This window comes from Sciurus carolinensis, chromosome 13, assembly GCF_902686445.1.
Source record: "Sciurus carolinensis chromosome 13, mSciCar1.2, whole genome shotgun sequence".
In the NCBI taxonomy this organism is placed as follows: Eukaryota; Metazoa; Chordata; class Mammalia; order Rodentia; family Sciuridae; genus Sciurus; species Sciurus carolinensis.
Window position 1 is genome coordinate 86177529 of NC_062225.1, and position 60948 is coordinate 86238476.

The window sequence follows — 60948 nt, forward strand, 5'->3', positions numbered from 1 at the left end:
CTTGCTTCATGCCACATTCGATACATCAGAAAACCCTGCTGGTTGCAGCACCGAAGTGTATCCCAAAGCGTATCCCAAAGTCCCCTTTCCACTGTTTCACTGTTGCTCCTGGCAGCAGGGTCCTGTCCAGCACCCCGGTTCCACCCCTGCCTCCCACCAACACCCGCCCACCAACCACGACTCTTCTCCACGCAGCAGCTAAAATGTCCCTGTGTACGTCCCCTGCCCAGGGCTCTTCAGTGGCACCCAGAGCACCCAGGATAAAAGCCGGGTCGTCCGTGCCGGCGAGACTGAACGTAACCTACGCTGCACACCTCCCACCTCTCCTTCATTCTGGTATTTTCTCCCTCTTGCTTCCTGAAGCCCCTGCCCCCTTTGCCTTTCCTCTGGGGACCTGTGCGTCCCAGCCTCTGGCACCATGGACAGGCCCTTCCTGTGCCTGGACCGTACCTCATCCAGGTGGGGTAGTTTTTATCCTGGTTCCTCCACTTGCGCCTGATGGTGGGTGTTATCTTAGCCCCTCCAGGCTCCTGGGCTAGCCCGAGCAGAAGGAGAGAACCTTCCAGACCTGACCCCTCCATCCCTCTTACCTTACTTTCTTTCTCCCCTTTTCATTTGTCACCTGATGTGATGGGCACCTTGCTCATTCCCTGTCTCCTCACAGGAGAATCTGAACTCTTAAAGGACAGGTGTTCAGCATCCCCTGCTGCCTCGCCAGCACCTAGGACATGACTGGCACATCGAGGTGCTCGGTAGTTTTCAGCGAATGTTTCCTGGTTGCAGTTCGTACTTTCTCTTTTGTAAAACCTTCGTTCTTGATTTTACTGCACTCATGTGAGTTCTCGGAAGGCACCCGATTTGATCCTAAGGTACCTTTCCACCACGTTTCACGGAGGAACTCGAGTCTGGAGTGGTGTGCTGGTCAACTCTTACTGTGGACAACGCCTGAGGTGGTCGACTTATGAAGGGAAGAGAGTTATTTTGGCTCACAGGTTTGAAGGTCTCAGTCCAGGTGTGGTAGGTCCTGCTGCTTTAAGGCCTGGGACTCATGGTAGAAGCATGTGTTCCTCTGAAACCATTCACCTCATGACTGGGAAGCGAGAGGAAGAAGAGACCAGGGTCCCACAGATCCTTACAAGGGCATGCCACCTGTGACCTAAATACTTTCACTAGATCCTTCTCTCTCTCTCTCTCTCTCTCTCTCTCTCTCTCTCTCTCTCAGTACTGGGACTGCTGTACACCAGCAGGCCTGGTGGCCAAGGGGGAGAACCCAGGTCCCACCATGCCTTTTCTCCCTGGTTGCAGCCATAAAGGCAAGGTTTTGGGGCCTCGAGGACAGAATGCAGGTGGCTTGATTCTACTCTGTGACCGCAGGATGCAGAACCAGTTGCCCAGCATGAGTGGAGGCTGGACAGGGGCGCGAGGGTGTGTGGCAAACCCAGCAGGGCTGGACGGAGGGTGAGCAGCACCGTGGCTTCCCTGACATGTCCACCAAGGGTCGGGACCTCGGCCACGTTCGTCCACCATCCCACTCCCCACCGGCACGCAGACCAAGGACGAAGCCAGGGTGGTGAGCAAAGTAGCCAGTAGTGTTGCAGAAACCGCCAGACCCAGGTGGGAGGTCAAGCACACAGCAAGGACAGGCGACCCGTGTCCGGGAGCATCAGCTGGGCCTCACAAAGACCCAGCTCCAGAGTGCCGTGGCTTGAATGTTCCCTCCAAATCTCACGCTGAAGTTTGATTGCCACTGTGATGGCGTGTAGGGAGTGTTCGGGTCACGAGGTTACTGCCGTGGTCGCAGGAGCGGGTTTGCCCCCTCCTGCTCTCCCCTCTCTCTTGCCTTTCCACCACGCGATGCCCTCAGCCGTATCCCGACACAGCAAGAAGACCCGCACCAGATGCAACACCCTGGTCTTGGACTTCACAGCCTCCATGACCGGGAACCAATAAACGCCCATCCTTTATAAACTCCCTGGTCCGGGGCATCCTTTACAGCAACACAGAGCAGGCTAGGACACAGAGGGAGAGAGCTTGAACAAGACACGGGCGAGGGGACAGGCAGGCAGCGGGTGCTCGGGTCTGCCCGCCTTCTCCCCACACCACCCACCTGTGCCTCAGATTCCACTCAGCAGGGACCTGCTTCTCCCCGGCTCTCTCTGCTGCATCAGCAATGACACCCCGCACAGCCCCCCACGCCACGGCCGCTGTCACTCCGGGCTCCCGCTCCTGGCCTCACCCTTCCCCACACAGAACCAAGTCCGGCTGGTTTCTCACATCACCCTTTGCTTCCTCCTACCTGCTTCCACCGTGACTGGAGTCGGCCCAGCTGGGAGGAAAAAGAAAGGAAGGTCGATTTCCCAAAGAAGAGAGGTAGCTGCTACTGTGAGAGAGGAATCCAAAGTCAACAGATGTCCACGCACTAATAATAGTGAGAGTACTGAGCTTCTAAATGTTACTTTTTCATAAATTAGAGAACATTAAAGGTTATCCCTAATATAAAGTCGCTCCCTCGCACGCTGACGCGTGATCCAGAGAGGGAGAGGAGGGAGGGGAGAGGAAGATACCAGCTGGGCAAGGCACCCGTCAGGCCCTCTGAACCCCCGTCCTGGGCACCTGCAGGGTCCCTGGGGTGGGACAAGGAGCAAGGCACCTGCCTGCATCTCCCCAGGCCAGAGGGAGAACCACCAAACCGGGGTAGGCTGCTCAGTCTCTGAGGCCCAAGCCATTCAGAAATGGGATCTTCAGAACTAAGAGCTCCCCATTCCATTCTGAAAGACAGCTCCTGGATGTCACTCTCCTCTTTATTGACTTCCTGTTTTGGGAAAGACCTCACGCTCCCAGAAACGGCTGAGCGTGTTACCTCCTGCCTCCCCCTCCCGACAGAAGGACCCACTTGGCCTGTCACCATGACTGTTGGCTTTTTCAGATTTCTGCCCAGGGCCTGAGGACCGCAGTGATGTGTTCAGAGATCCTGATGGGTTGGGAAAAAAATTAAATAAATAAGTCAGTGGCATTGCAACTGCTGTTGTTTTGAAATGTTTCGGTTTTATTTTGAGGCTTGTATTTTATGAGTATCTGTTTCTACATTCGGAGCTCATGCAATATGCATGGCTTCTTCGTGAGTCGAGATATGCGTTTGTGGAGACTGGATTGCCTGCCAGACTGTGTTGAGAAAATACACTGCAGTTACACCTGACCGGAAAACCATCTGTCTCGGCCACATGGACACATGGCCAGGACCAGGACTGGCACGGAAAGTCCCAACTATTGCTCAAGGGTCTCTCAACTAAAAAATTTCCCAGAAGAGAGACAGTGGGTTTATGGCAATGAATGAATGCTTATCGCCTGAAATAAATATTTATCTTTAATGATTTTTTTTTCCTGGAACAGTGACAAGCAATGAAAGGTTTTGAAAGATGGCAAATGATATTCAATTCCGAACTGGGAGTCATCCACTCCACGTTGAGAGAGGGGTAAACACAGGAGCAGAAGCATGAGTATCTAGCCTGAAATAGAACTTTAAGTGGTGAGAACTGTTACTGTTGCTCTCGCCTCCTGTTGGCATATGGACTCTGGCAGACACTGGACGCTCAACAAATGCCAACTGTATCATTACTGTTTTTTTCTTTTTTTTTTTTGGCACCAGGGATTGAACTCATGGGTACTCGACCACTGAGCCACCTCCCCAGTCCTATTTTGTATTTTGTTTAGAGACCGGGTCTCACTGAGTTGCTTAGCACCTTGCTTTTGCAGAGGCTGGCTTTGAACTCGCGATCCTCCTGCCTCGGCCTCCTGAGCCACTGGGATTATGAGTGTGCACCACCGTGCCCGGCTCATTGCTATTTTTAACACTGTATCTGAACCTTCAGTGTGTGGTTCCAGACCTGGGACACAGGGCGCATGTTATCAAATGCATGGATGAATAGCAGGTGATCAGGTATTTCCCCAACTCCTCAGACTCTTTCTCTCGTCTCAGCTTCAAGTTGTCCACTTGCTGGGCCACAGGGGAAATCAACCCTGGAGAAAGTGACCCTGCCCGACCTGAGGAGTTCCAGAGCCCTAGCTGAGATCACAGGTATGGAGGCTGGATGGCTGGAGAGCTGGCACTGGAGCAGCCGCAAGGCCGTGAGAGCAATCCCTGCCAAGTCCTGGACAAACTCTCCAAGGTGGGAAGCTGCTGCTCAGGCTGTATGAGACTGAAGAGCTCAGTTGGAAACACCTTGCACAGGCGAGCACTCCCATCCTGCCTTTAGCGACTGTCCAAAGGAAAGGCGCTGCTTGTTTCTTTCCCTCTGAGACACTCCATGCTCCACATCCTCTGCAGACCAGCTCAGCAGAGACGCCGGGCAGCAGAAGCTGAACCCATCCTTGCACGCATGCAAATGAGGAGTGAAATCAGACTCCTCTGCTCTCCTTCTCCCTTCTCCCCACCGCCTCTCCAGCTCCCTCCCTTGGAGTCCTCAGGGGCTGAGTGATAGCCTAGGTAAAGAAGCCCATGAAGTAAAACTGCCAACTACCACGTCACAGGCACCAGGAGGGGGCAGGTGATTTCTTTGCATTGCACAAGATGACACCACAGACAGACTTTGTTATCCCCATTGCAGATGCAGAAACTGAGTCTGTGTAGTAGATTCAGACCTGAAGCCAAATTGCTCCGACTTCAAAGAGCAGTCTACCTGAACTCCGCTCTTCCAATAAGAGGAAAGGGAAGCGCAGACATCCCACATTTTACCACAATCAGCTGAACAGATCTCTGGTTTTAATGCACTTGGCAAAGTCACTAAGGGAAGAGTAGGGCTTGCTCTTCTCTGCCTCCCATCTTTCCATCAGGTGATTCATCCCTGTCACATGAGCATTTTGATCAGTCTTCTTTGGCTTTCTCACTCCCTGGCTTCTGGAACCCCCTTTCATCTCTAGAATAGGGCACAAAGCTCAACCAAAGACGCAACCCCTCAGTTCCAACCCCTGCTCCACCTCATGAACTCGACCATCTTGAAAAAGTTCCACCACCTCTGCCGTCCTCAGTCTCCCTTTCCGTTACCAGAAGGAAGCGCGTCCACACCTTATGGAGTTCCCCGTGCCTTCTGTGACCTCCCAGCTAGCGAGCCTCAGGGCCCAAGGACAGAGCCCTCTAAGTTGAGTTCTGACCCGTTCCTGAGCAGGTCCCAGGAAGGCAACTTGCTTTCACTAAGAGACGGGGCGTTGGCATTGACCTGTGCTCACCCCAGGGGTCACAGCTTCTCCCCAAATTCTCTTCTATGTGTGTCCTGCTCTTTAAAAGCAGATTATTTCAAAATGTGGTACCCGGCCAGAGATGAGCTGTGTCAAGGCACCAAGCTCCCAGAAGCCCAGCTTCCTGCACAGTCCTGCCACTAGGATCTGCCCTGGCACCCAAGGTCATTTAGAGGCCAATGGTGCCTGACCAAGTCCAGCTCCACCACATCCCTCAGATGCTGCAATCCGCTTTATCAAACCTGCACTTGAGGGTCAGGCTGAAGCCAGCCCCACTCCCCAGAGCCACTCCTTACCCTCCCAGCAGAAAATGCAAGAGAAGAACTTTGTGGTCAGAAAGACCTGAGCTTAGATCCTGGCCCTGGGCTCCCCTCTAGCTATGGGATGGTGGATCATTATTCATCATCACTGGTTTTACGGTTTGGTTTATTTGTGTGTGTGTGTGTGTGTGTGTGTGTGTGTGTGTGTGTACACACCAACCAGAATAGTGTATGCATTTATATATTTGTTCTCCATCATCCTTCCCATAAGACCACTGTGTGATGTCCAGCATTACTCACAGCTGAACTTCTCCATGTTATGACACATTAGATAAGAAACATCGTTAGAAAGTGCCTGGCGTACAATAAAGAGCTTCGTGAACATGAGCTGCTGCCGCTGCTGTTTAATAATCCTCATCCTCATCATCATGTCCACATCTGGGAAGCCTCTCTTGTGTACTGAAACCTGTACCAGGAATTCAGCAAACACTATCTGATACGACAATCCCACAAGATAGACAAATCAAAGAAACAGAGGCTCAAGACCCAAAAGGATTGACTCAGTGCCACACAGCGAATAAGTGGCCAGGTTGGAATTGTCCAGTTGGGCGTAACCAGGGTAAGGTCCTCCTTTAAGTCACAGGTGGAAGAGACACAGAACAAATAAAAACAGCAGATGTTGGGATTCCTGCTCCCCCAGAGTGCCTGGGGAGGCAGGGTCTAGTTCCACCAAGGGCCAGCGCCGCAAGACTGTGAAGCACAGAACTGAGGTGCACAGAAGGAGGAGAGGAGCACGCAGGGAAGACTAGAGGAGGCTTCTGGGAGAGAGCAGGCTTGAGCTGCCCCTGCAGGCGTGAAGGACAAGGGACCTTCCAGCAGCTTTGCAGGGCAAGACAGGGAAGGGGGTGACGACAGATACCCATGAGCACCTCCTGGCCCTGCCCAGTGCTGGACAGCACACATCTGCTCACTCACCGAGTCCTGCCAGGATGGTGGGCAGGTCTTTTTCAGTCTCCGTTTTGCAGAGGGAAACACAAATAGCAAGTCGTGAGAACAGAGGTGGCCCTGGGCACGGCGTATCCCGGGAATGGTTTCCCTTCAGCATGTCACCTGGAAATCTCTTTACCAAGGACAAGAAATGCCAGGCCACCCTCACCCGAGGGCGCACTGTGGTTTGGACTTTTACTCTGTCCCTGCATCTGTCTGCTTGGCCTGCACAGTGGGCTGCCCGTGAGATGGAGCCGTCCCTTCCTTCTTGGCTCAGTATCCTGGCTCCTGTCAACGGCACGGGCACAAACGCCAATCGCCCCAGAGGCCCTGCCTTCAGCAAACTCTCCTTTGATGACGTGCTATTGCCAAATAAAGCAAGAAGAGAGCCTTGAACCTTAATTACAGCCCAGAGTAAGCACAGCTAAACTCTGCTTCATTGTCTCCTTTCCCTGGTTGTCCAATCTGTAACCCACTGACCAGCCATAAATACTTATAATTATTTTCTTTCATCATGCTAAAACCACTAATTAGAGTAATTACTGGAAAGTATAGTTAACATGAATCAAGCTGGCATGAAGCAAATCATACCCTACTTCCCATTCCGGCTTTCCTCTGGGTTCCTTAGACTTCTCTTGGTTTAGGTTCCCAGGCCAAGATCCACCCAGCTGGTTAAAATGTTTGAATCCTCTGACAAGGCCACACACTCCGACCCACTCTGACATTAGGGAGAGTAAATGTTGATCCTAAGTGGATATTTCCAGAGATTCCTCTCTGGCGGGTCAGATCTCTGAGGCCCCCGTAACCTTCCATACCCACTCTCTCCTCTCTCAAGGTTAACTTCAAGGCCCGCGTCCAGGCCGGGAGACTCAAGCTCTGATGCCTTGCCCTGGGAGTCCCATTAGCATGAAGATTTATTCTCTAAGACATCGCTCATGGCACACCAGGAGAAATGGCTTGGTCGTAATAAAAAGACATCAGCCCATAGGCCTTCACTGGGCACAAGGCGTCCCTGGCGCTCTTGCTGTGGCGCAGGAGGGAGTCACTTCAGTCTGCTGAGATGGCCCCCCGCCCCGTGGTGCAGGTGGATGCCACCTGCTGTTTCAGAAGAGGACAGGAGGGTGCTTTATAAGCTGTCAGGCACTCTCCATTTAAAACTGGTGATTTTTACTCTGTAAAGTTTAAAGAGAGGAAGTGCTGGGGTCCCTGAGGGGACAAACTTACCCCAGGGCGGCCGCTGTGATTTCCAGCGCTGGCGTGCTGGTGCTGGGGAGCTCGGTTCTGGATGGTTTGCTCTCACGGGCAGCCCGCCTTCTCAGTCTGCCTCACTAGGGTGCTACAGGGGTCTCCCAGGGCCATCTTGCAGCGTGACCCCTCCTGGCTCTCGCGACACTCCCTGCCTCCACGGGAGCACCGTGGGAACACCGCCCTTACCACTGCCCAGCTCCCTGGGGCAAAGTCCGCTTTCTTCTCCCTCTGCCGGCACAGTGACAGCCATGGGTTGGCTCAGCAGCAAATTTATCAGGAGCTAAAAAACCCAAGTTTGGCAATCCTTAGCAGAAAGAATGACACAGGAGGTATCGCAATACCAGAACTTCAATTATACTACAAAGCAATAGTAACAAAAATGGCATGGTATTGGTACCAAAATAGACAGGTAGATCAATGGTACAGAATAGAGGATATGGACACAAACCCAAATAAATACAATTGTCTCATACTAGACAAAGGTGCCAAAAATATGCAATGGAGAAAAGATAGCCTCTTCAACAAATGGTGCTGGAAAACTGGAAATCCATATGCAACAGAATGAAACTAAACCCCTATCTCTCACCCTGCACAAAAATCAACTCAAAATGGATCAAGGACCTTGAAATCAGACCAGAGACCTTGCATCTTATAGAAGAAAAAGTAGGTCCAAATCTTCAACTTGTTGGCTTAGGATCAGACTTTCTTAACAGGACTCCCATAGCACAAGAAATAAAAGCAAGAATCACTAACTGGGATAGATTCAAACTAAATAGCTTTCTCTCAGCAAAGGAAACTATCAGCAATGCGAAGAGAGAGCCTACAGAGTGGGAGAATATCTTTGCCACTCATATTTTAGATAGAGCACTAATTTCCAGAATATATAAAAAAAACTCAAAAAACTCTACGCCAAGAATACAAATAACCCAATCAACAAATGGGCTAAGGATATGAACAGACGCTTCACAGAAGATCTACAAGCAATCAACAAACATATGAAAAAATGTTCACCATCTTTAGTAATAAGAGAAATGCAAATCAAAACTACACTAAGATTCCATCTCACCCCAATTAGAATGGCGATTATCAAGAATACAAGCAACAACAGGTGTTGGCGAGGATGTGGGGAAAAAGGTACACTCATACATTGCTGGTGGGGCTGCAAATTAGTGCAGCCACTCTGGAAAGCAGTGTGGAGATTCCTTAGAAAACTTGGAATGGACCCACCATTTGACCCAGCTATCCCACCCCTTGGCCTATACCCAAAGGACTTAAAATCAGCATACTACAGAGATACAGCCACATCAATGTTCATAGCTGCTCAATTCACCATAGCCAGACTGTAGAACCAACCTAGATGCCCTTCAATTGATGAATGGATAAAGAAACTGTGGTATATATATATACAATGGAATATTACTCAGCTATAAAGAATAATAAAATTAAGGCATTCGCAGGCAAATGGATGAAACTGGAGAATATCATGTTAAGTGAGATAAGCCAGTCTCAAAAATCCAAAATACGAATGATCTCACTGATAAGCGGATGATGACACATAATGGGGAGTGGGAGGGGGGCAAGAATGGAGGAAGGAGGGACTGTATAGAGGAAAAAGAGGGGTGGGAGGGTGGGAGTGAAGGAAAAAATAAGAGAATGAATCAGGCATCATTACCCTATGTGAATGTATGACTATGCAAATGGTATGCTGTTACTCCATGTACAAGCGGAAACAACATGTATCCCATTTGTTTACAATAAAAAATTTAAAAAAAAAAACCCAAGTTTGGGACCCCTGATCTGCACAGGCCCCTTTCACAGCCCTGAACCTCAATTTTTATTCACACCTTTGCCTTGAGCTGAACTGTGTTCCCCTAATCCCAAGGACCTTGGAATGTGACCTGTACTTGAACACGAACCCTTTAAAGAAGTAGCTAAGTTAAAGTGATGTCCTTAGGGTGGGCCGTAATCCTATCTGACGGTGTCCCTGAAAGAGGAGGAGATGCGGACACAGGTGCTCACGGGGAAAAACCAGGTGACCACACAGTGAGAACAGCTTGCTGGCCCAGGAGGGAGGCTGCCAGCCACCGCTGCGGCACCTTGACCTTGGACTCCAGGCCCAGCACGGTCCTCGAGTCCCCGTCCTGGCGCTTTGTTTCTGCAACCTCGCCAGCACTCACACCTTCTTTCTGAAAGGTTGCTGAAGACGCAAAAGCATCAAATCCTGTGGAAACCGACCTAACCAGCCACACCGCGGATGGATGGCTGACTCCACTCTGACCAACCGGGGCCTAATCAGAACAAGGTCTGGGAGAGGGACGGGGAGAATTTCCCTGCCGCCTGAGAACGGCCTTCGTGCCGGGTGGCACAGGAGCTCAGGACAGGGCTGGGTCCCGGTCTGCCTGCTTCCCGCATGGTAGGCCCGGTCTCAAGCCCCGCACCACACACGCTGCCAGCCTGGTCGGCTCAGTCGACCTGCACAGGGACACCGTGTGATGGAGCCCAACACAGTCACCCCTTCATGGGTGCGAGCTGTCCTTCCCCATGCCTCAAAAGGGACAGGTGGGCCAGCAGAGTGCTCAAATTAAAGTGACAGCTGCAGAAACCAAAGCAATTTCTGGAAGATCGTCCAAAACACCCAGCTCACAGGACAAAGTGGTAGAAGATCCTGGAGCAGAATTACAGGCTGCTCAGCTTCTCAAGCTGTGGCCCAGTCACTGAGATGAGAGGGAAGCAGTGTCCAGCCGAGAGCTGTGACAGCACATGCAGAGGGCACAGCCCAGACAATGCTCTTAACTTCTCACAAGGAAAACTAGGTCTCAAAGCCTGATGGCATTGGGTGGCACCATGTGCTGAGCACCCGTAACTTTCCCACCTCGTGTGGCCTGAGACAGACATCGTTGCCCCATGTACATGTGTGATTACACGAATGGTGTGAATCTACATCGTGCACAACCATAGGAAAAAAGTTGTACCCCATTTGTGTAAAATGAATCAAAATGCAGTCTGTAAAAATAAAAATAAATAAATATTAAAAAAGATACCTGACAAAACAAGGACACTATCATTATCCCTTTTTACCAGACGAGGAAACCAAGACTTAAGTTCGCAAGAGAGTAACAGGGCTCAATTTTCATTCTTTGACACAATTCTTTATATAGCCCTTCCTATATGTAACTAAAATAATTTGTTCACTCTTTTAAATAAGAAAACAGCCCAACACGATGGTACACACCTGTGATCCCAGCAACTAGGGAGGCTAAGGCAGGAGGATCACAAGTTCAAAGCCAGCCTAGCATCTTAGCAAAGCCTTAAGCAATTCAGCAAGACCCTGTCTCTAAATAAAACATTAAAGGGTCTGGGGATGTGTCTTAGCAGTTAAGTGTCCCTGGGTTCAATCCTCGTGTACAGAGAAGAAGGAGGAGGAGAAGGAGGAGGAGGAGAAGGAGGAGGAGGAGGAGGAGGAGGAGGAGGAGAAGGAGGAGGAGGAGGAGGAGGAGGAGGAGGAGGAGAAGGAAGAGAAGGAGGAGGAGGAGGAGGAGGAGAAGGAGGAGGAGGAGGAGGAGGAGGAGGAGGAAGAGAAGGAGGAGGAGGAGGAGGAAGAGAAGGAGGAGGAGGAGGAGGAGGAGGAGGAGGAGGAGGAGGGGGAGGAGGAGAAGAAGAAGAAGAAGAAAAAAGGAGGAGGAGGAGGTGGAGGAGGAGGAGGAGGAGGAGGAGAAGAAGAAGAAGAAGAAGAAGAAGAAGAAGAAGAAGAGAAGAAGAAGAAGAAGAAGAAGAAGAAGAAGAAGAAGAAGAAGAAGAAAAGGAGGAGGAGGTGGAGGAGAAGGAGAAGGAAAAAGAGAACAACACCAAGAAGAAGAAGAACAATAACAACAACAAATGATATTTTGATCTAAAGTATTTTATTGGGTCTGTATTTCCTAATATTCAGACCAAGGTCGACCCTTTTTGCCAATACCCAGAGTGGGGATCCTCCTAGCAGCTTCAGATGTGTCTTACCTACCTCTCTGCCCAACACCCATTTGGTACCTTGTATAACAAGGTGCCCCTAATGTTTGGATGCTCCCAGATTCAGTCCTACTCTCAGCTCTGATTTCTGCCCAACCCTTTCCATGCCCAGTCTGGCCTGGTCCCCCAGTTCGGGTTTGCAAGACCAGCTGCCTCAGATCCGGTCATCAGGTGTCACTGTCCCCTAACTTGGCCCTGCAGCACCCCACTCCCCTTATCTCGACCTTCCTTCTTTATTCACCCCTGTTATCTCTATGATGACTAAGCTAACCAACCACCTTTAGCCCCAAACAGGTCCTACACTTCACTAATAATGAGAATAAAAACAGATGACATCTACTGAGCCCTCGATTTGAAGCAAAGATTCAATGATTTCAATATCTGTACCCACAAAAAGTCACATTTTAAATACTAACCCCAAATGTTAAATACTAACCCCATTATTAAAATTTTTTGTTATTAGGAGGTGAGCCATTGAGAGGATATTTGTTCAATGAGGGTGGGTCATTCATGGATGGGATTAGTGCTTTCATAAGAGGCCCCAAGAGCTCTCTTGGCCTCTTTCTACTGTGAGGACACACAGAGAAGACAATAGTCTGAAATCTGGAAGAGGGCTTTCACCAACTCCTGATACCCTGACCTTGGAATGCCCGTTTCCAGAACTATGAGAAGTAAATCCCCATTGTCTATGAACCACCAGTCTGTGGCCCTTCATTAGAGCAGCCCAAGTAGAATAAGATACCATGATTTCAGTCAATTACACCACAACTCTGACTCTGGAAATGGTACCTGTGGCAGCCCCTGGGTTGGAACTACGGTCTCCATTCCATAAAGGAGGCATGGCTTGGTCTCAGGAAGCCAGGCACAGAAGCAAACCCCAAGTCTGTCCTACTGTATCACTGCCTCTACCTGCAGATCAGACGCTAAGGCCACCAAAGTCACACAGGGTCCTGACCAGTCCCTGGGCTCCAGGCTACCTGACCCAGGAGTGGTGCTCTGCACTGCACACTCCACCGTGTCCCTGAAAACAGAAGGGCCTGGGCAAGGGGACAGCCCTCAGAGTGTGTCCATGAGAAACTGAGCCAGGGACTGTGGCTCAGGTCATTCAGCTCAGCCAATAATCCCAAGGCAGGGCGGGTCTGGGAGCCAGGCTGGCCCCCAGGGTTGTCCCAGAAGTCACATGGTTCAGGTGGGAAGAGGACACTGAGGACTGGGCAGTCCTGACAAGAGCAGGAACATACAGGTGCCTCTGGTGAGTATCTGCAGGCAAAGGTGTTGCTCTGGGTTAAATGGCTCAGTTAGACGGAGTAACCCTCCCCGAGCCTTATCCCAAGGACCCCCATATGTTCCAAGATCTCTTTTGCCCCAAATACCTGGGCCATCTCTGGATCCAACAGACCTCACTCTTGATTGTTGTGGCATCATCTGCACCCAATTAATAAGAGACCTTCAAAATGGGGTATGTGTCTTGGGGGGAAATGCATATATATGTGTGCACATGACTTCATACGTGTGTGTATGCACAGGTCCCCCACATCTATGCCGAACCTAGAGATGCCACTGCAAAAGCCCACTGGAGAGGAGACGCAGAGTCAGCCAGCCCAGCCTGGCTCTGGGGGATCCTGGCCTGTGCTCTCAAACCTGGACAAAACGAGGATGAATCATACCTTCTTCCCAATGCGCACCCTGAACCCCGGCCAAGGTCTGTTTCTGCTTTTGACTGATAGAGTAACCCAGCCCCACCCCAGGGGCTGCTCACTCATTCATGGGGCCAAGGAGCCAAGTCTTGGAAGCTGTTTCATGTTTGCGAATCTTAGCTCATGATGAGCTGTGACAGCACTTGCGCCCACAGCCATCCGAGTGCTTGGGGTTTGAGCGATGCTCATAGACCAGTGGATAGACCAGTGGTCTCTTAGTGCACGACACACCCGAACGTGGAGATAGCATCTGCCCTGGGGGATCAAGAGCTTTGTCACGGCTATTATCGTGGCAGGCTGTGGTTTTCTTTTGTTTTGTAAAACTCACAGAATTATTGTTAGGCTTTTTTAACCATACCACGTTGCTAAAATTTTTTGAGCTGGGATTCAGAGCTGGGTAAAAGGCCCAGCTCTAGATTTAAAAGCTCTGTAACCAAGAAAAAATCGATGCAACTCTCCACGTCTCAGTCATCTCCTCTGTAACACAGGGAGGTCATACTCTGCCATGGATTGGTGGTAAGCCCGTCCTGCTTCCTCTGGATGTTGTAAGACCAAAGCATCCAGGAAGGTATACTGTGAAATGAAAATCACGATATAAACTTAATACGAACCATTTTTCTCAAATGTGAACCCAATGAGACATAGCCTTTCCTCAGCATCCACAGGGTACTGGCTCCGGGAGCCCCTGAGACCCCAAAAACTGAGGATACTCAGCCTTATAGAAATGCCTAAACTCGCATCGAACCTATGCACATCCTCCCCTATATTTTAAATCGCCTCTAGAATGTGTATAATGCTTAGCACAATATAAATGCTATGTAAATAGTTGCTACGCTGAATTGTTTAGGGAATAGTGACAAAAAAAAAAGTCCGTATGTGTTCAGTACAGATACACTTAAAAACACTTTCAAGCTGGGGTTGGTTGAATCTGCAGATGCAGGTCTCCTGGATACAGAGAGCTGACTGTGCTGTGGCAGGCCTCAGGACACATGCCTGACGGAAAGTTACAGCCATGCAAACAAATTGGATGCGACAGGAAGGTCTCTAGCCTCGGGGCCTACTTATAACGCTATAAGAACCAAAATTATTGACTCCTTTTTATGCACCAGGTTCTAGCAGCTACTGAGAACACCGCCCTGGATAATGAAGTTCTGCTCTATGGAGAAACTCAGGGTCCAGGGTTAGGTGAATACTATACTGAAGTGTAAAAGCCATCATAGAGAAATGGCTCCTGTGTCGTGAGAAATGGAAAGGGCATCCCAGAGGAGGCGGCCGCTGAGCTGGATGCTGAAGAGTGAAGAGCAATTCGGTAATAAGACAAGTCAATCACCAGAGAAAATACAAAGAGAGAAAATGGCCGAGGCCTTTCTGAGGAGCAGCTCTTGCATGGCAGAGGTCTGCTGGGGAGGGGGAAACCGTGATGAAGCACCCAGATCTCCTGACCACCCCAACCGGTTCCCTCTTGGCCCAGGAGGGTGTGGGCAGGACACAGGTGAGAGTCGGAGGAGAGGAGGTGAGGGACAAGTAAGGGATGAAAGGTCGACTGGGAGGAGCTGGCAGAAAGACCCGGTCAGGTTTTCACCCTCAGAGTAAGGGAGAGCGCCGGGAGCTTCCCCTTTGTGACTCCCCCTGCACCCCAGACCCGCAGTAGAGGGCAAGTCTGAGCTTCTCAGAGCAGAAGCAAATTCATTGTGTGTAAGAAAAACGATCCAAATGTCCGATTGCCATGATGGGCAGGTCCCAGGGAACTGACTGGCAGGCAGTTGGTACTCCCAAGGTGACATGATCTAAAGGCAAGTTCAAGTTCCCACGTCGCAGAGTAATCATACCATTCAGTTTCTACGTCCTACTTGGTTCTCCAAGTTCTCATTTTCCCCAGCAGCAGCTAGACTTTGGCATCTGAGTGGGCAGCTGGGGCGCGTTCACTGGGCCTCTTTCCCTCTGGCAGATGAAGCGTCTTAGCCCTAAACCAGAACCATCTGTGAAAAATGACTAGGAGGCACAGAAAGTGCCGGAACCACAAAATTCCAACTTTGCTTTTGGTTTGCTGGCAAGCAAAGAATAAAAACGCAGCTCTTGTTTCTCCAAATGTTCCCTGCCCACCGTCTACTCCAGCCCCAGGTCGGCTCTCCACTCGCAGACGGCGGTGATCCTGCGGCTCGCTGGTTCACCTGGCTCAGCAGTTACGCAGAAATGCGATTCGAGGCCACGGCATTGGCCAGGAATAAAGTGACTTTATCAAAAAGAACAAACTTCATGAATCCTTGTTTGATCCCACACAGGTGTATAGAAGAAACTGAAAGAGGTGTTTATTTTCTGTGTCAAGGTCCTGCCAAGACCCAAATACGAAAAGCATTTTTTCCCCACCACAGATGTCTGTTGAGACACTTGAGATAAATCCAGAGAAAGGTGGGTGGTGAGCTCTCCCGCCCTGTGAGCATCAGAGGCTGCCACGTGCCTCACCTGACAGAGACCACAGTCTGGGCCGACTGGATGGGGAGGGACCAAGATAGTTACAGAGATGCAGAGGACGTTGGAAAATTTGCTCTCCTTCCCACCACAGGAAGGCTTCAAGATCCAAACCAAACCGGAGCTCGTTCAAGTGTCAGGAGATGTAAAATACTGTGGTTTGGGGTGCACAAACGTTTTTAGCTATAAATACCCTTGAGAGTGTTCCAAGTCACTGAGCCAAAACCTAAATGCGATGAGGTTTCACCCAACATAGGGTTCCTTAAATAAACACAATACGAATACAAAAATTCACAGCATGAACTTGAAAGAAGAGAGACTGACACTAACCGATCTCACTAGAAGAGGAAACCGGTCTGGGCTTCTGGGGACAAGTGTCCACTGAGGTCATCAGCAGGCTGCACCCTGGACAAGCTCTTTCCAATCTGTCCGTGTATTAAATCTTCCTGCAGAGAACCCAGGAGGAGGATGCTAGTGCCTTGGACTATAAAGACAAGGAAATCAACTCTCCGGAGTGGTTAAGAAACCAGCTCCAGACAGGAAGTCAAAAGCTCCAAAGCTACCATCCCTCTGTAACTGGACCCCATGCACCCATTACACAACTCGCTTCTCCATCAGTGTGACCCCCTCAAGGACACCGAGGACTCCTCCATGCCAGGAGGCATCTGGTAACCTGGATGTCACTGTTCCAATTCCTTAAGGCTGCCATAACAGATTCCCGTAGTCCAGAAGGCTTAAATATCTAGCAGTTCTCAAGGCTGAAATCCAAAAATCCAGGTGTCACTGGGGTTTTGAGGGAAACTCTGACCCAGACCTCCTTCAGCTTCTGGTGGTTTCCCACAACTCCTTGGCATTCCTTCCCTTGAAGATGCATCCCTCCAGCCTCTGCCTCCACCTTTGAGGTACCATCCTTTCTTTGTCTGTGTGTCTTCTCTTCTTATAGCGACGGCAGCCGTTGGATCAGGGCCCACTCTGATTTAGTATGATTTCCTCTTAACCTGATCACACCTGCGAACAACCATTTTCCAAATAAGGTCACAAGTACCAGGGCTTAGGACTTCACCACATCTTTTGGGGGGACATGATTCAATCTATATAACACAGACAATAAACTCATGTTTCTAGAATGACTCAGAGACCCAGCGGATCCTCCCAGGACTTCTGGAGAGATCTAATGCTTCAAGAACCCTCCACTATGGCCTCTCTGATCACGAGGTCCCTGAGGGCCCTGGCACTCCCACCACCTGGGAAAGCAGTCCATTGCCAAACTGCCTCCACGCTAGCACCTCCTGTGTGCTGAGGGGGTGAGAGGCAAACCCTTCTTGAAGGCATCGCTTCCTACTCCCTTTTCCCCCAAAAGGACCAGGCAGCCTAAGAACTGCATAATGAGGGCGGGAAGCTTGCAGAAAGAATAAGAACGTGAATCCAAGAGTCACTCCTGACCCATGATCCAGAAAACCAGGAAAAGAGCCTGTCAGGAAAAAAAAATCACTCTACAGGAATGACTACTAAGACTCATCAAATTTTTAAATGTGCCAATTACTTATATTCTACCCATCAACCAATGATCTCCCAAAGATAGCCCAACTCTGGCTTCGGCTACTCTGTTTTCTGTTCCTTTTGTGTTTTGTTTTTCTTGTTAATAACTGATTTTTCAAGAGTGTGATCATATTTAAAAACACATAGGCATTTTATTTCCTACCTCCAAGGTACTCTAAATGTGGATATTGCTAGCAAAGAATCTAGTATTAAAAAACATACAAAAATGGTTAATAACATCCACATTAAGGAAACCACAGAAAGCAGCTGGGAGAATGTGAGCCTGTTCAGGCCACCAGAATTTGCTTCTGCTGTTAAATGTAATTTCCACCAGGTGCATGAAGCACATGAGTAATTACAGATTAAGGGGAAAAAAATCAAGCAATAACCCTTTTTTGGCTCGGACACCACCTCCTGTGATTCTGGGGCGGCATTTTAAGAGTTAAAGGGCCCTCTACCAATGCCAGGAGCCGCATTATTACACCCCGCTCTTCCTCACAGCCGAGGCGGCACAGGAAGCAGTTAGGCAGGGGACGTGTTGCCCTCCGTTTTCCCTCATCTCCCTATGTCAGCCTGCAGCATGCAGAACACGCTCCACAGAACCCTGGGTTCCAGCCCCCAAATCTGAGAACACTCAGCTTTTCCCAAATTGCAAGGGGGAGAACAAGTAAATGAAGAGGAATTTCTCAATGTCAAGGTTGATTCTATAGTTTTCTTCGTATTTGGAGCTCACTACCTGCATCAGCCCCGGGGTTCCCAGGGGCACGCACGGGCTCACCACCGAGGTGTGACATAGACGTGTCCCTCCCACCCACTCCCACAGTCATGACGGTGGGGCCGCTTACCTCTGGCCCTGGCGCTTATTCCAGGACTGTGAGCACCGTAAACGTTTACCGAAAAGGAGAGTCAATGCCACCTCCCGCCGCTCAGGAGGGCTACCAGCCAGAGGAGGAAAACGAAAAGTCACCACCAACAACACAGGCGAGCGTGTGCGGCAACCGGAACGCAGTGGGGACATCCATGTGCAGAACAGTGTGGCTGTCACTCAGAATAATCATGCGGTTACCACACGGTGCAGAAATGCCCTTTCTGGGTGTATGTGTGTCCGAAACAACGAAAGAGGTCGCAGGCCAACACTGCACGCCGGTGCTCATAGTGGCGTTATTCACGGGGGCCAAGTGAGGAAGCAGCCCAGTGCCCACGGGCAGGTGAACCGGTGAACCACAGGCCGTCCAGCCGAAAGGGAATGTGACCAGGAAATGCTGGCCTGTGCTGCACCGCGGACGGACTTTCAGGACACGATGCTACGTGAAATGAGCTGGAGAGGCGCGGAGAACCGATACCGCAGGGTTCCATTTGGACGAGCTCCCTGGAAGAGCGAGAACTCACAGGCAGAACTCTGATCAGCAGGGCCGCTGAGGGAGGCGGGGGCTGTCGTCCAGGTTCAGAACTCCAGTTTGGGAAGAAGGTGGTGGAGGCCATGGGTAGACCGCAAAGTGAACCGGCTGGACAGCCCTGAATGGTGAACTTAAAAAGCATACGAAGGTGAAGTTCATGTGGTGAAGTTTACCAAAGGAGAAAGAGAGAGAGGGAGAGAGAGGAGAGGGATGCAAACATTTATCCACATTCTCAAGTAAGCACATGGCTTCCAGCTGCCCCATTGCCTCACAAGCTTTAGAGATTTGACAGTAGAGTTGCCAAAGTATACCTGGTAGGCATTTTAAGAACATCTAAAATGATCACAACCTATTTTTAATGCAAAAATATACAGAGAAGGAAAAGTGGTTCTTAATCCCTCTACTCAGGTGATCCCAGCTGACCATATTTTTAAAAGTAAATGCAACGTGCACTGAGATTACTCAGAAGTATAGAATGATATAAAATGGCAATTACAAGCATCCTTCCCTTCCCAACCCTGTCCCAAAAGGCGACCACTGCTCATAGTTGCCTGATGTGCCCTTTACGAAACAACCACACTGCTTACGCACAAAGGCACATACATGAATTTTTAAATGCTCATGTAGAGTGTTCACTGTTACATTTTATTTTATACATTTTTTTACATTCACACTTTAAGGCTGTTTCAGTCAACTTTTCTGCCACTTTGTCCAAAAGACCTGACAACAACCATTTTTAGAGGAGGAAAAATTTATTTGGGGCTCACAATTTGGGAGGTCTCAGTCCACAAACGGCCGAGTCCATTGCTCTGTGCCTGAGTGAGGGAAAACGCGAAGACAGAAGGCCAGGGTGAAAGAAAGCAGCTCAGAACATGACAATCAGGGAGCAGAGAGAGAGAACTCCACTCCAGGAGGACTCGATGTAAGCCCCAAAAGCAGGGCCCTGGAGACCACTTGGGCCAGTCAGAGCCTGCCTGCCCAGGTACCGCCCAGTCAATCCCCTGGAGTTCATTAGCACACTGGGTCCACATAGCCTAGTCATCCCATCTCTGGACTTCCTGCTCTTCTCTCACGTGGATTTTGGGGGACACCTCATATCTAAACTATAACAAATGCACATACAAGTTGGTTCATGTGCTGCGCAACTTCAATTCTTTCTCTTAAAAATACTCTTCAGGACTTTTCTCTATTAGAATATGCAAAGCTACTTGGTGGCTCTGCAGTATCCCTGAGGACACGTGTAGTTGCTTCCAGCTTGCTCTTGGGTTTGTTTTACTCACTCCAACAACAGAACACTCATCGCCATGGAATTGGGAGATCAGTGGAAGAGCAATTCATATTTTAATGGACGTCCACAATTACAAACCACAATGGTAGCAACAGCCTAAAGCCCCAGAGTACATGAGAATCCCTGTTCCCTGCTCCACCACACCATGCTGGTGCTCCACAGCACAGCTTCACAACCATGTTTGAATGTGGGTCTTCCAAGGATGGACGCCATCTCTCACGATTCCCACCTGGACCTTAACTGGGTGCTCCACAGAGCATCTTGCATGATTCACGACCCCTTTCCTCTAAATTGCTTGTTCATAATCCTGATTGACCTTCTATTGATGAACTCTTTAAAGATCAAGAAAATAGCCATTCATTTGTCGTATGTGCTACAGATTTTTTCCCCAGATTTGTTTGTTTTACTTTATTTGAGCTCTTCTGTGCCAAAGAGAAATTCAAAAATTTTATATAGTCACAAGTATCTATCTTTTCCTTTACAGCTTCTAAGTTTTCTACCCTACTTAGAAAGGCTTTTCCTCCTCCAAGTTTAAAAATAAACACATGCAAACTTTTAGACAGACTGTCTCTGCTCTGTTTGTGCAATAGTGTGCCAGTGGTACTGCCCTGGATGGCTTAAAATGAGTGAGCGAGGACGTTTCACCGGCCATGCCAGTGGAGAGGGACGTCCTTCACACCAGTTAATCTTCCATGAGCATGCTGAGACAGTCCAATGCAGGGATAAACAGTACCTTCAAAAGATAACACTGAGACAACTGGATATTTACAAAGCCACTGTTGTAAAATAACATGCAAAAAGTGAAGTTGGAACTTTATCAAATATCATGTAAAAAAAAATTCAACTCAAAATGGATCATAGGCCTAAATATAAAAGCTCAGTCTATAAAACTCCTATAGGAAAACATGATAGTAAATCTTTGCACCATCGGGCGAGGCGATGGTTTCTTGTCCATGACACCAAGAGTGCAGGTGAAAGCCTGGATGTGGCTCAGTGGGAGGTCACCAGTCCAGCCCAGGTGGGACCTGGGTTCCATCCCCAGCACCGCCAGAGAAAAAGGAGACTAATGATTCATCAAAATGCACAAATGCATTTTACTGCCATGTGTAACTAATTAGAACAAATTTTTAAAATTACAAAAATAAAAAGAAGTTCAAGGCCAACCTGGGCAACATAGTGAGATCCTGTCTAAAAGAAGCAAACATAAATAAAAATTGGAAATTTAAAAAAAAAAAAAAAAAAAGAACACAAGTGACAAAAGAAAGCAAATAGATAAATTGGAATTCATAAAAACTAAAAACTTTTATGTTTCAAAGAAAACCATCTGTCAGTCAGCTTTCCACCTCTGTAACAAAGTACTTGAGGTAAACAACTTAAAAGGAGGAGAGGTTTATTTTGGTTTACAGGTTCAGAGATGTCATCCATGGTGGTGTGGCCCCATTGCTTTGGGCCTTTGCAGACACAGAGCGTTGCAGCTGAAGCACACAGCAGAGGAGAGCTGCTCACTCCATGGCAACCAGGAAGAAGAGAGAGACAGAGCCCGCATCCCAGAATCCCCCTTGAGGACACACCCCCAGTGACCTAACTTCCTTCCAGTAGGTCCCACCTCTTAAAGGCTCCACCTTCTCCCAGGAGCACCATTTGCTGGGACATCAACCAGGAGCTTTGGGGGTCATTTAAGATCACCACCAAAGTGAACATACAACCCACAGAATGGGAGAGATGTTTACAAATCACATATTTATAAAGGAAAACTCTTATGGTGCAACAGCAGAAAGAGACAAATAGTCCAATTTTTTAAATGGAAAAGGATTTGAATAGACATCTTCCCAAAGAGGATGTTCAAATGGTCAATCAGGCATTAAAAGATGCTCTTCATCACTAGTCAACAGGGAAATGCAAATCAGCAGTGCAATGAGGTAGTACTTCACACCTGGAAACAGCTCAATGGGAAGAGAGGCCATGGGTGTGCAAAAGCATCACAAATCTAATTGGGTGGACTGGAGTTTTGGCAACTCCGGACATGGGTTTTCTCCTCTCTAAAAGGGCATTGATATTTATCTTCACAGGTATCAAGATTAAGCACTTGAAAACCTTAATTACAAAATGTGAATGGCATTGATACAGAATGACGTTCAGTGGTAGAGCACTTGCCTAGCATGTGTGAGGTGTGGGTTTGATTCTTAGCACCACATATAAATAATAAAATAAAGGTCCATCAACAACTAAAACAGTAAATATTTTTTAAAGAAAGCAAATTGGAAAATAACAAGGCAGAGGAAGGATGTAGAGAAATCGAAACCTCACTCATTGTTGGTGGGGTTGTAAAATGCTGTGGTCACTTTTAAAAACAACTGGGCAGTTCCATGAAATATTAGATGTAGTTACCATGTGACCTTTCAGTTCCACTCATAAATATATACCCAAGATAAAAAATAGTCCACACAAATACTTGCATGTGAATTTTCACAGCAGCATTGTTCATCATAACCAAAAGACTGAAACAACCCAAGTGTGGAACAACTGATGAATATATATGAAAAAGTGGAATATTCATAAATGGAATATTACTCAGGAATAAAAAGGAATAAAATACCGATTAATGCTACAACATATATGAACTCCAAAAATACCATGTTTTGTAAAAGAAACCAGTCACAAAATACTGTACATTGTATAATTCCATTTTTTTAAAATATTCAGAATAGGCAAATACATGGAAACACAAAGTAAATTAAAGGTTGCACACTGCTCCGTCTATGCAGTCTGTCCCCCAGTCGCCCGCCATTGGGATTCCCAGCGGTGGCTCCAGTCTTTCTCGGCCATCTCTGCGGCCCTTCCCCAAGCATTCCTTAGCTGCAGGGGCCAAGGCTGGACTGAGTTCTGCTCATGGGGCCACCAAGTACGTCCCCTCCCAGAGATCATCAGCTCCATGGGGATTACCTGGCATGCATCAGGCCTGCAGTTTGACCTGAGAGCTCTTAGATTTTCTCCTACCAGTGAATTAATATGATGTTATATAAACCCTGCTCCCCATCCTGATTTCACAGGGACATTTTTAACAAGTTCTCAACTTCCAGTCCAGCATCCCTTTGTCTCTGGGCTAGTACAGCAAGGGCCACGTGGCTCAGTGCCAGGTCAGTGCCACTCCTAGCGCCCCAGGGCCAACGAGAATGGTGACGGTACCTTCTTGACTAGGTTCTCTGGTGGTGATTCAGAGTCAGATTCACACAAAATGAAGCAAAACTCTGAAATACGCACTCCCCCAAGGGAGCTGGAAGGCACCCTGGGTCGGCGCCGAAACTGTGCACATATTCAGCACCCCTCCTCGGGGGCACTCTGGGTGTCCTCAGGTACTGTCCTTCATGCCTTCCATGCAATGCTTCCTGTGCCAGCAACCTGGCTAGGGAAATAGGTGCAGAGACTGAGGCACAAAGAGCCAGCACACGCTCGCTGTGATAGTCAGCTTTCTGTCACTGTCACAAAGCACCTGAGACAACTTACTAGGAGGAAAGGTTGATTCTGGCTCCCGTGTCAGAGCACTCAGCCCACGTCTGCTTCACCTCGCTGCTGGGTCTGTGGCTGCACGGTGCATCATGGAGACAGTGAGGGCCAGAGGCCTGGTCCTAACCGCCAGGAAGCAAAAGGAAAGGAAGAGCTGGGGTCCCAAAAGCATCTTTGAGGACGTGACCCCATAACCTAACTTCCTTCCATTAGGCCCCACCCCCTAAACTTGCCACCACCTCCCAATGGCACCAGAGGCTGGGGACCAAGCCTTCAGCCCGGGAACCTTTGGGGGACACTTATCTAAACCCCAATGCTGGCCCAAGGTCACGTGGCTGTGAAGTGGTGGGGCTGGACCTTCCCTGGCAGTCTGGTGACAAACCCCATGCCATTAACCACTGTGCTACACTCCCTGCATTTAGGACATTCCCAGTCCCAAGGAGGATGAGGAGGGACTTTAAAAAGCCCTTTACTGGTTGGAGGGATTTCCTCAGAGGTGCCAAGGAGAAGTGCCGCTTTAGGACAGGACCTTGTCGCCTTGGCCCCTTCTCAAAGCCACACTTCTCTGGTTCTTTTCTGAGTTCTCCCTCACGTCTCGGGACCCCCGGCCGCTCTCTCATTTCTCCTGTGCCCGGTTACGGAGAGAGCTCTCCTCACGCCACATTACCCAGGTCAGCAAAGCAAAGCCACAGAAAGCGGCCGGGGCCAGGGCGGGAAGGCCACAGAGGGTTCTCTAACTTCTACATCGTGGCCACACTTGAATGCCTGGCTCAGTCTCTCTCAGTCCCAACCACAAATGCCGCCCGAGGGGAACTTATCCCTCCTCCTGCAAACGCACAGGAAGCCCACTCTCTTTCCAGTCGCTCCGTGCCTGAAGAGGAGGGTGCGGCCTCATCCTTGCTTGGCTACCCCCTGGCCTAGGGCAAGACGGCTCCCTTGTCTCTCCCAAGGCTCCGTGGAAAACACAAAATTCTTATTCAGGTGCTGCCATCAACTCGGCATCCCTACTTCTTTGACCTTATTTCTTCCCTTTTTAGCCATTGTTAATAGATCGTACTTGGATTACTGGTAGAGCCCTGGACTTAGGCTGAGGAGCCCCTCAAAGGTACCATGACTTTGGTTAAAATCAAGATTATCAGGTTGGAAGGGTGGGGACCTGGGGTCTGGCTAACCTCTGCTACTCCCTGACCCCAGGCCACACCGGCACCCCAACCAGGCCCTTCTCAAGTAAGGGCCAGATACTAGGGCTGAGCCTGCGAGCACCCGCAGGCCACACAGTGTCACAAATCTGCTCCCCTGGCACACGGAGGCCACCACATTCAGTGGGAGACCTGGGTTTCCACTCTGGAACACTTTCTAGAACTGAAAGTTTTAAAGTTCTTCCTCGGTGCCCTGGGGACCACAGAAAAGGGCCTAAAGAAAGAGCGATGACAAATTAAAAACAGGTAATTCCTGTGACTGATCACCTCATCTTCTTGGCAGACACATCTCAACCTAAAAGGTGAACGTTTACCTAGGAGGGTGAATGGGAATCTGCAGAGAGCCACAGAGCATGCAGAGAATTACATTCAACGCCAACTCCCAAGGTGTACGCTGCAAACTGGAAGCGCATCTATTTAAGCTACAAAAGACCTCAGGTAAAGCTTGGTGGATTCTTGCTGAGTGGTGGAATATGAATGTAAAGGTGACATACCCTGAACGTCAGGTCCTGTGCCACGAGCTCATGTGTGGTAGCTGGTGTATTCCTCACTAAGCATGTAAGGGAGGTCGCTACTTGCTTAAACTCGGCAGCTTCATTTCCCAGTCTGGAAAAAAAAATGAATAATAAGAGCACAATCCTTATAGATTATGTATGAGAACTGAGCTTATGTAGCGTATTTAGAAGAGGGCCTGGGACACGGTAGTCACTGCACAATGACTAATCGTCAGCTCTTATGCATGTCATGGTCCATTTTGTGGTGCTGTAACAAAAGTACTTGAGACTGGGTAAGTTATAGAGAAAAAATGCTGTCTTCTCACAGCTCTTGGATGCTGGGAAGTACGAGGTCACGGAGCCAGCAGACTCAGTTGCCTGGTGAGGGCTGGCTGCTCTTCCAAGATGGCACCTTGTAGCTGTATCCCCTGAAGGGGAGGAACATGTGTGCTCACATGGCAGAAGGCAGAGGCCAGTCCTCCTTCATGAACCCATTAACGTGGTGGGAACCCTTGTGGACCCATCCCCTCTTAAAGGCCCACCTCTTAACTCCACCACCATCACATGGGCCGCACATGAATCTTGGAGGGAACACACTCAAACCCCAGCCACCCTTCTGTCCTTGACACAGGTGAGAAGACTTGAAAGCCAGGCTGCCACCGAGCCACAGAGCTCGGTTTTACATCCCAATTCTAATCAATACTGGTCAAGGCATATGTTCTGTTACCTTTCTAAAAGGAATATTCTAAATGGTTAGTTTAGTCACAGTCAGTAAGGACGCCATGAGATGAAAGGCATTGTCTTCAAAAGGAGAACGATGTCGGTGTGAAGTCGGCAGACTTATGCGCCAGTGCTGGCGGAGGCTTCAGAGGAAGGTCTGGAGACCAAACCAAGTTCAAGTCTAGAAGGACAGAAGGAGGAGTTGTCCATGCTGGAGGTAAGGGCACTGGATCCCAGGAAAGATCGAGGTGGACCCGAGAACAGCAAGAGTTTCGGGAGAAGAGAGCTGGAGTCACAGGTAAGAAACAGCAAGAATGACAACCTGCTTGTGAAAAATACAGGCTTAGAAAATGCCTCGCTATCGCGGCTGCAGGCACCATGTAGACCAGAGCAGAAAACAAGCTCTCTTGCATAATCACATCCCACGTCTTCTGTATGATACAGATTTTCTCAGAGATAAGCTATCTAGGACTCTCCATTTCTCTGCTGGTTGAGAGCCAACTTGAATTTGGCATTTCCCAGGGTGTTAACAACCATGTCTGTATTGTGGTACTGCACGTATTAGGAGTTCTCTGAAAATAGCCTCCAGCAACTTCTGATCCATCCTGCTGAATGTGGGGCTGCAAACACTTGCCGCGGAATCTGATTCTCAACACCCGCTTTCTCCCGAGGAGAAGCAAGGGGGATTCGCCCTGGTTCCCCCAAAGCCTGGAGAGCAGCACCTCCCCGGTCCCCAAGGTAGAGCAGCAGTGGATGGTGCTTGGCTACAGCAGGGTGCAGACCTTCACAGCTGAGATGCAGAGCCTGGTCCCTAGGCGTCCTCAAGGGACAATTCAGGACAGACGGTCAGCCGCAGAAGAGAAAGAGGTCACCAACACCCCACAGGAAATCAAGTCTTCTCAAAGGTTGTGCTGAAAATGGAGTTCACCGAGGAGACCAAACGATAAAAGGAGAGAAAGACAGGTATGAAAAATTAGCATCCAACCTGTGACTGTCAAAATAAAAGGTTACAAGACACGGGCATGAGTTCACTCTTCCTTCCACCAAACAGACGTCTTCAGATGCGGACCAGGAGCCAGGCTTTCTCTACTGCCTATAATACTGGAATGAAGTTTTTAGCACCGCTGTACAAATAAAGGAACTGCTGTTGGGGGAGCGAGGTGATCTCCTCACTCAGCGAGAATCAGCACGGCCAGGATTCAAACTCGGCACTTCCTGAGAGTTGTGTCCGCTCTTTACTGAAGAACCTGCACTGACCACATGGGTCATCTTGATCTGTGGGTGCATCTTGATCGTGGGAAGTCCAGCCAGCAAGTCCAGGGAATGGGGCGAATCTGGACCCAAGAGACCGCCTCACCCAGTTAGCACGGTGAGGAGCTCCCAAGTCCTTGACAGTCACATCGCCATAGGAAGCAGCTTCACAGCTGGGGTGGAGAGTACCTTGCGTTAACCATCCCCACGTCTGCCTGCTCTGCACACCACCGTGCACTGAGAGCCACCCGGGTGCCACAGCCACCCTGCAGCAGGAGTCCCTAAGGCCCACACAGGACCCATGAAGCCACCATGGGGTCCCTGGTGGGATGAGGTAGTACATGCCCGCCAGAGCGGAGCGCCATGCAGCCTGGTATCTCCCCCTTCTCACCCACGTCCCAAGTCAATTCGTGAACTTGACTTCATTGCCGATTCTTAACGATAGGGCAGGCGGGTCGCACTTTGACTGTCCTCCTCCCCGGTTCTTCCTTTGCGATGTAGGCCACCGTCCAATCCCATTACGACCCCAAAGGTCTGCTGCCCGGTGAGCCAAGGTAGATGAAGCCTCACAGGACGGTGGCAGAGCTGCTGTGCGCCCTCCCGGCACCCAACGCTCCCCCGCCCACAGGCCGTGCGGGCCCCTGCCTGAGCCACCTGCCAGCCAGGGGAGCCACCTGCCGAGTCCATTCATTGCCATTTGAAAGGAACAGGTCAGGAGGCAGATGGTGCTGGGAGGCTGGGAGCCTCCCAGTTGGGCTACATTTTAGCCTCCAGTGAGTTAAAGCTCTTGGAGGGCAATGGACAGTTTTTTTCTTTGATAAATGACTAGGAAAGTGAATAATATTCAGGCTCACCCACCTCGAAGGCAGCTGTTCTCGGGATTAATTGGAAGGTTGGCCTGCTTAAGCCTCCCATATTTCTTTGGTGAGGAAAAAAATCACAAAATCATGTGACCTTCATATTTGGTTCATGGCTAGAAACAAATCTTCCCAGCTGCTATTTCCAAGAACGCTGGTGGGGAAATAAAGCTGTGGCCATGGGTACAGGGCACTCAATTGTGTGATGAGCAACTGCAGTTGGACAGTGGAGCCGAAAAGACAGACGCCAGCCTGGTCCCGAGCCAGCATGGTGCACGCCTCCCCTCCCCGCGATCACCCTGGATCTGCTGGGGCACCGTCTCCGTGGCAGTGATGGGGAGGCAAAGCCAGAGGAAAGTGAAGCCTGGGGAAAATTCCAGAAAGTGAGAAGGGCAATCAGGTGGAGCCACAGGGATGCTGATCCTCTTTGCTTTCTCAGGGGTGGAGAAATCCAGGTGCTGAAGAGAAGTGACTCCCCAGGATCCTGTATTGCTTGAAGGGAAGATTCATTACATTCGTGATCCAACTGATTACCAAGTGACCCGGAGTCACTCTGCACCCCAGCTCCTGGTCACAAACACCAGGAGCACACACTCACAGGATGTGCACATGGTCAGCACCGAGTAAAGGTATGTTTGTGGAAAGATCCACAGGGGTGAATGGAGTCAGCACTGGCTCATGGGTCGCTCATCCTCGGCTTGGTGTGGCCTTGTACCATTTGTGTGTATTTGTTTAAAAATGTAAAAAGCTTCCCTGACTCTACCACCTAACCAAGAACCAGGATCCTGCCACTAATTCACTATCTCATGTGTCTCCCACATACCCATCTATTTCTGCCCTCTCGGGGGAACCGATATTCCGAATCGTGTATTCATCATTAGATTTCATTTACGCGTAGGCGTGGTAAGGTATTATTCGGTTTTCTTTTTTTCTACATTTTTTGGTGCATTATAGTGATGCATAACGGGAGTCTATTGAATCCAAACCATTTCGTTCTCTTAATTTTTAGCATCACAGATTTACCACACTCCATGCACCAGATTTATACTTCCCATTCATAATTATGTTGATACTATTTCTCCAGAAGGTAATGGAAGTCCATTCGCCCTTGCCGTTCCACGACAGCCATGTGCCTGATGTGCTACAGCTCGTCCGTCCCTGCTCTTCTCACAGGTTACCTGGTGTTTTCTGTTAGTAAGAGCTCTGCTGTGAGCATCATTACCCGCATCTCCTGAAACCTACATGCAAGACATCCTGTTAGGTGTCTGCCTATAAGGAACGTGCCAGGTGCTAGTGATCAAATGCTCAAACTTCTGAGAGAATCACAGGTTGCTTTTCATAATGACTGTCGTGGTTTACATTTTCACAAGAAAGCAGAAGGTACACCATTGATCCACAGGTCTCACCTTCAGGTCTGGCCTCTCAGGTGGATCTGCAACAGCATCTGTCTCCCCGGGGTCTTGGTTTCGTGTGCTTATCTGTCATACCGTCTCCTTTTCCCTGACGTGCCTGCTCGAACCTTTGCTCATGTTTATTGGGTTGACTTCGTATGAATTTGAGAAGTTCTTAACACTAGGATTTCGTCAGTTATTGATGTCGCATTTATCATCTTCTATGCTGTGGTTTATCTTTTCACTTCCTTTGTTATGTCTTTTGAGGATCAGAACCTCTTAATTTGAAGTAGTGTAACTTACCTGTCTTTAATTTTATGCTAATGTATTCAACTTTTACTTCTCAAACCAACACTCCTCCTGGGTCACATTTTACAGTCACATTGCTTCATTTTTTCATGTCTCAAAACCCTGGTGAGTATGATTTTGACATTTTTCTCATTTTACCTAACAGGTAGGGTATCCCTTTCATTGGTCATCCAAGGCTTTCTGCCTCAATGTAGCATTTTTTTAATTTATATATATATATATATTTATTAGATGTCAATAGACTTTTATTTTATTTATTTATATGTGGTGCTCAGGATCGAACTCAGTGCCTCACACATGCTAGGCAAGTGCTCTACCACTGAGCCACAACCCCAGCCCCTCGATGTAGCATTTTGAAGTTGTCTGAGCAGAGACTCATTTCTACTTAAGAAATACATAGAATTTCTTCCTTTTTTCCTTACTGCCACCAACATTATCACCTGCCCAAGGAACACTTGCAGAGGGTTGACCTCAGGTTGTAGTCTGCAAGAGCACCACAGCAAGATGAAAAAAACACAGGTGTGGTTTGATTTACAGCATGCCCTGAATCATGAACACGGACACACCTCCTCTTATCTCTAAGCCCACTTTTACTAACTGTTGGGAGGATTACATGAGGTTTTGAACAGTCTAATGCAAAGAAACTATGTCAGCTTCCCATGACTATAACAAAATATCTGAGATAATTAACTTATAAAAACAAAAGGTTTACTTGGCTCACAATTTTGGCAATTCCAGTCCACATTGGACTATTATTGTCTTGGGCCTGTGGTGAGGCAGCCCATCATGGCAGGAGCGTGCAGCAGGGCAGTCACTCACCTTCTGTTGAGGAGCACAAGAGAGTGAGGAGAGGCCTGGGTCCTACAATCCCACTGAGGGACATTCCCAGTCATCTGAAGACCTCCCACGAGGCCCCCTCTTAAGGTCTCCACCACCTCCCAGTAGCACCACCCTGAGGATCAACACTTTAATATCTGACCATGGACCTTGGGGGACATTCAAGATCCAGACCACAGCAACCTCTCCCCATAAGTCAAGAGCCTGCCCTCAAGGGCCATCTAGACAGAGGAGGGAGTCTATTGAATCCAAACCCAGAAGAGAGCCCCAGAATTAGCAAAGAGCTGACCCAGAGGCCCTGACTCTGAACCCCAAATGTTCTCTTCCCCAAAGGTCTTCTGCTCCGGGCTGGGATGACTTGAGGCCAGCCCTGGACAAGAGGAGAGTAGAGAGCAGACGGTTCTTACCTTTCAGAATCCTCCTCCAGGGAGCTGCCCAGTCTTCCTGTGATGACAGCAAGGTAACAGCAAAACTCAAGTCAACGTGAAGGAAGCAGCTCAGACAGCCGGCAGCTGCAGAGGCCTCCAGCTGGGTGCAGAGATACCCCAGCTAGGGCACAGCCAAAGTGACCTAAAAGTGCTTCGTCTACAACCATCATTTGAATCTGCTTAGAAGACGCATTAACTGAAGTTAATGAGTAACGGAGGATTCTAAGCGAGAGCAGACAGAAACCACTTTTGTTTTAAATCCACGAATACATAGTTGCAAACGTGAACCTCTGTTCACAGTTCGCAGTCTGGAGAAAGTAGACTAGACCTCAGACGAGGGCGGAGCACGGCTGCAGCACTTGGGAGGAAGCCATGCGAAAGCTCACCTACCAAACCACAAGACCAGGCTTCGCACATCCCAAAGAGCCTATTTTGAGCACTGGGTGGGTGGGAGGGGGTGTTTCTACCCAGAACATATGTGCACCCCAAAAGCCTTCAAGGGACAGAACCCAGGTTTGTGTTATTTTTTCACTTTGGATTCCCATAACGTGTAAGTGCAGAGCTTTAAGGGACCACAGTTGAATGTCACAAAATTTCCCCAAGAAACTCATCTACCCCCAGTTCAGTGCCCCTGGCAGAGACACCTCCTAGCATTAGCCACGGGGCAGGATGCATCTGATTCCAGGTCCCTAAATGCTTTTCCTCTCTAAACTAGAGGTATTGATGGAAAACCACATGTTTTCTAAATTCACCTTCTTCCTCACTGTGTTCTGGGAATTGGAAGGAGGGCATAGGTTAAAGCCATAGCATGCTGTGCCAAGAACGTTCCATTCCTTCCTTGGACCCTCCTGTCGAAGGGTGTGGTGCCACAGTCTACCCCGGCTCTGTGACTACTTTCCTGCTGACAAATCTTTCTTGGCTTTTACAACTTTGGTTCCCTCACTTGGTCATTGAGAGAGGGAGATTTTGCAATCTGTCTTTCCGTGACTGATGTTGCCTGAAAGTCCCTGTATCAGCAACAATTTATTTAGAAGCCTCTAAATCCCCACCCTATGCTAACCTGGATGGAAATAAAGAATAATTTGGAAAGAGTCATTTCTGGGAGTTTATTTTGATCTAGATATTGAATCATAAAGATGTGGTCAGAAGCTACAGTAACAAGGCCCATAAATAGAAATGAGGTATGACCCCCTGGGGAAAATGACCAACTGTGCCCAGCAGGATGGTCTGATAATAGCAACCACACAGCACCTCGTGGGTTTCAAAATGCTTTATGTTCATGATCTTGTTGGATCATCACCCAGCTCAGAGACCTATGCAGGGTAACAAAAAATGAGTGACTTGCCCAAGATCAGGGCCAAGGGTGTGGGGATCTGGAAATGAAGAAGCAGGGATTGGGAGGAGATGAATTATTATGCACATAAAAATTCACCATGAGCTGACCACAGAGACCAACACAGGAAAATCAAATTCACACAAAGTTAAACAGGGTGAATTGTTAATTCATCAAATAAAATTTAACAAAAGGGATTTGGGTTTTTTGGTTGAAGAATAAGTTCTGTTTGCATTCAATACACTTTTCCTAGTAACTATAAGCTGATTCCTACACAACATTTCCAGGAGTCCAACTGTGGCATACATTCTGGCCACAGCTGCATGTTCCAAAGCAAGGAGCTGTCTGACATATTGAAGGCAAAATAGAGCATCAGAGTCCCAGGGGCTTTGCTCTCCAGGGTCACTCTTCTCTTTCTAGGACTAGATCCAACTCAGACTCTTGCTAATCTGAGAAAATATTGTGAACATCCTTAGAGAAGTCATACCGGTCACTGAAGGGCAGAAAAATCAGATTTATGATTTGTGAGAGTCATGATTTATGACCAGAAATAAAACATGGAAAGGTAAGTAGATCAAGACTTCAGGTTCAAATCCCAATTTATCATCTTTGAAATGGGGATACGGGCCAACACATCAGCATTGCTGTAAAGAATATTTAAATACTGGAGGCTTGGGATACAGTCAGTGGTTAATTTTTAAAGTTACTCCTTAGGAAGTGATTTTCTAGGTGCGCCATAGCAAGGAACCATAGGCTGGGTACCAGAGCCTCGAAGAAGACTAAATACCGCATAGACTTCCTCCAAATAAGCTAGCGTGGGTGTGGAAGCACCCCGGCTTCCGGTCAGGAACTGAGGGTGTCTCCCAGCATCATATGTTGAAGTCTAGCCCCAGCCCCACCTGTGACTGCAGTTGAAGGGCCTCTAAAGAGATTATAAAGTTCCCGCAGGACTGGGGTCCTCAGAAGAAGAGCTGGACACAGACATTTGTCCATGGAGAAAAGGCCATGTGGGGACGGAGCCATCTGCCAGCCAAGGACGGCAGCCTCAGGAGAAACCACCACACCGACCGGCCCAGGGAGCCCCCAGACTGAGGGAAGACAGATTCTGTATCTGCTACCCGGTCAGCTGTGTGTCCCGGCAGCTCCTCAGATAATACCTCTCTTTTCTGCGAAGACTGGCCAAAAAAGGAAGGAGAGATTTTCACCTCCTGGGGAGTTTCCAGTTGTGCTGTCGGGGACGGACCCACAAGTTGAGGAGGTAGCAGCCCCGTGAACACCATAGGCTGCTCTGGAGGGCAGAGGTCCATCACTCAGCAGGGCTGTTGGGACACAGGGGTCCGTGAGACGTCGGAGGCTGCAGCTGGCAGGACAAAGCCTACTGCTCACAGTGAACTTTCTCAACGAGTCCTCGAAATCGCCGTGAGAGCCGCTGCAGTAATGACCTACACCGGCAGCAGGGTCATGGGTCACCCTTGCCCCACGTTTCACACTGTGCAGCTTGTGAGTTATATTTTACATGACTGGCAGGGCCTGTTCGCCCGAGCACATGAGGAGTGTGCTGCATCAGTGTTGGGATAGCTGCCCGTCACTAGGAAACAGGACCTTTCCGGCTCAATGGCAATTTTATGGGACCTGGTCATGTAGGCCATCTAGCCACAGAGAGATCCAGATGTGGAGTGTGGCTGCATCGTCAGTGCAGAACCCCACTCTGATGGCGGCTCATGCGAGCCCACCTCCTGCACACTGGGACTCTGCGCTAATGTCCCTCTCACGAGGGAGGGACTCCGGACACAAAGGGAGAGGCTGTCCCGTTCGACCTGCGATGATGTCATCCCAATGGAATGTGGCACAGGGTTTGCGGAGACTTTCTACTTAAGCCTTATTTTATTTAGGTTCCTCACAGTCCTACAGACTTAAATCTCCTCCAGAGTTGTTTGGAATCCAGGCTTCAGCTGGATTATGGAAGGGATGCAGCACATTTATCCTCTTAAAAGCTGAACTCAGCAAACGGTGAAGCCAAAGCCATCCTGCCCCAGGCTCCGAGAGGATCTTTCAGCTCATTACATTCCCAAGCTTGCTGGCAGTCAGCAGCCTTAGATTTACGTAACCTAAGTTATATACAGTAAAACCACGTGCCCGTTATGTAACAAACGTTCACGTGAGCCGGTTGAAATAGGACAGGTAGATCAGATGTAGAAAATCAGGACAAAGAGGCTCCCAGCAGCTTTAAATATATTTTGTTAAATTTATAACAAGGAGATCATTTGTTTTTTACCGTCCTCTCCAGCAATAACAGACATTTATCAAGTGCCCACAAAATGCCAGACACTTCCCCAACATGGCTCTGTGGAAGGAACAAAGGCTTGGCTCCTTAAATTATACTTGGTTTATGACATTTGGCAAGTGTCTCTAGCCTCGGTTTACCGGTTCACAAACGGAGCTAGCCAGGCCTACCGTGCGGAGTCACAGTCAGAATTCAGCGAACAGCTGCGGAGAGTCTGACACAGAAGTAGGTGCTCAGTAAAGGGCAGCTTCCTAGCCAGGGGATGGGGAAATGGAGGCCTGCTTAGCAGGTGAGGAGATACCCGCTGCCCACAGGGCGTCACTCCCAGGTGGCAGAGGGACTTGGGAGCACAACCCGTCGGAGGCAGGTCTCCATCGCCAGCACCCAGGTTGTCAATCTGCGGTCTGTGCCGCTCTCTCCTCTGGCTTTCCCTCCTGGCCGCCTGCCATTTGGCACTTTCCCTGCTAATTAGCACCTCGACCACAGTTCAGCAGGGGAAATCCAAAAGGGGGAGCCTCAGTGAGCAGCAGAGCTGTGTGGTTAAGAGCTCTGGGAGGGAGAGTTTTAAAACTGGGAAGTTTGGTCCAAGGAAGAGATAACATCTAACTAGTGATGCGTGCATCTTGAATTGTCTTTGGCGTTCAGTTCTCCGTTCTCCCACTGATGGGTGGTGGAGACTGGATCTTACATTGAAGAAGTCGCCTGATCTTCAGAGATTAAAATTTATTCACAGGTACAGGCTTTACGTGAGAACGTTCCTCCAAACCCTGTGGAACTCCTGTTCCTGTCGCCATCTGCACCCAGGCCATGACTCTCTGCTTAGGGACCCTCTCGGTGCCAAGCTCTCTACCAGGGCTGAAGCTGGAGACGGGATCTGCCCCAGGCATGCGAGGCCGGGTCCCCTCCTCAGGCAAGCACCAAGCGTCTGCGGTGCGAGAGGTGGCCCGCCAAGGGCCCGGTTTTTGGAAGCTTGTTTTCAATAGGGACTTGGAAATCGCTTGCGAAAATCCCTTCTCTAATCCAATCAGACATCCGCATCCACTCAGTGCGGACTGCTCTGCTCTTTTGTTTCCAGTTTAGTTTCTATGGGGTCCTGAATAATAAAACTAATTCAATTAACAAAGGCTATATATAAACTTATTAAGCCCCACCCTGCGAAGAGATGGAAAGCAGTACCATCCCAGCAGCGTTCTAGAGAAGAGTCTGGCAAACATGGCAAGTCTTCAGAACAGTCCTATGGGCGCTTCTTGACGTCCATTCTTGTCAAACAATTTAAAACCTCGAAAGCCTTTCCTCCAGTTTTTATGCAGTTGGTGGACAAGATTGGAGAGAGTGGATGCCCACACCTGTGCCTGGTAAATTCACTCATTCAAGATACTTCGTGCACACCTACTCAGGGCAAACTACCCCAGGAACAGCCTCCTAGAGACAGACACACGAGCAGCTGCGGATGTGGAGTTTTCTCCTGGTTATCGAAGTAATTAGTGATTGAGGACAGTAATGCATTGCTCCAGGGCCACTGAGAGCCGGGTTTATTAAAAGCTTCAGTGGGAGGAGAAAGGTTTAAAATTCATCGTCACATGGACAATCACAGGCCTGTGTGTGTACGTGTGTGTGTGTGTGTGTGTGTGTGTGTGTGTGTGTGTGTGGAAAGCTGAGAGTCTGGTATCAAGTTTATTGCCTACAACTTGGAAATGCATCAGAAAATAAGGTATTTTGCTAAGTAACCAGAGGAATCATTTTTTTTGAGACCAGAGGGTCTCCCAAAGGTTCGTATGTTAAAGGGTTTTCCCCAACACAGCGAATCAGGACTTTGAGAAGGGACAGGATCACGCGAGCTCTGACCTTATGAATGGATCAGTCCACTGATGGAGTCACAGCTGAATGGACCGTTGGGAGGTGGTGGACACTGTCCCAGCCCCTCCCTCTCTCTCTCTCTTTGCCTCCTGGCACCTCCAGGTGAGCAGCTTTACTTCCCCACACCATGATGTACTGCCTCGCCTCAGGCCCGGAAAGAACAGAGCCAGTCCAGCAGGGAGCAAAACCTCTGAAACCAGAGCCAAAATAAATCTTTCCCCCTTTAAGTTGATTTTCTCAGGTTATTTTGTCACAGCAACAAAAAGCTAACTAATGCAGGAATGAATATGTGGATAGATAAGTGCTAAAGCAAAAATAGTAAGATAATCATCACAGAATCTAGATGGTGATGATGCCTGTTCACTAAACAATTCTTTCAACTTTTCTATGTTCAAAAATGTTTATAATATAAAGTTAAGTGGAAACATTTTATATACATGACCACACAGATATGGATATACACCAAGAAGTTTGCAGCACACTCTTTCAGTGGTGACCATATGGGTGGACACTTTGTTCTCTTCCTTATACACCTATATATGTTACCCACACCTTGTGGCCCTGGTCCCACTTTCCTGGTGATCCTGCCTCTCCAAAGTGGTCCCAGGGCTACCCCACCTGTACCTGGGCTAAGTGCTTTGGTTCTTTCCCCACACTTTGTGAGGAAGCCACTACACGTGCTGACTCAGCAACTGACTGGCAACTGTGTTCCAGGGGACAGCTGGCTTCTCCCTCCCTAGAGTCTCTTCCCCTTCTTCTTCAAGGACATGGTCAGCGCTCAGTTCTTCCACATTTCCCACGAGCTACTCGGGGCTTGAACCCTCCCTCAATCCTCCCTAGCACCCATTCTCTGAGCCTTTGTCTTCCCAAGAAGATGGAGGACTGGGACATTTGCTCAATGACTAACCACTTCCCTACCCACCAGGGTCTGATCTGGTCCTGAAGTCCTTAAGAGACTATCACAAGTGAGTTTCAATCTTATCACCATCCTCATCTTAAAATTTGTAATTCCAAATTCTATGCAACTAAAAGATGTCATTTTCATCAAAATGACAAAAGTAGATGGCAGTCATGAGTGCTCCTAACATTGCTGCTGAGATTCTACAGGATCCCACCTAAGACCACAGAAATCCAACACATCTGTATTCCAGAGACAGCAAGCCATCCGGGGTCATCCTGCTGGTATCTCTGACACTGCATGGCTGTGGGTAGTCCTTCTAGGACGTGGTTGTCAGGAATCACTGATGTTTTTTCTGAAATGTTAAAACAAAAGCAACTTGCTATTCTTGTCAATTCTACCTCTTCTGGTCTATCATGACAGCAATTTGAACTGGGGCAAAATAAGAGACAAGATTTGTATTCAAAATTTACATGCTCAAAATTTTAATCTTTGGCAAAAAAAAAAAAACTAAGTAGGAAAGAACTCAGTTTGTAGCACAAGAATGTCATTCAAAACCTTAAGTCTAATTTAACTTAAGCTTTTCCAAGTTCCATTTATTTCCCCACATAAACAAAGGTATCATATTCTAAATTGTTTCCACCCAACTTTGAAACATGCCTGCTAAATTTCTCAACTAACACATTTTATGTGTTTCTGGGTGTTGAGAGATGCCAGAAAACCAATCCAAAGAGAAAAGAAAGTTCATTGATCTGGCTAGTGAGAGATAATAAATAATGTTTAAAACTGTCCAGAAAGTACAAAACTCTCCAAAATTCTTCAGACACCAGTTTAAAAGCTAATAGCCATCACTGTGGTCTAACCCACAATTTCTGGAACACAGTTTACATGAGTGAGCAAAGACTTGCACTTATTCAAAAGAAGATACAAATTAGTGAGTGATTTCACTTAATCTGTGGCTTGCTTGTCAATATAGATGATGTTTCTGAAAAGAACGTCCTGGTCCATTGAGTCAGATGGGTCCTGAGGAGCATCCATCTCATGATGCTCTTATTGACTAAGCTCAGAGAGGTGCGGAGCTTCTGCAAATTGAGAGTGGTAGAAATTCACACCAATGCACAGACTTGCAAGTCCTCCAGGAGATTCCTTTACTGTGTGTTGATGTCAAACCCAAATGGAAAAAATACTTTTTTCATGAAATAAGGCATTGGAAAATGAGATGTTTATAAGATCTGGTTTTAATATTGTCTTTTATCCATATCTAGTTGTTCCACATTTTTAATGGTGCATTCTAATTATACATTTTGGTGGAATTCACTGTCACACATTTGCACATGCACATGACTAATGATATCATCTAGCCAGTATCATTTCCCGTTACTTCCCCCTTCCCTTCCCTTCCCTTCTCCCTCTCCCTGGTTCTGTTCCTCTACTCTACTGACCTGCCTTTAATTTTCATGAGACCCCCCCTGCCAGACATCTTTCTCTCTCTTGTTCTTCACTAGCTTCCACGTAGGAGAGAAAACATATAACCTTGACTTTCTGAGTTTGGCTTATTTTGCTTAACATAATGTTTTCCAGTTCCACCCATTTTCCTGCAAATGACACAATTTCATTCTTCTTTGTGACTGGATAAAAGTCCGTTGCATATATCTATCACATTTTCTTTATTCATTCATCTGCTAATAGACACCTAGGCTGGTTCCATAGTTTGGCTCATGTGAATGAAGCTTCTATAAACATGGGTGTGCATCTATCGCTACAATATGCAGACATTAGTTCTTTAGGATGAATACCAAGGAGCAGTGTAGGTGGGTCCTATAGTGATTCCATGCCTAGTCTTTTGAGGAAGCACCGTAGTGATCGTACTAATATACAGTCCCACCAAAAGTGTAAAAGTGTTCTTTTTTCCTCACACCTTCTTTGGCACTTATTATCATTTATATTCTTGACAGCCTCAATGTAGTTTTGATTTCTTTCACCTAATTGCTAAAGATGCCAAACATTTTTTTATGTATTTCTTGGTCACTTGTATTTCTTCTCTTGAGAAGTGTTTAGTTTATTTGCCCCCCCCCTTTTTTTTTTTTTTTTGGTTTTTTGAGTTCTTTATATATTCCGGATGTCAATCCTCTGTCAGAGAGTAGATATCAAAGATTTCCTCCCATTCTGAAAGTTCTCTGTTTACATTCTTCATTGTTTCCTTGGCTGTGTAGAAGTTTTTTAATGTGATGACATCCCATTTATCAATTCTCAGTAGGACTTCTATTGAAGAGGCGGTCGTCGGTGCCTATATCTTGAAGTGGGTGCCTATATCTTGAAGTGTTGACTACATTTTCTTCTAGGAGTTACATAGTTGCTAGTCTAATTCCTTCGTCTTTCATCCATTTCAAGCCGACTTTTGTGCGTGGTAAAAGATCATGATAGAGTTTTACTCTTCTACGTATGGACAACCCATTTTCCCAGCATCATTGGTTTAAAAGTCTGTCTATTCTCCCGCGTATGTTTTTAGCAACTCTGTCAACTACAGAGACTGCATCTCTGTGGGTTTGGCTTTGGGTTTTTTTTTTCTTTTTTTCAATTTGTTCTTTTTAGTTAAACATGACAGTAGAGTCTATCTTGACATATTTATACAAACTTGGAGTATATCTTATTCTAATTAGGATCCCAGTCTTGTGGATGTAGATGTTGAGATTCACTGTGGTGTGATCATGAATGTACACAGGAAAGTTAAGTCAGATTCATTCCACTGTCTTTTCTACTCTCATCCCCTTCCCTTCCCTTCATTCCCTTTTGTCTAATCCACTGAACTTCTATTCCTCCCTACCTTGCTGAGTGTTAGCATTCACATATCAGAGAGACTATTCAACCTTTGGTTTTTAGAAAATGGCTTATTTCACTAAGCATGATAGTCACCAGATCCTTCCATTTACTGTAAAATGTCATAACATCATTCTTCTTTATTGCACAGTAATATTCCATTGTGTATATATACCATTTTTTCTTTATCCATTCATCTGTTTTGCATATTCTATTCTATACCATTGGTCTATGTATCTATTTTTATGCCAATACAATGCAGTTTTGTTAACAATAGCTCTGAAATATAATTTGAAATCAGGTATTTTGAAGCCTCCAGCATTGATTTTTTGGGGGTTAGAATTGCCTTGGCAATTCTGGGTCTTTTGTTCTTCCCAGTGAATTTCAGAACTGTTTTTTCTAGTTTTATGAAGAATATCATTGGTATTTTGATGGGGATTACATTGAATGTGTATACTTCTTTGTGTAATATGACCATTTTAGCAATATTAATTATGTTGGTTTTGAGATTTTCATATATAACCTTCATAATATTGAAGTAAATTTGTTCTATCACTAGTCTCTTCAATGTTTTTATAATGAATGGGTGCTGAACTTTGTCAAAAGCTTTCTCTGCATCTATTGAGAGAACTATGTGATTTTTTTACCCTTCATTCTATTTATGTGGTAAATTGAATTTATGAATCTCTATGTTAAAACATCCTTGCAACACTGAGATAAAATAAACTTGGTTATAATGTACAATCTCATTAGTATGTTGTTGAATACAATTTGCTAATATTTTATGAAGTATTTTTACATTTAAGTTCATCAGGGATATTGGTCTATAGTTTTCTTTTCTTGATTTGTCCTTATCTGATTTTAGTATGTTGCTGAATACTGGCTGCACAAAATGAATTTTGTTGTCCTCTTTCTATTTTATGGAATAATTTGAGATGCATTGATAGTTCTTCTTAGATCTGGTAGAATTCAGCTGAGAATCCATTTGGACTTTTATTTGTCAGAAGACATTTTGTTGCTATTTCTATCTCATTACTACTTAGTTAGGTGTTCTATGTCCTCTTGATTCAATTTTGGCAGTTCATATGTGTCTATAAATGTACCCATTCATTCTACATTTTCTAATTTATTGTAGCATAAGTTTTCAGTACCTAAGTATTCTCTGGATTTCTATAATGTCTGTAGTGATTTCTCCTTTTCATCTCTCATTTTATTAGTTTGTGCCTTCTCTCTTTTTCTTTTGGTTAATTTGGCTAACAGTTTATCAATCTTGATTATCTTTTCAAAGAACCAACTCTTCATTTCATTGATCTATTATACTATATTTTATTCTCTATTTCATTGATTTTGTTTCTGTTCTTAATTATTTTCTTTCTTTAACTGGTTTGGAATTGATTTGTTCTTCTTTTTCAAGGTCCTTGAGATTCATCTGTAAATTATTTATTTGGGATCTTTCTGATTTTCTTATGTAGGTACGATAGCTATAAACCTTCCTCTTAGAACTATCTTCATAGTGTCCCAGTGGTTCTTCAATGTTGTATCACTATTCTAATTTGATTCTAAGAATTTTCAAATTTCCCCAATCTTTTCTCACCCATTTGCTGTTCAAAAAGTATATTGTTCAATCTCCATGGTGTGTGTGTGTGTGTGTGTGTGTGTCCATTTTGGTGTTGTTTTCTTGTTTCATTTTATTATAATCAGATAAGATACAAGAAATTTTATCAATTTTTTGTATTTCCTAAGACTTGCTTTGTGGCCTAAAATATGGTATATTTTGGAGAAAGTTCCAAGAGCAACTGAGAAAGATAGAAAAACTGTTTTTGGATGAAATATTCTATAGATATCTGTTAAGTCCATTTGATTTATGCTTTAATTTTTTTGTTTGAAGAGTCTTTACTGAATTTGTGTGTGGATGACCTATCTGTGAGAGATATGTTGAAATCACTCAGTGTTATTGTCCAGTGGTCTATGTGAGTCTTTAAGTCAAGTGTATCTGTTGTATATAACTACAAACACCAACATTTGAGACACAAATATTTACTATCACTGTATCTTCCCACTGGATTATTCCTTTTATCAATATGAAATGACCTTCTTCATCTCTTCTGATTAATTTTGGTTTGAAAACTGCTTTGTTGGATATGAGAGTAGCTACACCTGCTTGTTTGGGGGCTCCATTTGCATGTTATATCAAGTTCCCATCTTCCACTTTCTGCCTGTAGCTGTCTGGACCTGAAAGGTAAGTCTCTCCCAAACAACATTTAATTGGGTCTTGCTTTTTAATTCATTCTTCTAGTCAATCTTTTTAATGGAAAAGTTGAAACCATTTATATTCAATGTTATTATAGAAAGATGTTTATTAATTTCTATAATTTTTATTGATTTCTAATATTTAATTTGGTTCTATTTCTCATGTGCTTAGCCACTTTACAAATGAGAGTTATCCATCTGTGAATATTTTTTAACTTCTTCTGTGTGTAGTATTTCATTATGTATTTTCTGTAGTGCTGGCTTAGTAGTCACAAATTCTTTCAGTTTCTGCCTACCTTGGCGGGTTTTCATTTCTTCTTTGACTTTGAAGGATAACTTTGTATAGCCATCTTGGTTAACAGCTATTTTCTCTCAGGGTTTGGAACACATCATTCCAAGACTTCCTGGATTTTTCAGTTTGTGCTAAGAAATAAGAATTAATTCTGATTGGTTCACCCCTAAATGTAACCTGCCATTTTTCTCTTCAGTATTTTAAAATTCTATTCTTGTTCTGTATAGGCATTTTAATTATAGTATGTCATAGAGAGGTTCTTTTTTTATCTCATCAATGGAATATGAATATCTCTTGTATCTGTATGTTCACCTCATCCTCAAGGTTTGGATTTTTGCCATTATTTCCCTGAAGAAGTTATTGATGCTCTCAGTCTGTATCTCACAACTCTCTTTGGTCTCAACAATTCTTGAATTTGGTCTCTTAATATTTTCCCAGAGTTATTTATATATTCTGGTTTCTTTTCTCTGATACTGTCTGAATGTTCAAAACTGGTTACTTTGTCTTCTAGCTCTGAGATTTCATCTTCAGCCAAGTATCTTCTCTAAGAGAAACTTTCAACTGAATGTACCTTTCATTTCCAAGATTTATTTTTGATTCCTTTTCATTAACTCTATCTCCTTGTTGAATTTCAAATTCATATCCTGTACTGACTTACTTAATTCATTTAGTTATTTTTTTGTGATCTCTTGGAATTCATTGATCACTTTTACAATTATATTATTTATCTGATATTTCATCCAACTTTGGAATTAGACATTGATGACTTATGAAATTTAGGAGGTATGATGTTATCTCATTTTTTCATCTTTCGTGTATACCTGTGTTGAGTTTTATGAATCTATTGGGATGGATTGATCTTCCACTCATATGTCTGGGTGTTTTTCGGGAACATTCTTCTCTTAAAAATGTGTTCTGAGATATCAAGCTGCTGTGAATTTTTCAAAATATTTCCAAATGTATTTTATAGCATACTTTCCCTGCTAGTTCTTTGGTTATGATTAGTGTATTTTGATACAGTGTATAGTATATCAGAGTTGGAGGATTCCTCTTTTGCTATAGGTTTCAAAAGAGTTTGGGCAATTGTGTTGTGTACAGTGGTACATGGGGTACACTTTCTGTGATTTCTGTTCTTCATTTAACAACTCTGTATATTCGAAAGGGATATGAACATGATCTACATTGAGACCCCTCATAGCTGTAATGTCCACAGAATTTGTGTTAATTCTCTATTTATGCTATAGGGTTGGATATCAGTGGACCTGAAGGGTCCACCTGTTCTTACTTGCATCTTGGTTGTTAGTTTGGGAGTTTTTGTTTCTTCTATTCTTTGTATTAAAGTATCCATGATGTTTGGGCATGGTTAGTTTATGTGTAGAGCAAAGTGCACTGTGTATTGGCTGGTTTTAGCTCAGCAGCACAGTCTCTACTATGTGAACCTGTAGTGTGCCAGTAGATTCCCAGCAATTCACAGAAAAGGTGGAAACAAACAATATCCATAAAGAAGAAAACAACATACATTAAAATAAATACCCTGTCTCTATTTTGACTTTTACAACACTAAATACCACAAAAACAGGAAGAGTGGGGTTATCAATTGCCAATAGCAGAAATAACAAATAGCCAAAAACCTAGATGTAGTATTAGAATAAATAGCAGGTGTCAACTATACCATCCACAGTACTAAAAAATAAATAAATAAAAAATAAATAAGTAAATAAACAGTTCATTATGAGATAAGAAAAGGTGAGATAGATAGATAGATATAGATAGATAGATATAATTATAGAAAGATATCCACAAACCAATTAGCACAGGAAGAACACCAAAAAAAAGAAAGAAAAGAAAAGAAAAAATTCTTAATGAAAAATGAAGAAATTGTCTTCACTGAGGTTGTCAAAACTCTCAATCAGGATGGATGATCACTGCTTATGCCCAAATGTCTCTTTCCATTTTTTTTTTTTTTCTTGAGCTATTAGAGAAAGTAAGGATCTGGGATTGCTAAACCCTCTTTTTGCATTGTTCCCCAAGCTGTAAGTTGAAGTGGCCTAAAACTGAAGCTGATTAAAATAGGTTTCAGATTCCTTTTACCTGTAGAAGATAGAGTGAAACGGGAAGTGCCGTCGATTGGGAGTTTTGTCCAGATAGACCACTTTGATGCACTCCCAGGTTGGGGTTGCTGCAGAGTCTAAGTGGGTAGTTCCAGCAGTTGTGGGTTGGCTCTAATCAGGCCTTAGAGACTTTGTTGAATGAAATCTTCTCTGGATAGATTAGATCAACACACCCCCAGAGCCAAGCAGATACCAATCTTTGCTAGAAGTCTGTATCTCAGGAGCCTCCTGAGAATTCTACTCAGAGGAGTGAGGAAGTCAACTCTCTACAGGTCTCTCACACTCTGCTGTCCATGAATATGGTCTTCCCTGGCTCTGTCCCTAAGAGTAATCACACCCACCCACTAAGCTTTTCAACCCTCTTCAATTTGTTGTGTGAGCCAGCAGACTCCAAGAAAAGCAGAGGTATTCCCATCCATAGCTCTGATTTGAATCCCTCAGATATAATCTCTGTGCCTGTTTCAATCATGTTCTGCTACCTATACCCTAAGCTACATTGTAGGTGCTCACTGGGACAGTGCAGCATTGTTGCTATGATCTCCTGGTCTCCCACAGCAGAAGCTTCAGGGAGGCTCTTCAAGATTGTCCCCACCTTGGCTCTCCACTTGCCAGTTGAGAACACAGGGCATCTTCAAACACCAGTTCACTGTGCAGCCTATGGGTCAGCTAAATGTAGGCTGATTTTCTGTTATACAGGTTTTTCTGTGCCAAATTTGTTCATTGTTTCTGTTTGTGATTGTCCTCCCCTCTGTGGTATACCAGCTGCTGCTATTACTGTTGTAACCAACTTGGTCCCAATGTGCTCTTTCTTGTCTTTTGTTCAATGCACCTGAATTTCTGAATCTAAGAGACTCTGACGGTCCAACATTGCACTTCAGTGAATTCCCCATTTCACCCACCTTACTGAGAATCAGTTCTCCCTCTGCTATAATCCCAAGCAACTGAGCAACTAGAAATGCAACCTTCATCTAATATGACATTTTGAAATCTCCCTTGACTTCCTATCTTAATTCTTTTTATCTAAACATGTCCACATCTGCCTCATTCCCCAAAGCCCAGATCAAATACCACCTTTTCCAAGAAATTTCCCATGCTTGCCTCCAACTGGAAATGGTTTTGCTCCCCTTGAAAGTCACAGACAGTAGTTCATCTTGTACTTTTCTTGTGAAATTTTTCATTTTCAATGTTTTATTATAGTTATTAATCAACACTTCTTCATTCCCTACAAGTCTGTTTGTGGGCCACTCTTTCTTACCCTCTACCACCTCTCTCTACCACCATCCAAACCACACTTTGCTGGAGTTTATATGACCTCAAATTGCCCTTCTGCATGAATTCCTTCATATCCGTTCCCTCTCCTAACCTCATTCCACCCCTACATGCTTCTCCAATAATAAAATCACAACTATTTCCCTGCTCCCTCAAACTGTCTCCTAAGGACAAGGGATGTGACTTCCATCTGTGTTCCCAGTTCCTAGTTTAAGCTCCAGAATGAACTAGGAAGATGGAAAATCATGTTGATTAAATGCACTGCCACATCCAATTCCCTTTAACTGTCCCTAACCCAAAAGCCTCCAGGCTGATATCCTGCAGTCTCAGCTGGTTCTAGCACTAGTCAGTTCTGTAGCCTTGGACAAATTATCCATCCTCTCTGATATTTCAATTCCTTCCTCTGTAAAATTGGCACAATAATTGTACCTGTTTTAAAGGATTGTTACTATAATTGAATTGCATTACCCATTTCACATGTTTAGTCTATTTTTGAAAAATGGTCCATAGAGTGATTAGTAAAAATTCTTTTCAATACATGTCTTTGAATAAATGAAAGAATAAATGCTTATTTTTCCTAGGAACATTTAGACCTTGGGATACCTCTATTACCTCTTCTCCTTATGGAGATTAACAGCCACATCTAAGAAAATTCATTCTAAAATTATATTCTCTGTTAAAACCATGGTTTTAACATGCCCATAAAACTTGTTAATAGCAGCTGGCATGTGTCCTCCTGAGGAACCTGTATTCACATGCAAAGTTTCATATTCATTTCATATACATCTATCAGAGTGACCAAAACAAATAAGGGACCCTGTAGCTGTGTTCCAATTCTTTCCTAGATCTTATCAGTGAAGTACCTACAAACCTTTCTCAACACGTAGATCTTATATTCCACTTTACCTTCGAATTTTAAATTGACAAGAAAATGTAAAATTCTGGGACCAAATTCCCTTCTGCAAAATTCTGGGAACCACTTTGTCAGGGAAAACAGCAACTCTTTAGGACCATAGAGGACTCAGAGCTGGGCTCTCCATTCTTCTGCTGAGTAGACATCTCATCCACCTGGTCAGATGGGCCTCATGGATGTTAGCACCAACACTGTCATTTGTGCAGAGTTTGCCATCTGTCAAAGAAAATCATCCTATCTACCAACCACTCCAGACCAGTTTTTTTGGTTGGAAATGTCCTCCCTCACATTTTCACCAATTTTTTTTTCACCAATTGCACATGCTTGAATATGCTCCCTGGTCCAGCTCTTTAAATACTGGACATCACTGCCAGGCTCTCCTATGATCTTTATGCACCGGGCAGATAGTCATAATTTCCTCTCTTCACATAAAAAAGAAATATCATCTAGACTGAAGACTCCATGAGACAGGATCTAGGCAAGATTTTCTTTTGTTCTATCACATAATGGTATCCCAAACATAGCCAAAGTACTACAAAAATATTTGCCAAGGAAATATATGATTAATTAAATGCGTTTGAATGTCTTATCATTCATCTTCTATTCAACAAGCAAATGTGCAGCACTGATGGTGTTCTCCTCTAGGCAGTAGTGATGCGAACTTGAGTAAGAAGAGTCTGTGCCCCCAAAGAATCCAGGGCTCATGGAGGTTCCCCTGATGAATGCCTTGCATGGCGGTGCAGCATTTGCAGCAATTCAGGTGAGCAGATGTACCTGAGGGTCTTGAGAGAGGAACAGCAATTTTCCCAAGGGGTAGGCATTGCAAAATGACATGGGCAGAGCTCCACAGTCTGGATGAATATGATCCATTTCCTCTTAAACTGTAGTCCCACCACTGAGCACAACACCGTGGTTATGCCCTTGAACATGAGAGATGACATCTCACTTAAAAAGTCACAATTCCCCCCAGAATGCAGTTTGCCTTTGAATTCACTATTTGAGCATCCCTGCCACATGGTTAGTTTATAAAGAGAATATAGCCATCTCAAACATGGAGACATATCTAAACACGACACCTTGCTAAGCCCCACGCTCGCCAAGCTACATGGTACAATGGATTAATTTTTCCTCATTCTGAATATAGAAGAGCATTTCCACTGTTCCATTTCCTTCCACCCCATGACCACTGAACTGTTCTGTCAGGCCCTTCCTTTGCAAAGAATGCAGGCTACTGAGATTCTGTACTGAATGCTCAGAACATTTGATAAGAAGTAAAGCAGAATTTTGGTGAGGCCAGCATTCCAAAAGCAGCTGTCATTTCTGATCTTCCATGTTACATTCGAATCAAGTTATTAACATTAACACTTTTTCAGTTGCAGAGAAAAAAGCCACCTTGGTGTGATGGCCACATCTCCACACCCTGACCCAGTCCTGATTTCTCATTTTCTGTCGGCTTCATTGTCTATGTAAGTTGTCAGAGTGTCCTAGAAGTTACAGCATCTTGCCATCTGTCCTTACTACATCTCCCAGACTATCTTTGCATCACAAATGTCCCCTGTGTCCTGTGTCAGAAAATGCATGCCCAATTTTTTCTCTGAAAAGAGTATAAGATAATGCTGCATGAAAAGTTCCTGAGCACCCAGAGAGTCTTGGAGGTAGAAGGGAACTCGCCATGATGTCAAGTTGCATTCCCGCCCTGTATTCACCACCAGCTCCCAGGGTGAAGGGGACCGAGCCAGCCAACAGGTCTCTTGCTCCACTGCCAGGTGTGCACACCCTTCTGGTTCTGGTTCCACATAGTTTGGACTCCATTAAGGAAACAATGGAAGTGGAGCCTGGAAACGGAATTAATTGCCTCTGTCCTAGTTTGCAGTATTTTATACACAGAAGTCCATTTAAGTCTCATAATTTTGAGGTGAATGTGATCATCCCCAATTAATGGACAAAGAATACTAAGACTTACAGAGTTTTAGTAACTTCCTCAAAGTCACACAGATCCCAGGTCTTCTGGACTTTGAAATTCATATTCTTTCCATATATCACAAACTTGATAACTATGGAACATTCAAATTTGGAGAAGATCTGGAGGTTATCCTCTCCAAACCATTTTTCAGATAAGTAATTGGAGGCCTGGAGAATGCTAGGGAAAATAGCTGCACGCTGGAGCTAACTAGAGGCTGCACCACCACTGGGACCTAGGTCTCCTGCAACACAACCCATGCCCTCCTTTTGCATCGTTAGTGCTCATTCTTGTTCAGAGAACTACTCAACAGAAGTACTGCTCAGTACTGGTGGACTACTACCCCAAAGGCCAATGTGACAAGAGTAAAGATTTGTGAATGACCCAATGTAAGACATCAGCAGTGAAGAGAGAAATGAGGATAAGGTCATGGGTGAAGGGTGTTTGGATTAAACTACACATAAGAAGAAAAAGTTGCCTGAATGAACAATCCAAGAGGGGTCTTGATGCAGTCCCTGTCTCTGAATCTCTACAAAATATTCACTGAACCAGGAGACAGTGCAGTGATTGCCTGATAAATGGTGGAATGGAGAGCTCAGGAGGAAAAAGTGAAGTAATCCCCAAGACTTCCATCTGATGTGTGATACCATGAACCAACAGTTACTTCCTTGTTTTTAAATGACTAATCTCTTCCATATGGCCACTGGGCAATAAAAAATTCTCTTATATAAAACACCTAAGGGGAAAATACAGAAAAACTATTTTAAAATTGTTTGAGAAACAAAGTAAAAATGACAAAAGCAAGTTCCTTACAAATGGTGGAAATATTTGAACAGGGAAGGGCTCCAAGAAGTGCTTTCCTTCTCGAAGCTGAGCAAAGCAGGAGACTGGAGGAGATGCTCCATAGAAGAGCTTGATTTTATTTAAATTGACTTCCAAAATTTAGTGTGCTGATGGAAATGCCACTTATAATTAATTAGCAAATAAAAATTTAGAAAGTAAGGACAGTCCTTGGAGCCAGTCTATTTTTGCAGAGGGCTTTTGCCTTTAATGTGATCATTGATATTCAAGTCATTGGATTAGGTTTGTTCCAGATGAGCCAAGTGGCTTTTCTAATGTTCTTCTCTCCAAAAGTAAACCACAATCAAAACTAGGTCACAGATGCTGTTTGAAAATAATGACTAACATCTGCCTAGCCCAGTTATGGTTTCAAGAGTGAATTCACATCCATTATCTCATTGGAGGCACACAAAACTTTGTGAAACAGATACTGTTCCTCTACCAAGGCACAAAGTCTGAATGACTTAGCCCAAGGGTATACAATGAGCAAGTGACAGAATCAAGGTTCCCAACGTGCCCTCCCTCTTCTGTCAATTAGCCAGAACTATAATTACCCATCAAATACCTGCAAGATCAAAACTCCCTAGGACCCACATAGCCAGGATCTACCAAAGCCTAGCTTAGTTTTGTTTGTTTGTTTTTATGGATGTTGAGGGGAGGGTTGGGGAGCATCCCACTCTTTGGAATGTAAAAACAAACAAAAAAATAATACCCTAGGCAACATGGGAATACCTCGAGTAGGTGTCCTGTCATCTTGATGGTCAATACTTTTCTACATAATTTTTGTTGTTTCTAATAGGGGCTTTAAAATTAAAATACTCAAAGGTCGAAAAAAACAAAAATCAGCTCTGTTTAACGTAGTTTTCACTTGGTGATGAATGTAGATCCATTTACATTTTTAAAATGGGAAACAGGCAAGATTTTTCTGGTTATCCAAAAAAGCAGACTAAGGATAAGCGGTGTTCCTCCTCTTAAGCATCACAACTGCAGGAAGATGATCCTCAAGTCTGCTGACAACATGGCAGGGTCCTCCTTCACACTTACACTGCTATTTCCTTTCTTTGGGCACGGTAACTACAGCCAGGAAATGAGATGTCAACAGGAATTTTCAGTAATTTCTTTATATGTATTTGTACTTAAGTGTTGGAATCCAGGCATATAAAACCCAGGACTGGGAAGAAGATCCCTCTGTCAGGACAGATTCTTCAGTGTTCATGGGGAGAAGTAGGAGAGGTCAAGAATGTTCCTACGGGAGAGGTTCCTCATTTCTGCAGTTCATTCTGGTGGAAGGAGGCCAGCTTTAGATAGTTTGGCTCCAGAGAGTGTCTAAAAGCAAGACTTCAAGCAGGAGAGACTGAAGGCTACATTAGAGATGAAAATGAAATGAGGAAACTTTGTTGGAATCCAAAGCAGACTTTTACTTCCAAGAGTTTCTGCACTTAAAATCACAGTATAAATTTTTTTAAGAAGGAAAGAAAGATACTCTTACTAAAGTGAAACAGAGTTGATTGTGATCTCAGAAGCAAATACTTCATAGGCTATTAAGGCAGAAGGCTTGATAGAATATGATGCTACATTTGAAAAATCAGAGATGGAAAAACATAATTAAAGTTGGGTCTATATAATATCAACTCTGAAATAACAAAGTCAGTGCAAGAAACAAGATTAATCTCCCTCATGCCAATAAATGGTGGAGCTGACTTCTTCCCCCGCTGAATTATCTAAGTGATTTTGGTGGCTATATTGCTTTGCTAGGGCTGCCATAAGAAAATACAACAAAGTAGGTGGCTTAAACAACAAAAATTGGTTTCCTCAGTCTGGGGATGAAGGCCAAGACCAAGGTGCCGGCAGGGTTGGTTTCTTCTGAGGCCTCTCTCCTTGGCTGGCAGATGGCTACTTTCTCCCTGTGTCCTCACGTGGCTGCTCTACAGTCCACGTGTCTGTGTCTTAACCTCCTCTTCTTATACAGACACCAATTAGAGTAGGACCCACTCGTAAGACCTCATTTCACCTTAATCACTTCTAAAGTGGACATATGTCCAAACATATGACTAAAGGCCTTATGTCCAAATAGTCACATTCTGAGATCCTGGGGGCTTTGGATTCAATACACAAATTTGGAGGGAATACAGTCCAACCTTTAGCACTCTGACCTCTAGTCCCACAAAATCCATGATTTTTTTTTAATACATAATACATTCATCCCATCCCCAAATGCCCTGAAGTCTTAGTCCATTCAAACATCAGCTGCAGAATATCATCTACGTCAGGTATGTGTAAGGTTCCATGTGATTTGTCCTGATGCAAAACTTCTCTCCAGATGTTAAAACATGAAGCAAGTTACCTGCTTCCGAAATGCAAGGTACAACAGAGAGAAGACAGACAATTCCATTTAAGAAGCAACTCAAAAAGGAAAACAGGTTGGCAGATTCCAAGCAAGTCTGAAACCCAGCAAGGCTAATTCCAGTAGATTTGAGAGAACGATCTTTTATTTGGAGAATAATCTTTTTGGCTCTGTTCTCTGCTCCCTAGGCCACCAGGAGGCAGTCCTGTCCCTGAAGCCCTGACTGGAAAGCACCGCCATATGTCCTTCGGGCCCTTCCATTTCTTCTGCCCGGTGAGGACACAGTGCTGCCCCCTTTGCCTTTCTGCCTCTGCCATGTAAGGACGCAGCAAAAAGCACCATCTTGGAAACAGTAACCAGGCTCTCCAGACACCAAACCTGCCCACACCTTGACTCTGGACTTCCCAGCCTCCAGAATGTGAGGAATCGATTTCTATTACCCTGTCCGTGATATTTTGTTAGAACATGAATAGACGAAGGACGGCCCAAAGAAGAGTTGTAGCTAGAGCCACAAGGTGATTTGATGGTAGAATTCTCTCTTCTTCCTGGAAGGTCAGTCTTTTCCTATTAAAGACTTCCCATGACTGATGAGGCTTTCATCTAAAAAATAAATAAAAGATACCTTCACAGAAGCTTCTGCAATAATGTTTGACCAGATAACTAGGTACTGTGACCTAGTCATGTTGACACACAAAATTAACCAACCCTTTGATATTTGGTCATATATTTCCTAATCCTGTTACTGAGTTAATTCTAAAGGCCAGAGATGAAGTTGAACATGTAAAACAGTATAAGCATAGCATCTAGGCAAGAGCCCTGAATATGGAGTCAGCAAAGAAATGTTGCCTTCTAATTCACTGACTGTGACGTAGCTGATGTTGGATTTCAAAATCAATTGAATGGGATTAAAAGCAATAAACATCTCATGGAAGTCAAATGTGATGATTAAATATGAAAGACTTTGAAATGGTGGTTATTAATGGCAATACTATAGATCAGGAAATCCTCATTATCTCTTTCCTTTAATGAACAAGTACAATGTCCAGAATGTACAGAAAACTTGATTGTCTGTCTTGGCTGAGACCCAATTGGGTCACTGGTATCTTGCTTGCTCTCCACCATGGTCTGAGGCTGAAACCTCATGGAAAGTGGAGTCTGACCACAGTAAGGACATTCTTCAAACCACTGTACAAGCAGAGGGAGTGTCAAGGTCATCCTCCTGGTGACCTTGCATCTAACTTCACTGACAGGCAGTAAGCAGGTTTGAAAAAGTTGCTCTCCAGCTCTGAGATTCCGTCAAATGTAATCAAAATCACCTGTATGAAAACAAAGTCTGTTATTAGTTAAAAAAAAAAAAAAAGCGGGATTAAAAAGCTTTTCCCTGATCACAGTTTGGGATAAGCAGGGAGTACATTTAATAATTTATGTTTGTTTTCTGAGACCAGCAAATACAGATCCGGGCAGGGTCCTTTGCACAGCTTGAACTGTCCTAGAAAGAAGAGACTGGAGCTAAGCAGCCAGCTGCTTCAAGCTGGGCTTTTTTCCCATATGTTCTCTCATTTAGTCAGCCCCCAAATCTTGCAGCATAGACATTATCTCTACAAGCAAAACAGCTGGGGTAGGGGTGCCAACAACAGGGAAATAAAGTTAATAGCAGAGAGTTAATAATAGCACTGCAGAGATCAGATCAGAGCCCATATGTTGAAAGTTAACTGCAAAACATACATTAGTTTGAAAGCCAACCTACTAATAATTGGAGAGATTAATGCAGTTTAAGTTAAGAAGAGAGAGCTTGGTCACTCATGGAAGCAGAGAAGAGGCAATACAGAGAAGTACTATTCAGCAGTGACCAGAGGCAGAGGACTTGACCATCCAGTCTCCATGACAAACATAGCTCTGTTGTGCAAATGGATGGAGAGGCCACTAGGACCCCTGGGACACTTAAACTATGTGACCACCCAGTCATCCTCTGAGTGTGTTTGTTCCAAGGAACCTTCAGATCATACCTTGCTCTCCCATGTAACTCGCCCACAAGAAGGCAATGCAGGTATTTTGGCCAGGGTGAGAGCTGTGTCCTTTTCTGATTTAACACAGTGTGGTGTTTCCATGAAGTGTGAGCTGGCCCAGGAGATGGACTACACTCTGGGTAAACTAATTCTGTAACTAGCTGAAGGCCAGACCTTGGACCACGGAAGATTCTCCTTGATTCCTACCACCCTGTGAAACATCTTGATGGACCTCTGCTGATGGATTCTGCTTAGACCTTCCTACACATTCTGTTTAAAATTTCAGTTCCATCCAATTTATGATAAGCATTTCTCTCAACATTTCTTTGTCTATAAAACTCCCACCCGTTGCTGCAAACCTGAAAAAGTGGCCCCACAGCTGTCTCTCCTTTCCCAGGGCAGAATAACCATTTTCTGTTTTGTGATCAAGCACCGCTATGTACAGTCCTCTGCTCACTTATCACATGGCAGTTTACCAGTTTGTCTCTGAGGCTACACTCTGGACTGTTGAGGGAAGCGAATAAGTGACCTTATTCTTTATCTGTAAGGTCTTGGAAGCAGCAGGTGTCCAACAAACATTGGTGAATTAATAAACAAGATGATATAAAACCTAATGGCTTATTCTAATTTATTATAATCAATCACTTTAATCAATTTTTAAAAGTAAGCCTAGTTTTCTGTAGCAAGTGTTCATTGTGTGGACTCTCCCAAAATATAAAATTGGAACAGGAATGGGGGGGATCAGATTTTTATAATGATTAAAAAGCACAAGATTTGAAGTTGGGGATAGGTGGACCTTGTAGTCCCAAATTTACCTTTTCTGAACCTGCATTTCCTTTATTGTAAAATAGAGAGGAGGTTTCCAGAAATTAGGTAGGATAATGCAAATAAAATAGAAACCAAATTCCATGAACATAGGAACTCAATAATGGGAGTTCAATAAATGTTAATCTTCCCTCCTGGCCCTTGTGAAGGTATTTTCCTGCAAACATAACAGGGAAGCCAGGCACCATGGCACATGCCTGTAATCCCACTGACTTGGGAGGCTGAGGCAGGAGGATCACAGGTTCAAGGACAGCTTCAGCAACTTAGCAAGATCCTCTCTCAAAATTAAAATTAAAAAGTACTTGGAGTGTAACTCAGTGATAAACATCCCTGAGTTTAATCCTCAGTACCACCAAAGAAAAAAATAAGGAACCTCAAAGATCAGAGTTCTCAAGGCTTGCTCAGTTGGTAGAACTCTTATCTGGCATGCCCAAGGTCCTGGGTTCAATTCCCAGCACCACAAGGAAAAAAAAAAATCAGGGTTCTCCATTTCTTAAGGAATGCTTATTCATTCAACCAAATTCCAAGTAGCTAAACCTCTCCCTTATTTGAGAATCACCAAGAAACAGAAAAAACTTAGGGGGACAATCAGCTACTAGCAGTAGTAGCAATTTAGCACAGGTGTGTGTGTCAGAAGTAGCCTGGGGCCCAGCACTAAAGAGGCTGTCCCAAAGGTTGGACTGTGGTAACTGCGCAGATGCCAAGTGAAGGGCCAGGTGGCTTCTGGGTTGGGCCAAAATTCGCTAACTCCTGGAAGAGGACCTCACACAGTAGCCAGACTGAAGGTGTGTTGTGTGGGGACCATGGCGACTGGGAACACCATGGGGTCAAAGGATCACTCCACTCTCAGGGTCACAAAAGCATTCCTGTCCCCTTGGTCATGGACACAGTAATAAAATGGGTTATTGCTGCTCTGAACAAATTTGGAAATGGAAAGGGACACCTAGTGAAAAGCAAGGAAATATTCCAAGGCCATTTCCTCCCGAGTATATTCTTCAGCATCCAAGTTGGCCAGGTTGAACAAATAGCAATCCTTGAAGCATGCTGCTGCGATACGGATGAACTCCTCCTTGGCCTCTTGAAAGCTTCAAGATGGATCTTTATAGCAACAAACAAAAATGGAGATTAATGGGTGGAGGGAGAATCAGGGCCAAATCTCACCCCAGCAGGAACCACGCAGCAGAGCACAGAGCACCGGGAGTTGGGCTGGGAGGGCTGCCGAGAGGCCGTCAGAGCCGCCGTGGAAAGAATCCACCTCCCCTGGGCTGGGACTGCTCCCCTCTCACCTCCTGGAGGAAGAGACGCACTTCCTACAATAGAGTCAAAGTCTCCTTCAGTCCAAGGTCACGGACATCTCTATCCAACTTTGCTTCTGTTTATACACAAGGAAACGAGGACGCTGGAGCAGTTTAACTAAAGATGAAGTGGATGTGGTCCAAGCATAGGTTTGGGCCAACAAAGTGCTTTCGAAATCTGGTGTCAGAGTTTCCAAGTTTCCACAGTGATTTAGTCCATGTTCTCAATGAGAAGAGGCTGGGCGTGGGAGGGTGCAGAATCAGAGACGGAGGGACCAGGACAGACAGGAGGGCAAGCCTTGGAGTCAGGCAGCACTGGGCTTGGCGTCCTGCTTACACCACTAAAATGTGACCTTAGGCAAGAAGCGGAATCTCGCCGAGCCCCGTCTCCTGTTCTGCAAAAGCGAGGCTGACATTCTCTCTTCCGCAGGGCTTTTGTGCAGATTCGATGAGAAGAACATACGCAAAGGTGCACGCACCTCCCTGGCACGTAGTAGATGCTCACCAAATGTTAATTTCCTTCCTTTTCACATCACCTTTTTAGAGTTTCTGAATGTATTCATGCTGGGAAGGGCGGCTTCAATTACACTTCACAGAGAGTACGAAACATATGGGAAGAAGATATTGATCCCAAGCTGCCAACATTAGTTTTGTGGAAGGAAAATTCAGAAGGACTCCAGATCCGCACTGCACTCTTAGCCGCAGGTGCGCCTGTGATGTCTCTGACACTACGGAGTGGAATGTATTCGTGACGACATAAATAGAACTCGGGGAGCTACTTCACTCGGGCGGGCGCGGTGAGTGGCACCATCCCTGTGGAATCACTCCACTGGGATGTATCAACACCTTTGAAAATGTCAGACGGAGGAGAGGAAGTTTTCTCTCTGGGATTGGAACACCTGGTGTGAGAAAATCTAACAGAAAGGTGACAGCAAGAAAGAGGAGAATAATTCTTACTCCTTCTGTGTGATATATTCCGGCACCACGGAGAGAAACAATAGGCTCCTTTCTAATTTTTCATCTCATATTAAATGACCTTTTCACAAAAATCCCCGGAGCTCATTTGCATTGGCAGAGTACATTTCCTAGACATGCACAGGTGAAGGGTCTCACGCTTCACCGGCTTCCAGGTGGGTAGTGGGGGGCAGTGGCGGGGGCTCAGGAGGAGAAAATTGGCAAGTCCACCGTGCGCCTGGCACGGCATCTGGCACTTGGAGAAGTTAAATCACTTGAGCTTCACGGCACCTTTGTGAAACAAGGAAGGCCATCTCATCTTCGAGACAAGGAAATTGAGTCCAATAAAATAAACTAGCAAATGGTGTGGTTTAGATCTGAGTGCAAATCTGTCCACCTCCAAGCCTAGCTGAGGCCACTGGGCCAGGCCCCTGCTCCTCGACATCTCTCCTGGGCTCCAGTTAGTCCCTCCCCTGCTCCATGCTGGAGAGTCTCCAGCCCAGGGAGAAAAGCCTATTGCCTCAAGTCAAACCTGCACTCACCCCTAAGGTTGGAGTAGAATCCGCCATCTCTAAATGCCCGTGTGATGCATTTTCCTCCATGTCTCCCTTGTGAAAAAGGTCACTAGCCATGGGCACAGAAAACCTGCTCCTCCCCAGAGACCCCCAGCACAGCAAGTAGAAGTACACACACCCAGACACTTCAGACAGGCCTGGAGCCCCCTGCCTCTGGACACTCCTATTACCTCTACCTTCAAAAGATTCCTCAGCTCCAGGTGCATCGGCCCCTGTCACAGCAGCCACGCTGAGTGGCTACTCCACATTCACAGCAGCTGCATCTGACGGCTGAGGCCTCTTAACCAGTCTCTCTGTTCCTAACCTTCCCTCCCAATGTCCTGTTCCCTGCACAGCAGTATGAAGAGCGTTTACCTTCACTCTCGTTGATTCATCCAACAAGTATCTTTGAGCACCTATTATAAGCCTGGCACTGTCTTGAGTGGGAATTTCATAGAGATAAAAGTAAGCCAGAATTCGTGACCGCGGGAAGTTGACATTTGACAAGAGGAATGGGCAGTTGAGAAGGTGGAGAGGTAAAACACAAATAAGTTGCATAGAGACATGTTTCAGGAAAAAAGCAAAGCCGGAGAGAAACAGATTTCAGATAGAGTGGACAAGAGAAGCTTCTCCAAAAAGCCAACGTGCTGTGGAGATCTGCTAGAGGTGAGGCTGTGTGCTCAGAGGATGCGCCACAGAGCAGGCCCCTGACGGGAGCAGTCTGAGCACCGGCCAGGCCGTCAGGAGCTTGGATGCAGAGACTGAGGGAGAGCGATACAGCTTCCCTGGAGGGGCCCCGGGGGGCCGTGGCTGCCCCTGCAGACCCCCTCCACGCTGAACGTTGCACCAGGCATTTTAAACGTATGTATTCCTAGTTCTCAGAAATCCACACACTTCACAATACCCTCATTTTCAAATGAAGAACCTGAGATTTGGAAAAGTACGGCGATTTGCCCAAAGTCACAGACAGCCCACCTGCCTAACCCCATGGCCCTCCCGCTGCTCCTCTGTGGACGTGAGTCTTTGCTGTGCTCCTAAGTCAGGGCACAGCTGAAGGAAGATGCACCTGGCCACACCGTCACCCGGGGGCTGAAGGATGGCCTCAGTCTGAGTGAGAAAGTGCTGCTCAGGGCGAAGCTCATCACACTCTGCAGCCCAGGACACTTCGGTGCTGAGTCAGGCTGAGACGCCTGGGCTGGAACTTCACCGGACCTCAGCTTACCGTGCACTTCGCCGGCTGGCTTCTGGGTGAGGGGCCCCCAGAACCCTCACCCTCCCTCGGCCACATTACAGCAGGTGAGGCCAGAGCAGCACCCAGTCACACCACCCACTGGGGCCCGTCCCAGGGCACGTGACCGTCTCCATGGAGGAGTGTGACCACTCTGCCTGTGCTTCCAGGCCTTGCTCTAAGGACCAGAGGACAGGAGCCTGGCTGGGTGTTCCAGGCGAGTCCTCGAAGGGACCCTGGGTATCCTGGCATATGCTCAGTTCCTCCTCGTGCCTGCTGGGTGTGTCCACACGCTGACTCCCAGGAGAAGACCAGACACGGCCCAAGAGTGGTTACCTTCTGCTGCAAAGATGCGAGGAGTCGGGATCTTGCAAGGAGGGGGAGCTGCTCCTGCATCTCCATGGCGGGCCCTGAACGCAGTCACGTGTCTGCACAAGAGCGGGCGGGGAGAGGTCTGAGACAGAGGCGGCAGGGCAGCGGCAGGCGCAGAGGATGGAGCCAGGGAACATAACCCGGGGACGCCGGAAGCCACCCCCAGCTGCCCACCCAGGGCTGGGATTTCCCCCCAGGGCCTCAGAGGAGCACAGCCCTGTCCTACCTTCATGGAAATCACTGCTCAGTTTTAGACTCTGGCCTCCGGGACTGGTAGAGAATACGTTTCTGTTGTTTTAATCCACATGTGTGGACATTTGTGACAGTTTCCTGAGGAAACTAATAACCCTAACTGCGAGTTTCTTGTTGTCCTCCTGCCCTGTCTTCTCCCCTGGCTGAGGTCTGGGACCCACCGGCCAGGCCTTCTGCTTCCCTGTCAGCTCACTCAGTCCTTCCTGCCCCTCTCAGTCCTTCCAGCCACCAAACCTCCCTTCCTGTAAGCCACTCCCAGGGCACCCTGCCCCCCTGCCTGACACAAAAGGGCCTGGAAACTCCTCCTGCGGGTTCACAAACCATCATTAGGTCCATCATGATCACCAATATGCTGGAACTGCGGTGGCCTGTGAGCCAGCCTCAGGGCAGCACACAGATGATGTTGTGAGTGGTGACCCGGGCCTGGTTGGTGAGTTTTGTGAATGAAGGAAAGTGTGAGAGAATCGCTGGTGGGAAGAACCAGGGGTTGGGGGCCAGAGGCGGGCGGGGGGAGGCTGTGTCTCCCTTCTCTACAGCAGGAAAAGCTGCCCCTAGGAACTGGGAGAAGGCACCCCTAGCCCAGCTCCCTGTCCATCCGAACCAGGCCAGGAGAGGCTGCCACACTTGCTCCGTAAAATGTAGGCTGCACAGTCAAACTCGAATGTCAGGTCAACACCAGTAACTCTGTGCCATGCAATATTCAGCATCTGTAAGTACCAAGGAGGTGTCATCTCTTACCTCGGAATTTTTAATTTCAGATAGAACTTGGGCATCATGTTTTTTTGATTTTTTTCCAAATAGGTTTGGGTATGCCACTGTTAGTGCCACCTGCACCCTGTCCTGACCACACCGCCATCTACCTTCACCTAGGGCCACCGTCCAGGCCACCTGGAGCAGTACTTGGACAGAAGCCAAGAGGCTGTGGCATTTTGAATATGTGCCAGAACTCCAAGCTCAGCCAGGCGGGCTCATGAACTGAGACTGAGGCAGAGAAGAGCTGAGGTCGAGGTTGCAGCCACAGAAACCGAGAGACAGTGGGAGACGGCCAGGAACCGCCGCCCTTCTTCTGAGTCTGTCACCTCGCGCTCCCCGAGGCGGAGCTGAGGGCAGCATGGAGGAGACAGTGGAGTGTTCCTCCTTAATGACCCTGGACTCACGCCTTTCCTCCCCGGCTTGAAGTCA

General features: G+C 46.2%; 1 long non-coding RNA gene across 1 annotated transcript; it reads right to left on the reverse strand.

The window, feature by feature from the left end:
- Positions 1-51184: 51184 nt before the first annotated feature.
- On the reverse strand, positions 51185-59897 carry LOC124963427 (uncharacterized). Its single transcript, XR_007104737.1, has 3 exons — positions 59741-59897; positions 59479-59570; positions 51185-53596 (listed from the first exon to the last, which is right to left on the reverse strand). It is a non-coding gene; the product is annotated as an uncharacterized LOC124963427 (long non-coding RNA).
- Between the last annotated feature and the right edge of the window lie 1051 nt (positions 59898-60948).